Below are 68,311 nucleotides of genomic sequence, written 5' to 3'. Positions count from 1 at the left end.
AAAAAGCCGAAAATTCTAGGTTACCATATCAAATAATATCATAGTACGTTTTCTCCTACTAATATAATTTTCCTATATAATTTATTACTCCTACTAATCATAGTTCAGGTAAGTTGTCTACTAGGTGAATATAGTAAGTTTTCTCCTACTAATCAAACCTAATACATTTGATGTCTTGGACATTAGGGGTCTTATGACTATTCCAAAAAATAGTTATTAAGAAATATGTTGAAGAGAATAAAGTTATTTAGGTAATTGAGCATCAAGGTTTATTGCATAAGTGGTGGATCCTGCTCAAGTAGGGTTTATTCCTTGAAGAATTATGTTAAACAATGTTTTGTTAAGGTTTATAGTAGATGCGACTTAACTCCTAAATTGATGATGTGAGAGTATATATAATATATTCTGGGGTCTAAATCATCAGCTTGAATTTTTAGTTGAGTTGCTTCTTTGATATGGTATCAGAGCCATCGTGACAAGAGATCATCAATTCGATTCTCAACCACCCCACAAGTTCAAGTGAAATACTTCGCACCAGGTATAAGGAACCCATGTGCTGCATCCACACTTCTAGCCCAAAGGGCTCTCATGTAAGGAGGCGTGTTAGAGTATATAACATATATTGGAGTTTCAATTATCAGTTTAAGCTTTTGGTTAAGTTGGTTCCTTAACAAATGATCAAAATGGACATAAACAAAGCTAACGCTTCTTTGGAATAGAGTTTCGTTAAACACTTAAACTATGCTTCTTTAAACTGATTTCCCTTGGATTTTTGTTAATTGGATTATAACGATTAGTGTCACATGTGTCTTATTCTATCTTGATTAATGGGAACACCATTTAGTAGGTGTCCTTTATTTAAAGTACATGGGGGTTAATTCCCTTAGTTAGTTCAAGGTGTAGGAAATTAGAATAAATGTAAATTAGGGAGAAAATTATTTAATTGATTTTATAATTATTAGCTTTCTTATTTACCAAGTCTAGACTTTGTATAATTCACATAAAAGGGTGAATTATAGTTATTAATAAAAATAAAAAAATAGAGGTGTAGTATGTAAAAAATAAAGCATCTCCTAAATCCATTTTCATCACCTGGTTGATTGTTCAATGTAGGCTACTAAATGGGTGTACGAGGTCTGAAAGCAGTGTTCTCACAAGCTCCACAAAGGATCATGTGCCTCTCCTTCCCAAGCTGTAAAGAATTTCCATTTCAGACTTCAGAGCTATGATCCAAGCCCCATACAAGTGTAATGACTATCTTTTCTCAACAACTTGTATGTTATTACTGTATTGTATACATTAATAGATAGATGCTAGGAGTATAAATATAATAGTAATTTAGACGAGAAAAAAATTAATGTAGTCACGTGTCACAACACATGATAAATTTCGCTTTGATGTATTTTCATTGATACCACTTTGACTTTATACATATAATGATACAAAATTTAATGAAAATAATACTATTAAATAAAAGTCAACGTATAAACATACGACAAAAAGTTAATCGCACTGTCAAACTATGATTTAATTTGATTTGTTGTCCATTTAAACATTATGCTCAACCCAACTTGGACAATACAACAATTTTATGGCCATACAAAAGAACAATCGCTCTCCTGATAAATGATTTCTGAGAGAGACGTCTCTGACGAGGCCCAACCAAATTTAATTTATTTAAAAAAAGAAAAATACCCTTATGCACGCATATATCGGTTTTAGAAAACCATTTTCTACCTCACTCATTCACATTGCGTTGAAATTCAAATCGAAAACACACTTCTTACCTATGTACACACATGCATTTATTCTCTCAATCATCAAAACTTAATCAAATCACCAAGAAAAACTTGAACAAATATTCAAAAAAAGATTAGAATGGAAAATTATATGCTTGAATTCGATAATTTACCATCTCAAGTTCAATCCAAAAACAACAGAAGGAAATCATATGTATATATATCTTAGTTTTTTTATGCAATAATTCTTATCAAAAACAATATAAAAACCTATATTAAAACGCTAAAAAACAACGATAATTAGTTAAAACGATAACTAAATCAAGTTAAAATAGCAACTACAAGTAATTTAAAGCCCAACTTTAGCATGGCAAAACACCAACTATATGAAGTTAAAAAGCCAAGTATAAGTATCTTAAATTAAAACACCATTTATATATGTTAAGTTAAAACCCCAACTATAAAGAGTTAATTAACATGCCAGCTGTAAAACATCAATCATGTGTGGTGAAAATGCTTACTTTGAGCTAGATAAAATATCAACTATATGTATTTAAAATACCAACTTAATATAGTTACTATGTTAACTTCAGAATGCAAACACACTAATTTTTAATCAAGTTAAATGTCAACTTTAGTTCATTTAAATATCAAGTATCAACTATAACATTCTAAAATACCAACTATGCTAAAATGCCAACTTTGATATGTAGTTAAAATGCCTAATTTGAGCTAGATAACGTAGTTAAAATGCCATCTTAATATAGTTAAAACGTCAACTTCATATTGCAAACACATCGGCTTATCTAGTTAAAATATAAACTTTAATACATTAAAGTATCAACTATAACATTCTAAAATGCGGACTGAAGACTCAACTCTCTTAAATGATGATAATTCAAAACACGTATTGATTAAACAAATAAATTAAGTAATTATATTTAGTTGTTTATGATAGTCTAAAATCATATTGGATATAAACTGAATATTTGATATGTTTAAGCTCAAATTATTGGAATATGCGTAAATAACTTAAGTTTATCTTATGATTAAATTTATAAGTCTTGAAGTTAGTTTCAATGTCTTGAAGATAATTATGTTTATAATAAGTTTAGTTTCGTAAACATAATTGAAATATTTTAATAGGTCAAGGTTCATTAAAATTAACTTTGAAATATTTTAATAGGTCAAGGTTCACTAAAATTTACTTTGATATTATTTGAAATTAAGTTTGAATATATTATAATACGTCTTATCTTAAACGATTGGATATTTATATTTGAATTTGAATTTGCAATGTATGTTTAAGATATTTGAATGATTAAATGTTATAGTACAAGGTACACACGTTTTGTTAATTATAGTACACGGTTATATTTAAATTTAAATTAGTTGTTAAGCTAATTAAAGAGTTTCCTATAAATAAGGAGATATTTTAAATTGATACTAAAAATAGGAAATGACTATTTGAATTAATGCTAAATATAGGAATTAATTTGAATTAGTGTTTACACGTTGTTTAAACTGATTTTTGCTGAGTTTTCAATATCTTGTATGAGTTTTAACGTGGCAGCGTAGTATTGGTTATCAAAGACAAATTACAACACAAAATGGCGAAATTATATAAGCTGTCAGTACACGTCAGTTTGACATAAAGCTCAAGGTCTTGAGGACTGGCACAAAATATCCAGATCAATAGAATTTAACGGATGAAGCTTTCTTGCTCTTCAAGGGGATGTTGAGGCGTAACATCTATATATACAAGGCTTCATTTCAGAATTAAGGATACACCTCGATGCACATCTTCCTACAATATTCTCTCTTGACTTAAGATTTAGAAATTCTATAAGTATTAAAAACAATTGTAATTCTTAATTCATCTATCCCTTACAATTTGTAATAGGCTTAAGTGTTAAAAAGAGTTAGATTATTTTCATAGTTTAATACGCCTAACTTAGAATACTTTTCAAAGTGTTCAACTTGTAATCTTTATTGAGAGATTGGGATTTGCTTTTATTAAAGGGACTTATAATACGGTTCTTCAAGGGGAAGAACGTGGTGTGAGGAGATAGTGAGATCTTCTTGTTTGTATTAAAGTCGGATTAATCAAAGGCGTCGAAATCCTACGGGTTGAAAGAGAACACATAGGCGGGGAGTAGGTTGTTTAGAACCGAACCTCGTTAACATATCGTGTATTATTCTTCAAAGTTACTGGTCAAAACTGGTCAAATAGTTGTTCGCAGTTAGTAAGTGCAAACAGATATTTTGTCTGTTTTGACCTGTTCGCAGTTTTCGCAGTTACTAACTACGAACAGCTCCAAACCTCAGATTTCGAAATTTCACGCTTACTTTTGAAATAAGTTTAAAACTTAGTTTATTTTGTTAATTTTTTTTATTTTTTCTCTTTTATGTATTTCAAATTTTCCTAGGACACCGTACAGTAAGTGCTGCATTGTTGTCTGTAAAGCCCAATAGTTTTGTTGGGGTTTTCTTTCCATGTTTAAACAAAACGGATCCAAAGTTGATAAAAGGCTTTTTTACTGGACTAGTTAAGATGGTTTTTTTCTCGGTCCACAAAACTAAAAATTATGTACAAATTTTTAAATATGACGGTTTTATAGTGAAGTCATTTATATTTGGTTCACCCACTATAAATCTATAGTCTTAAAATTGATCATTTATAATTTTAAAGTGATCACTTAAAATTTTAAAGTGATCAATTTTTTTAACAAATGATTTTCTATTAATCAAAGACCCAAAAATTTACAATCAAGAAAAAAAAAGACTAGTTATCCGGAGTTCTCCCTGTGTTAGCATCAGTGTGAAAGTAGAGTCCATATTTTAGAAAGGGTTTCTCCACCTCACTCTTCATGTGCTAAGGAGACTCCAAGATAACTCAAAAAATAGTGCCTTCTATGGCTTTAAAACAGTAACACTAAAAGCGACAAAAGGATAAAAGGGCCCAAAAACAAGCCCAAACAATCTTAAGTAATCCCAAACAATCTTAAGTAATTATTTTTTTTAGTCTTATAAGTGATCACTTTTTAGTGAAAAAAAAGCTTTTTATGATTAGAATAACAAAAGTAAGCGCCCGAATAAAATAATTCCCAAAGTAAGTGTATTTCACCTAAACCTGAGGTAAGGAACGGCCCACTATTAGTAACAGCGAATGACTATTAAACTGAGTCAAAGTCAGCTCAATAATGACCCGTCGTTACTAACAATAGGAGTTGAGCTGATTCTGACTCAGTTTAGTTATTATTCGTTGTTAATAATAGTGGGCAATGTCTTACCTCAAGTTTGAGTGTAAGACACTTATTTTGGAAATTATTTTGTTGTAGTGCTTATTTTTTGATTTTTTTTAATAAAAGCTTTTTTTGTTTTGTTCTTTTTTGATCTGAAAGTAATCACTTATAACCTTCTTCAAGTGATTGATTAGATAAATGTACTGATTATATGAGCACGTCTTATGGTGAGATGGTATCATACAAGACTTGTTGGAAGTTATCAGCAAGTGTTGTATGAGATATAAGACAGGCTCGTATATTTAGTCGTTTTTTATAATTGATCAATTTAAAATTATAAATGATCACTTTAATATTACGAGAGCATCTTAAAACAATCACAATTTATCTCTCTAAAATTGAAAGTGAGCACCTTAAAACAATCAAAAGTGATCTCTCTAAAAATGTTTTAAGGTTACAATCAATCACTTTAAACTATAAGTGATTGGTTTAAGAAAATAAAAATTAGTCGATCACTTTTAAAATTGTAAATAATCACTTTATTAAAATTATATTTTTTTATATAAAATTATAAATGATCACTTTTAATTTACCCTAAAAACTCCTCTCTCAGAAACAAAGGACTCCTCAATTTCCCTCTTTCAGGTGCAATAGCTCCAAGTCAGCCTTATTCTTCCTACTACGCACCACAAACAACAATGTTAGCAAGTTTGCTATAATGCTGTCGGGTCTTCTGTCACCCACAAACCATGTTTTCCACACTGCTTATTTTGTTTCAATATTATGTGCGCAACTTTCTTTCTCAATGTAAATTTTGTTTTCGTTTACATATCTCTTTGTTAAATTAAGTTAATTGATGGAAAATATAATAAGATATGAATAAATTATTAAATTAGTTATTTTCCATAATTTTATATGATATTTATGATATCTTTTCGTGAGTTTAGGAATATATCTTTTATTATTTATAAGAAATTAGTTATGATTCTCTCATAAATAGAGATCATCAAATATAGATAAAGTACATAAAACTCAATTGATAAAATCATTAAACGTATTTTCTATCTAACTTGATATCAAGAGCTAGTTGGATTTATATCATATTGAACAAGTGACTTCATCAAATACGTAAAACTAATGTAAAACAATAAAAACCTTAGTTAAATCAATTCTTCCTACCATAAAAACTCTAATTAATGTGAACAAATGCAATTATTGCATGTATTATAAGGATTAAATATCCACAAACGAACCTTTTGATAACAAAACTTCTAAAAATATCTAAAAAAATTAACCACGTAAAATTACTCTAAATAGTCTTGAATAAAGTATCTGACAATGTGTTAAAAATGACGATTTAGTCATATCACACTACTACAAATTATTACTTGTGCAACATTAATAGTAGATTCCATGGCTAATTACATTCTTTTGTTGCATGTACTTATCCGTGGCTAATAATTTATTATGGAACATACATTTACTTGTGGGTAATCATGTTCTTTTGCCACATACAATAATCTCATTGAAAATTATATTCGTCTACCACATGCACAACACTTGGCACCAAATTATTTATACAATTACACTCGTAAATAGGGAAATTCAACTAGTAGTATGGATTTAATGTTAACAATTAGTAACATTCCTAACTCACAAATGCCTTGGGTAAGATTTAAACCCAAGAACTTCAGGTGGGTATACCAACACTCCAACCACTAGGCCAACAGTTATTTAGTAATAATCTAAGTAATGTTAGTATACTTATAACATAACACTCCTTCCACTTAGTGTATTAGTATTATTATTATTATTAACTAGTTGAACAAAATTATTAAAAGTAACTTAAACAAAATTATAATTCCTTGAAAAAAATTAGTTGCAAAATTACTAAAAATAAATTTGGTCAACTAATATTTCTAAATGCAACAAAATTAGTCGTACATTAGAATAATATTACTCGTATATTGAATTGAATCATTGTTTAAAGAATTTTTGTCTTATATTAAATTAAAAAAACAAGGGAAAATAATTACTTATTTTCTAATAAATGTAGAACTAATTAAGTTGGATGAAGATTTTGAATTTAAATCATTAATAAATTTTTTTATTTTTTAAATTTCTCTTAAAATATACTATTTTCGTGGCAAAATTAAAACTTGCGATAAATTTCAAATTTAGGTGTCGTAATTTATAACACAATCCCACAATAGTTATTTACCTATGACCTATAAGTCTTTATTTGCCACGATAAATATTTGCCCGTGATATAATTGGTGACACAAATTGTTTTGTCATGATAAATATTTACCTGTGACATAATTTTTGGTACAAGTTTTTGTTTGCCACAAAAAAATTTCGCGTGGCATGATTTGTGGTACAAGTACTTGTTTGACACAATATTAATTTACTCATGGCACGAGTGTTTATTTGCCACGGTATATATTTACCCATGCCATAATTTGTGGCACAAGTGCATTTTTGCCACGATATATATTTATCCGTGGCAAAAATTTTGGGCATGATTGTAATATTGTCTTGAAACCTATTTTTTCCGTGACAAGATCAAAATTTGTCACAAATTTTAAATTTCTATGGCATAATTAATGACACAAGTGACAATTTGTAATAGTGTCATTACCCATCCTCATCCAAGAAATTTAGAGGGAGCAAAAGTTATTATACAGATAATAAAGTTATGGGTTGAAGATTTCAACTCACAACCTTTGTTCAAAAGCTATACTCTTAAATCTTAACCATTAAATAAATTATACTCCTCCATCCCTTTGAGATAGCTACTGATAATGATATTTTCTCTTACAACATATGAGTATTAGTAGCAATCTCATACGGACATGTTATGAGGAAAATATCACTATCAAAACAATCTCAAATGGACATATAAAGTATATTATTTTATGTTCTTTTAATTTTATATAATAACCTCAAAAAATTTATATAACACAAATTGGGCCAACCCATTAATTTTTTTAAAATACAAAAATTGAAAATATAGTGTAAGTGCACACTTACTCGGTAGGGTTTTAGGATACCTCATGTAGGCATTTAAAATACGCCAAGTAGGGGTTCACGGTATCTCAAGTAGGTGTTTTAAACATGCTGAAGTTGTCAAGTAGGTGTTATGTGTTGTGGATGTTTATGTTATTTGCTATAAGGGTTTAGGTTATGTGTTGTAGATGTTGAGGTTATTTGTTGTAGGTGTTTTTGTTATGTAATGTAGGTATTTTTGTTATGTGTTGTAGGTGTTTAGGTTATTTATTGTATGTATCTATGTTATGTGTTGTATGAGTTTATATTATATGTTGTAGGTGTTTAGGTTATTTGGTTTAGGAGATTATATTATGTGTTGTAGCTGTTTAGATGTCTACTTCAGTATACAAAAAACCCACTAATAAATTATATTAAGTGTTTTTTGAAATCTATGTGCATAGTAAACGTTTTAATGAATTGGGCTAGGCTTTAAAAGTCGATTCTCGAAAAAACGATCTCTCAAAAAACCTGCTATTTAATTCAATAGCAGGATCGTATCTCTTTGAGCCGCATAAACTTCTACCTACATCTAGGGCTGAACAGAGTTTGGTCTAAACCGTAAACCAAACCGGACCAAACCGTAATTTAAATATTTGGTTTGGTCTACGGTCTAAATGATCTGGTCCGGTTTTTTTTATTAAAAAAATGGTTTCCGGTCCGGTCCCGGTTTAAAAATTTTCAGACCAAACCGGACCGGAAAACCGTAATAAATTCCGGTCTGGTGAAAATCGTAAACCGTAGACCGCAACCCGTAATTTCCATTTTATTTAAAATTTTAAATGTTACTATTATAACATTATGATTGGGTTTTTTTAATCTCTGATTCTGAAGCTCTCCCTCGATCCCTTCTCCTTCTCCCTCGTTCCTTCTCGTTCTCCCTCGATCCCTTCTCCTTCTCCCTCGATTAATCTCTGAAGACTCTGATTTCTCCTTCACCGTACCAAACGACAGATACCACTCTCCAGGTCTACACTTCGATACCAGCTGTGTTGTGCTTCTGTGCTTCTATATTATAAAATTTGTAATGTTCTATATTATAAAATTAGTAATGTACTTAACTATTGAAAATTTGTAATGCTTCGGATTTGGTGTTGTATTTTGTTTACAGATTATCGTTTATCTTAGATTCTCAATTAAAAAAATACAAAAAATAAAAAAACCGTAGACCAGACCAGACAAGACTGTTCTAGAACGGTCTGGTCTGGTCCGGTCTGGTGTCTTGACTGGTCTGGTCTGGTCTGGAAATTTTCCAGACCGGAATTTCTGGTCTGGTCTGATTTTTCTGTCAAACCAGACCAGACCGGACCGTGTGCAGCCCTACCCATATCGCAAAAATTATTTGCTAAACATGAAAAAGTTCACTATATCAATGCAAAATCTAATTTAATCTACGAAAGCTAAAAAAGGAAAAATTGTCAATATAAGTCTATTTTTTTCTCTATCTATCAAAAATAAATCGAATTATTGTTTATCTGAAAAAATTCACTTAGTGAGTATTATTGCTTAATCCATCGTATTGTTTATAACTGTTGGCCTCTTAGGTTTTGATAATGACTTCACTTTTAAATAAACAAACATGTTTTAGAGATTGTTTTGTAGGTGAATATCCGATTGTGTTAATCGTTGATGAAGCCTATGACTTGGTTCGTGGAAGCTGTACGTGTCTTGAATATCCAAGAAGTTGGACAATTGCTTTAGAAGTCAGCCTACTGTTCCTAGAGTTAACGTTCTGACGAAAGTTGTAGATGGAGACAGTACGCTGTTCCCCACGATACAGGTCTGGAGAAGACATTGACTGGAAGTTACGAAAATTATGTTTTCAGTTTTTAGTTAATGTAAAAGATTAAAAGTTTAATTAGTTGCTTAATTAAATTAATTTATTAATTGGCAAAAAGTTTTTTTAAAACGCATAAAAATATGGAGAAGACTTATTCTTCATTTTGAATAAGTCTCCTTTTAAATTTGGACGGCTAAAAGACTTATTCTTTATCTTGAATGAGTCTCCTTTAAATTAGGATCTCTTAGTGTCTCGTGTACTATTAACCGTACAAGAAAAAAAAAACCGTCACTTGTATTTGGTAAAACCGCAGCCTATTCTCCACCTCTACTTTCAATAACTTCCCCTTTTCTTTGGGATCAAGTAAGTAAATGGAAGTCATGGGGTGAGTGCACTGATGGTTGTTCCCTGTATAAATAAGGGAACGCTCAAACCAAGCATCCATCCAAGAGTGTCCATTTAAGGGAGATCATTTTTAGAAAAATATTTTCTGTTTTTAAATGCCAATTAATTTATTATATTTTTCTTAAGTAATTATTTTAAATTTTAATCTCTTGAGAATTGACGTTGTAAGGGTTAATGAATGATTTGTTGTAATTAGACTCATGAGTAGTCTATAGGAATAGAGAAGTGAAACGTGAGAAGAGAAAGAGAAGGAGAAAGTAGAGAAAGAGAATTAGGCCTAGAGTAGAGAACTTTCAAGTGAAGCAAACTGTTTTATGTAATTGTAATTGATTGCCTAAAACATAGTGAGAATTTTGAAATCCCGGGGGGTCGTGGTTTTCCTTCTTATTAGGCCAAGAAAGTTTCCACGTAAAATCTTTGTCTCCTTTTTATCTCTTGCTCTTTAAGTTTAAGCTTTATTTTGTTTGTTAAAATTCCGCAAATTTCAAGAAAAACGTAGTAAAGCTTGATACACAACAATTCACCCCCACCCCCCCCCCCCCCCCCCTCTTGTTGCATTCGACCATCTTCGTGTATTTCAACAATTGGTATCAGAGCCCTGTTCCTCATTTAATCAGGAAACCCTGAGAGCAGTATCCTGTTCTCTGGAAAGATGTTGAAGTGTAACGAACGCATGGAAGAAGGGTACTCTACGCAAAGGCCACCCATGTTCGACGGGAAATTCTATACCTACTGGAAAAATAGGATGGAAATTTTTATAAAGGCCGAAAATTACCAAGTATGGAGAGTAAATGAAATAGGAGATTTCGAAGTAACGACCATCAACTCCAACAATGAATCAATTCCAAAATCAATCACTGAATATGAAAAGGAAGACATTCAAAAGATGGAGATGAACGCTCTTGCTATCAAGCTGCTTCACTGTGGTCTCGGGCCAAATGAACATAATCGTATCATGGGTTGCAAAACGGCAAAGCAGATTTGGGACCTGCTGGAAGTTACCCATGAAGGTACCAGTGAAGTGAAGCGATCCAAGATTGATCTACTGATGTCCAGATATGAAAGGTTCGTCATGGAACCTAGGGAGAACATTCAAGAGATGTTCACCAGGTTCACAAATATCACGAACGAATTAGTCTCTCTTGGTAAGATCATTCCCATTGATGAACAAGTCAGGAAAGTACTTAGGAGTCTTCCTCAAGACGATCGCTGGAGAGCTAAGGTCACAGCCATTCAGGGTTCGAAAGATTTCACCAAGTTTAATTTGGAATAGTTGGCTGGTTCCCTCATGACTCACGAATTGCATTTGGGAACAGCCGATAGTTCCCGAAATAAAGGACTGGCTTTAGCAGCAAAGGATCATGAAGAATCAGGAAACGGATGATGAGGAGACTGCTATGTTGGCAAGAAAATTTTAAAAATTTTTCAGGAACAGCAGATATGGAAATCAAAGAAATAACAAAGAAAAGGAAGCTGCTAACTTGAAGACAAATTTTGAATGCCACAAGTGCGGGAGCACTGATCACTTCATCAAGGATTGCCCTCAATGGAAGAATGAGAAGGGCAAAGGGAAGACAAGGGAAGCTGGAAGAATACTTCAGAACGGATTTTCGTAAAGCAATGATCGCAGCTTCGGGTGACACTGAAAGCGAAGCTGAAACTGAAGTTCCAGTAGAGGAAGAAACTGCAAATCTGTGTCTCATGGCATCTCATGAAGAGACTAAGGAAAGAGAGGTAATGTCTTCTAGTTCTTCTCCTAAACATCTATTCATTTTAAATAACGATAAATTAATTAAGTTATTTTTGGAAACACAAGAGAAGTTGGAGGAAAAAACAGCTAAGTGTCTCCAAATTGAGAAAGACCTTAAGTTAAGTAAAGATCACATCTCATACTTAAATACTTTTAGGATCGATGTGCAAAGTAGATTTTTTGATTTGTTAGATAAGAACATCATTTTAAAAGAGCAATAGGAGAAAATAAAGCAGGAATTCATCATTCTTAACATTGAAGAGAATCAAAACAAATTGCTAGAATTAAAATGAGATGAAAATGATAAATCCACTCATGTGTTTAGCACGGAATTTCAAGAAATGAAATTAAAATTAGAATCATGTGAAAGAGAAAATAAGTATCTACAAGATCAACTTAATTTAAAAGGAAAAGGGAAAATCAATGAAGTTCCCAAATGGATTCTAAATGCTAAACCAAAGAGTAAAGAAGGTCTAGGATATGTTAAAAATGATAAAAAGAAAAAGGTCTATGTTGATCTCCCTAGTAGCAAGATCTGTTCCTTTTGTGGCAAAACTGGACACCTGAAAAATCAATGTGTAAAAAGGGAACAGCATATCAAAGCAAATAAAAATTATGTTGAACGCATATGGATTAAGAAATGTGATTCAAATTATCGACAGGGAACCCAAGGATGACTGGGTTTCTGAACCTAACCATTAATTTGCTTTGCAGGTTCAAGTGAGGGGGAATAACTCATGGTATCTCGACAGTGGGTGTTCCAAGCACATGACGGGTGACAAATCTAAATTTCTCTCACTTGAAGCATATGATGGGGGAACTGTAACCTTCGATGATAATATGAAGGGTGAGATAATCGCCAAAGGAAAGGTTGGAAGGTCATGTTCCCATGCCATTGACAATGTATTTTTAGTCGAGAATTTAAAACACAATCTGTTAAGTATTTCTCAATTTTGTGATAAAGGTAACTCTGTTAAGTTTACTTCTGAACGATGCATAATTTCTAGGAACGACACAGGAGATACTGTGCTCGAGGGAATCAGAAAAGGGAACACTTATGTTGTGGACCTGGACACTGTTCCCAAAACCAGTCTAACGTGTTTAAGCGTTATAGAAGAAGACCCACTGCTTTGGCACAAGCGTCTAGGTCATGCTAGCTATTCATTGATTAACACCTTAAGATCAAAAGACCTAGTAAGAGGATTACCAGCAATAAATTTCCTCAAAAATGAAATTTGTGATCCTTGTGCTAAAGGAAAACAAGTGCGGTCATCCTTTAAATCAAAGTATCTGGTGACTACCTCTAGACCATTAGAATTAATTCATATGGATCTATGTGGACCTATGAGAACACAAAGCCGTAGTGGCAAAAGGTATGTGTTTGTCATTGTTGATGATTATAGTAGATTCACTTGGACCCTATTTTTAATAAGCAAACATGAAGCTTTTGATGAGTTTGTTTCCTTTGCTAATAAAATACAAAAATCTACCAATAATCAAATTGTTCACATAAGGTCTGATCATGACAAAGAATTTGAAAATTCAAACTTTATGAATTATTGCAATAAACATGGTATAAATCACAATTTTTCCACACCTAGAACACCACAACAAAATGGAGTGGTAGAAAGGAAAAATAGGACCTTAGAAGAAATGGCTAGGACCATGTTGATTGCTAGCGGTCTACCTAGAAATTTTTGGGCTGAGGCCGTCAATACTGCATGCTATATTCTTAATCGTGTATTAATAAGACCAATCACTTCAAAAACACCCTATGAATTACTCAAAGGTGTTAAACCAAATATTTCCTACTTTCGTATATTTGGATGCAAATGTTTTGTACATGTAAATGGAAAACGAAATATAGGCAAATTTGATGAAAGAAGTGATGAAGCAGTATTTCTAGGTTACTCATCACAAAGTAAAGCTTACAGAGTTTACAACAAAAGAACAATGTGTGTAGAAGAATCAGTTCATATCATTTTTGATGAAACTAACTTTTCAACAAGTGAACAGGATATCAATGATGTTAAAATAGGTCTTGCTCATCTAGAAAACGATAATGAAGAAATAAAAGTGCTAGAACCAGGAACAGCAGGTGAACAGGCAATACAAGAAGAAGCTGAAAGAATTGATCAAATTCAGGAACTGCCAGAACATCAGGATCAGCAGACTGTTCCTAATCCAGCTGTTCCCACTGATGAGCAAGATGAACAAGTAGCTGAACAGAATGACAATCAAGTTGCTGAACAAGAACATGCTACTGTTCCCTCAAGAGAATTTGTGCCCAAACCTTGGAAATATCAAAGTTATCATCCTCTTGATCTGATTATAAGTGATATGAATAAGGAAACACAAACCAGATCCCAACTGAGAAACTTTTGTTCACATTTTGCGTTCCTATCATCACTTGAACCCAAAAATCACGAAGAAGCTCTAAAGGATTCCGAATGGATAGTAGCCATGCAAGATGAATTAAATGAATTTGAAAGAAATAAGGTATGGCACTTGGAACCCAAACCAAAAAACAAGAAAGTAATTGGTTTGAAATGGGTATTTCGGAATAAGCTAGATGAGCATGGAATAATTGTAAGAAACAAAGCAAGACTCGTGGTCAAAGGGTACAATCAACAAGAAGGTATTGATTACACTGAGACATTTGCTCCGGTAGCAAGGTTAGAGGCTATTAGAATTTTAATTTCTTTTGCTGCATTTATGAACTTTAAGTTATATCAAATGGATGTGAAATGTGCTTTCTTAAATGGCTTTCTTGATGAAGAAGTTTTTGTTGAACAACCCCCAGGTTTTGAGAACACCTCTTGTCCTGATCATGTCTACAAGCTTGACAAAGCTTTATATGGCTTGAAGCAAGCTCCTAGGCAATGGTATGAAAGACTAATAAAGTTTTTGATTCAAAATAACTTTGTAAGAGGAAAAATTGACAAAACCTTATTCTTTAAGAATAAAGGTTATGATATCTTAGTTGTTCAAATTTATGTTGATGATATTATTTTCGGTGCGACCAATATTTGTTATGTAAAGAATTTGCCAACCTTATGGGCACAGAATTTAAAATGAGCATGATGGGAGAATTAAATTTCTTCCTTGGTTTGCAAATTAAACAAACTGAAAATGGTATTTTTATTCATCAACAAAAATACATAAAAGAACTTCTTAAGTATGGGCTAAACAACGCTAAAACCAACCATACACCCATGGCTACAAATGTTAGATTAGATGAAGACCTAAAAGGAACTAACGTAGATCAAACAATGTATCGAGGCATGATAGGTTCCCTATTATATCTAACTGCAAGTAGACACGATATTTCATTTAGTGTTGGTTTATGTGCTAGATTTCAGTCCAACCCCAAAGAATCACATCTCACTACAGTAAAACGGATTTTGAGATATTTGAAGGGAACAGACGACTTGTCCCTATTTTATCCTAAAAGTGATGTTTATGATTTAAAAGGTTTTAGTGATGCAGATTATGCAGGTGATCTAGTTAATAGAAAAAGCACGTCAGGTATGGTACAATTTCTTGGCTCATATTTAGTTTCATGGAGTTCCAAGAAACAAAACACGGTTGCATTATCCACAGCCGAAGCTAAATACGTAGCAGCAGCAGCTTGCTGTTCCCAAATGCTTTGGATAAAACAGCAACTAAGAGATTTTGGTATTAAAATTGAATGCATTCCTATTTATTGTGATAATACCAGTGCCATATGTATATCTAAAGATCCAGTGCATCACTCACGAGCTAAACACATACATATTAGACATCATTTTCTTAAGGATAATGTAGAAAACAAAAATATTATATTAAAGCATGTTAATACAAATGAACAAGTTGCAGATAATCTGACCAAACCGCTTCCAAGGGAACAATATGAAAAGATGAGATTAGAACTTGGTATGATCAAGCTCCACTAAACTTGGTTGCATGAAATTCCCAATGAAGCATCATGAGAATGAAAAAGGTCAAAAATCAACCTCAATAACTTGATTGAGAATCAATTATTGAATGGATCAGGTAAACACTTAATAAAGTTTGTACTATGAATGTCTTCTCGTCTGCATATTGTTAATTTGATCAGACCAAAGCATTATGTTCTTTATTTTCTTCATATAATACTTCATAATATCATAATTCATAATTTTTATAACTTAATATTATCTTATTTTGTTTTCATTTTTTTCATATTTCATATATTTATAATAAGTAGTCAACATAAATAAAAAAAAAATGGGAAACGGTTTTCTTCTCTCAAGTAATGAAAATGGCAATAAAGTGATGGGACTTAAGGTAACCGTCACTTCAATCATTTAAAAGCCTTCCGTTTACATCATAACACGCATAAACACTCTTCTTCAAGAAACCGTCCTTCTCCTCTCTCTCAAGCCTTTCAAAAATTCAAAAATGAAAACCCCAAAATCCTCTAAATCCAGCAAGAAAGCTCCCAAATCCCGTACACAAAATCAGCCAAAACCACTGAGAGTAGTTCTTCCTCCACCATTACTGGATGATGCACCACCCACAACCACTGAAACCACACAAGAATCACCCAAACAATCTACTGAACCTACCGGTACCAAACGCAAGATCTCATCACCAAAAGGTGGTTCATCTTCCAAAGTAGTCAAATGTTCGTAGCAGAGTGACCCCAATAGTGCTAAAGAAATCTCAAAGGAAATGTCTATTGGTTTCGGACTAGACAAATACTGGTATGACTCTGTCCATTTCCCTCAACTGCATGACATTCTGCAATATCAAGAATGGGAAGTTTTGATGTCAAAGTTTAGTTCTCAAATGATTGTGGAGTATGTTCTAGTACTGTCAAGAACATTAAAATAGAATTTAATAGAGCACTGCCGGGGGAATGGTTCAATGTTCCAAATGTTGGGTTGGATACTTACTATGTTGGTTCAAAAATAGTATTTTCTGGGATAAATGAAAAAACGATTTTAAAATTTTTAGGAGTTGAAAGAAAAGGGAAAATTAGCCATAACATTTTGAATCCTCTGCATAAATTAATGTACAATATTGCACGTAGATTTATTTTGCCAAGAAACTCCAAACGAAGTGAAGTAAGTTTACGTGATGCTACATTGATCTATTGCATGGCTAATCATATAAAGATAAATTTTCCATCTTTGATGATATCTCATTTGTCTGATTGTATTGAGAAGAAAAATTTTGTTGGATATGGAGGGTTGCTGACTTGGATTTTCAGAAAATTTGATGTCCCATTGGAAGGGTTGGAGTTCCCAATGGGCCCCAATATGAAAATAGGTGCTAAATGCCTGCAAAATTTGCACCTCAAGTTAAATGGTGAAGGGATGTTAATACATGAATTAGAGGAAGTTGTTAAAGTAGGATCTGATGAGGAAGAGATTGAGGAAGAAGAAGAAAAATTGAGGGAAGAAGGAAAAGAGGAAAAAGAACAAGAGCCTGTTCCCACTAAAACAAGAGAAAAAGGGGAACAGGATGGAGAAGCTAGTAAGGGGGAAGCAGAACAGGAAGGAGAAGATGCTTATCACAATCTCTGTAATGATTCAAGTGATGAAGAAACTGTGATAGCATTAAGGAGAAAGGCTAAATCTATTCAAAGGAAGAGTAGGAGGTTAGCTTCAAAACGAAAGGCTACAATGGTTGATGATACCACTTTTGAGACCATGCCTGAATCCACATCAAATGAACCTCCCTCTCCCAAGCCAACCACATCACCACCACATTACAATCCATCACCACCTCCATCACCAATACAGTCTACACCACCACCTTTTCATTCCAACACCTCACCAGATGTCGGTTGTACTAACAATAATTCTGTTCCTGCAGCTTCTTTAGACTCTGTCCTCTCCAAGCTAAATGATCTCCATTCTCACTTTGTTGCATTTCGAGATGAAACTCGAGTCTCCCTTGCTTTAATTGTTGATCAGCTTAACCAGATGGAACAACGTCTTGGTGCCAAGCTAGACACAGTGGAAGTACAGACTGAGTACATTGATGAAGAAGAGACTGTTCCCTAATTCCTCTTCCCATAATTTTTAATGATTTGTTAACTGTAACACTTATCAAACAATTTCTCATTTTGTTTTTGTACCATCTGGGGTACAAGTTTGTATGTGAACACCTACTACTATTTCTTTTCTTGTTTTTATGGTCTGTGATGATTAACTCTGTGTAGATTTGATTACTTTTTATGGTGCTTACTTTTATTATTGTTTCTTGCTTTCATCACTAACAAATCTATATGGTTTGTGCTGTTGTTTGATACTCCCCAATTCTTTTTGATTGATGACAAAAGGGGGAAGATATGCACAAACTTAAGAGAAGTTGTGAATACACAATCTCCTATCTTGACTGATTTATATTTCTCTATAATGGAAGAGTTTATTGCATGTCTGTGATTTGTATAACTGTGATTTACTGTGATTTGTGATTATGAAAATGATTTGTGATCTGCTAGGTTTAAAATCATTATCTATGTTGATCTATGTTATTAAGTTTAATTGTTCTAAATTTGTTTAATTACTTACTAATTTGTGTTTGTTTAATTATTTTTGGATGTTATGTTTTTGTATGGAGAAAATTGTTCTACTATGAGTGCTTGGTAAATTATATTGTAATGAGTTAATTTACTAAGTTATTTGGAGTTACTTTAATTTTTAGTATACTCTAAGAATTTTATTTTACTCTATCTTACTTAAGTTTGTTTAGAAAGTTTGTCTTCATCAAAAAGGGGGAATTTGTTGGCCTCTTAGGTTTTGATGATGACTTCACTTTTAAATAAACAAACATGTTTTAGAGATTGTTTTGTAGGTGAATATCCGATTGTGTTAATCGTTGATGAAGCCTATGACTTGGTTCGTGGAAGCTGTACGTGTCTTGAATATCCAAGAAGTTGGACAATTGCTTTAAAGTCAGCCTACTGTTCCTAGAGTTAACAATCTGACGAAAGTTGTAGATGGAGACAGTACGCTGTTCCCCACGATACAGATCTGGAGAAGACATTGACTGGAAGTTACGAAAATTGTGTTTTCTGTTTTTAGTTAATGTAAAAGATTAAAAGTTTAATTAGTTGCTTATTTAAATTAATTTATTAATTGGCAAAAAGTTTTTTTAAAACGCCTAAAAATATGGAGAAGACTTATTCTTCATTTTGAATAAGTCTCCTTTTAAATTTGGACGGCTAAAAGACTTATTCTTTATCTTGAATGAGTCTCCTTTAAATTAGGATCTCTTAGTGACTCATGTACTATTAACCGTACAAGAAAAAAAAACGTCACTTGTATTTGGTAAAACTGCAGCCTATTCTCCGCCTCTACTTTCAATAACTTCCCCTTTTCTTTGGGATCAAGTAAGTAAATGGAAGTCATGGGGTGAGTGCATTGATGGTTGTTCCTTGTATAAATAAGGGAAGCTACGCTCAAACCAAGCATCCATCCAAGAGTGTCCATTTAAGGGAGATCATTTTTAGAAAAATATTTTCTGTTTTTAAATGCCAATTAATTTATAATATTTTTCTTAAGTAATTATTTTAATTTTTAATCTCTTGAGAATTGGCCTTGTAAGGGTTAATGAGTGATTTGTTGTAATTAGACTCATGAGTAGTCTATGGGAATAGAGAAGTGAAACGTGAGAAGAGAAAGAGAAGGAGAAAGTAGAGAAAGAGAATTAGGCCTAGAGTAGAGAAGCTTCAAGTGAAGCAAACTGTTTTATGTAATTGTAATTGATTGCCTAAAACATAGTGAGAATTTTGAAATCCCAGGGGTTCGTGGTTTTCCTTCTTATTAGGCCAAGAAGGTTTCCACGTAAAATCTTTGTCTCCTTTTTATCTCTTGCTCTTTAAGTTTAAGCTTTATTTTGTTTGTTAAAATTCCGCAAATTTCAAGAAAAACGTAGTAAAGCTTGATACACAACAATTCACCCCCCTCTTGTTGCATTCGACCATCTTCGTGTATTTCAACAATAACTTTCTTCAAAAACCTTAGTTGCAAGTTAAGCATTTAGAAATAAATAGTACTTCATGGGTTTATTTTTAGCAATTATACCCTATGGTGGATTTGTTTAAAAATAAATAAATGAGTTTATTTTCACGGATCGAACATAAATATTAGGAGAATTTACCAAAAATAATCTCACCTTTTATTAATTTTCCTGCAATAATCCCAATTTTTTATTAACCATCAATAATCTGAATTGTGGGGTCACTTACCCAAAAACATTATGCGTAAATGATAATCGATTTTTGCGAGTTAATTGCCACACACAAATAAAATAAATAAGAAAATCAAGAATATTAAAAATTAAAAGTTAAATTAAAATATAAACTTGCTTGATTCCTCTTTTAATTTTTTAAAATTTTTTGATATTTTTTATAATTTAATTTTGTATTTATTTTTTTTATGCAACATGACTTGTAGTTTAGGTAAAAAAGTTACCTTCATGCATTCTTAGCAAGTACCCTTTATAGTTGGGATTTAATCAAAACTTGGAATTATTGTAGAAAAATCGGTAAACACTAATTTTTGTATGAGACGGTCTCACTGAGAGATGCGCCCCATGTATGAGTTGAATATCCCAACCAATAAGGATGCGAGCTCCTTATTATAAGATTGTCTCATCAGTAAAATGTTGAATTATTATAGATAATTTTTCCTAAATATTAAATGAGCCAGCTCGTATTGTATGAGATCATTTCAATATGAGACGAATCCATATAATTAGCCTATTTCTTTAATTAATTATTTTAAAACTATAAGTGATCAATTTAATGCACTAAATATATATAGCTCAATATAATAAAAATAATTTCACCATGAGATCATCTCATTTATGTATAGTGTAATTGGGTTTATCTAACAATCTATAATGTCAAAATCAAAAGTTTTCCCATAATATTGCTAAAAAAAATAATTCCCACTTTGCATTATGTGGAAAAGTATTTCCCACAATACCGTCCACGTGGAAATTTTTTTTTTTTTAAATTTTTCAGACAAAACCGCCACTTGAGATGGCGGTTTGCCTTATTTAATAAACCGCCACATGAAGTAGCGGTTTGGTCAAGGCAAACCGCCATTTCATGTGGTGGTTTGGTCCCTGGTAAACCGCCACTTCATGTGGCGGTTTGCTTGTGGCCTGCAACTTATTTTTTTTCTTTCATTTCTCCTAGATAGTTAGCGCAACCTGCATTAAACTAGTTCAATACCATCTATTCCATAATAATCAATTACGAACCAGCTTGATTTGAAAAAATTAATTATGAAAATAATGCGAAGATATATTACAATCATGGAAAGTCATACAAGAAGTTCAAATCAAATAAGAATATACAAAGTTTGTTAAACTACAATCCCCGACCCCTTTTGTTTTGCGCACCGGTGGATGATGATGGTGTGAACTCGTCAACCTCCGCAATGACATTAAGAGCAGGAGCTCGTCGTTGACTAGCACGCTGATATGTGATGATCCTTTTCGGAGGCGATGGATTTGGAGGAGGAGTGGTGATTGAAGCTGGAGGAATGAATGGCGACATAGTACCGGAGGTCGATGGCTATCTGGAAGACCGACCTCGAATAGATAAACGCTGGCGACCTCTTGTGGACCGAAAACTGCATCCTCCGGAAGAGCTACCTCGGTGGGCTGAACTCCGTGGAGAAGGAGTGTGGAATGTGTCATCTACCTCGCCAATGATGGGTGGAGTCGGTATGAGGTACTCATAACCCACCTGACTCAATGCATCGGTCAATGACGCGTTAATGGAGCCTAGGGTCTGAGAACATAGCCGATACCCCACATCAACTGGCGATGTAGCGGCCCCTTGAATCGTATCATTGCATTGTATGAGCACCGATCGCATGCGCTCAGCCTGTATGTTATCATTATATTGTTAAAAGAGTCACATAAAAGTATTACTATATGTTATGAGTGTTGAAAGAAGACGTACCAGTAACGTAGATGTCGGATGGTAATGTGATCCTGGCTGCGTAAATGTGGTGTTCGTTAGGCGTAATATGGAGATACGCCTGTACCAACTCATGTACATACCAGAGCTATGACCTGTGAAGTTATCTCCTCGAACCAATGTAGATGCTCGGTCATTCCACGCATCTACATGCGATCTATGTCGTACGACGTAGTTCTTGTCCCCAGTCCTCCGATCGATCGCATGTAGTTGAGGTTGGGTGTCACAGGCATCCGAAATAACTTGCTCCAAACCGAATTGACGCATGACACGATCCGGGAGATGTAGCTCGACGATGTCAAAGCAAATAAGTGGACAACGCGATCTCCAAATCTCGTGGCCCGATGTACATATGTGTGGCAGAGCGTCCATCTTAGCCGTTGTGTAAGGCTGCCATGTCATCTGTAATAGAAATCAATATGCTCAGTAATATATACTATTTATTCATAACTAATACGAATAGTAAATGTTAATAACCTGCTCGTCCCGTTGTCGATCAAGTGCGTCTCTGTAGTAGACGAGAGTATGTGGGGAGTGGGACCTCGAAAGATATACGCGAAGCCAGCTGCAAACAAATGAACATTGTTTAACATTTTCATGTATCATAAAATAGTGAAATTATGAATTTGAATAGTGAATTGAGTGTTGCTACCTTACTGCTAAAGGATCCATCCCGCGACGATGATGTGAACCTAACACCGGTTCAAAATCCTCCGCGTCATCTTCCTGATCATGTTACCCATTGGGTTGAATCGTCCGAATTATAGGCCTCCCTATATGAATATGCTCCCATGACCATATCTGTAACAATATCAAGCAGCCACCAATGTCCTTGGCACCCTTACGAGATGCTCGACATAAGTCACGATACAGATACGCTAGGGTAGCACTTCCCCAACTGTACTCATCTACACGCTCCAAGTCTCCCAATAGAGGGAGATAGATCAACTGCACAGAGTCACCGCTCTTGTCTGGAAACAAGATGCATCCAAATAGGTACAAGATATACGCTCGCGCATGTCTATCAACCGTAGCATCATCCGCGTCATCCTCTACCGCGCTAAAATGCTCTCGGAGCCAAGTCAGCTTCAATGACGATCCAATGATGATCTTTGGCTGTGTGGGGTCTTGAGGGTTTTCAGGCCAAACCCCTAGTAGCTCATGAACTATTGCTGGCCAATTTCCCTCTCCATGACCTATCACTGCTTGTCCTTCAATGGGCAGTCCCATTATAACTGCCACATCTTGCAATGTGATCGTTGCCTCTCCAACTGTGAGGTGGAAGGTATGAGTCTCTGGCCTCCACCTCTCCACCAATGCAGTGATAAGAGCTCGATCGAGCTCTAAGCCCCCGCCCAATAACCTGTAAATGTATCTGAAACCAGCTAATTCAACTACCTCTGATACCCTATCATCCACCTCCCAATGTAATGTACTCGCCTGGTAGTGCTGACGAGTAACCAATTGGGCAGTGGAGCCCTCTCACGCAGCTGCGCTCCTGTGTGTCGCCTGAAGCGTAAGCACTGATGGATCAACTGGGCTCGGCATCGCCATTATCGTTGTTACATACTTAAATGTTATAAAAATCACATAAATATTATCAGACTCAACATGATATTACAAAATATTTTAAAAAAACATACTTTGTTGACCTTCGAAGGCATGTTTACTTATTATGACCACTAAATCCACAAAAGCTACACGTGTTATGAGGACGCGTCAACGGTGCATCCATTTCGTTCCGTATACGAGTTGATCGGGGACGACCCTTTCCACGCTTCGTTGAGGGATCTGGAACAACTGTAGGACCGTTCCAAGGATTGCAGGTGAACATGTCTGGAATAGGCATGAAAGTCTTCTTATATGTCGATACGTATTTTGTAGTGCGAAACGAAGGGTCCACAAAAGCATCATACCATATTTTACGAGCTCGACATACTGCAAGATCATGTGAGCACGGTAACTTGAAGATGGTTGGTTTCTGAAAGGAGCATGATGTTGCTGTGAGGTCAACCATGTAGGATTTTCCACCTTTTCTTGCTATCCTGTTGCCACAACCAGTGGTGATCTCAAATATCCCACGCACTGTGTCATATATCCTAACATCATGAAAGCGTACTTTTCAGCATTCTTATCAATAGTATCAGTTGGTTTCATGGCATACACATGTCCATTGTCTAATCTGTTTCTCCCTAAATCCCTCCTTGTGGCAAAGTATTCGTTAACCCGGAAGAATGTCATCCTAACCAATGAAGTGATTGGGAGTGACCTAGCCCCCTTCATTACGCCATTGAACACTTCAGACATGTTTGTAGTTCTCACTCCATATCGATGCCCACCGTCATGAATCAAAGTCCATTGGCGCTCAGTAATAGAACCATCCACTAAGTACTTATACGCGTCCTCGTTAAACTCTTTAAGGCGATTCATGTAGAAATTATATTTCCGAATCTTTGTCTGTTCAGAAGCTTTTCCAAATAAGTTTTTGACTGCTATGTTCTTGAACTTCTTATGCACGTTCGAAGCTAGATGACATTTACAATACCAATGGAATGCAAATGGCTCTTCCCAACCTTTTCCAACTCTATTCATTGCATGCAAAATTCCCTTGGGACAATCAGATATAACACATGAGTCGTCCCTCTTAGTGACATAATGCCTTATACAATCCAAGAACCAACTCCATGTGTCGTTGCTCTCTCCCTCCACAACGACAAAGGCAAGTGGGAACAACTGAGAATTTGCATCTATCACCATAGCAATCATAAGTGTGCCTCTGTACTTTCCGTACAAATGTGTACCATCTATAGAAATAAGGGGATGACAGTGGGGAAAACCCTTAATGGATGGTCCGAAAGCCTAAAAAATTCGCTTAAACATCGCTCTGGTAGGATCCATTTTCGGTTGGACTTCCCATTGCACCACTGTTCTTGGATTAGATTGCATTAACGTCTGCAGGTACCTTGGAAGCTCCTCAAAGGACTCATCCCAATCCCCAAATACTTTTGTTTAGCCTTATTTTTGGCCAACCAAGCTCTCTTATATGTTATAACAAATCCGTATTTATTTTTTACAAAATTAACGATTGACTTCACATTTAACGCTGGATCAACTCTAATCATATCCACGATAAGATCAGCAACAAATTCAGAAGGAGGGGATGGTCGTCACTGTAATGTACTGAGCAATCTTGATTATGACCCTTATATCGCACAATCTTAGATGATCCCGTTGCGGTCATAACAGCTCGTATCCTCCATTCATAACCTATATCCTTCGCATTAGTGCATTGGATAACGTACTTTGAAGGCTCCGACTCAATTACACGGAAATTTCTATTGTTAGAAATCGCCCATGCTTTAACATTCTTCTTAAGGTGGTCTAAGGAGCTAAACTCTTGCCCTATCCTAAAGTCTCCATTATCATTCATGGAGTTGTCATCATTCCAGGTCATCCATGCATCAATCAATCTTTGATCAACATCATCAATTCTAAGCCAGTCTTGAGATGGAGCACCATCTCTAATCGCTGCATCTAGAGCTTCTCTTCTTTCATCATCCTCCTCTGAATCAGAATCAATATGCTCATCCTCCTGATCTAAAGAATCAACCTCGTTCGTATTACGCCTACCCAAGTGACACGTGGAGAAGGTGTTCATTATACCACCACCAACGCCTCGTGAATGAGTTGGAGAGGTAAGCTCATCCAAGTGCTCATTAACGTAATTTGGGTTACTTAACATTTCTGTGAATGTATCATGGCGTACACTAGGACCTGATTCTAGAAGTTCCATGCTAGTCATGACTTCCCTCGCATTATCCAAATTTGCAACCAATTCAACATAAACCTCCATTGCCGTTCTAGGGGCTTGTGATGCCGCATAAGCAAGAGCACTTATGCTTTCATCATTCTTAATCGGAACTAACACATTTTTCCTAGTCACCGGATATTTCATCTCCATTTTTAACATAAAAGAGTTGCGATCACAACCAATTACATCACAGATTTTGCTATGAAACACCTCAAAATTAGTATTCTGACGATGGATAAACATCACTGTATTTAATCCTCCATTATACACAACATCGGATCCAGTATAACTTACTTCCCCACCCCAATACACTATAACGGGATAATGATCCATATTCTGCAAACACAAACATGTTTTTCATGTGATTTCACAAACACTTTATTGTTGATTATGAGTAAGGGAAGTGTAAATGTGAATACAAGAATTTGTCATATTAAGGTATTAGAACACTTAATAGAACTTTCAATTCAAATATAAAGCTAAAAACACCATGAATATATACTAAAACCATTAAACTAACCCAACAAAGTAATAAACTTTCATTGAAGCATTTCATCAAACACTTTATATGCATACAAACCAAATCATAAAATTCAACTAAAAATGTGTAAAATGTAAGCTTAAATCATGAAATCAAGAGAATGTAACAAAAAATCAATGTATTTATAACTTCAAATGACAACAATAATGAACAAAATATTCAATTTGCAAATTGAAATAAATTAGGGTTTAAATTAATACCTTAAATGATGATGAAAATGAACAAGAAGGAGAAGATGAGAATGTAGTTGATTAATTTAGTTGAATGAGAGGAATTGTGAATATGAAGTAAAAGAGGATTGAAGAAAATTTTTTTTAAAGAAGAACCGGCAACAACTACAAAGGGAAGCAAATGAAATGAAGTGAAGAAATTAGAACAGAAGCTGGGGTTTTGTACAGCTATAAAACCGCCACTTCAAGTGGCGGTTTGCTTCATATTAATTTAAAAAAAAAAAACTGAAATTCATTTAAACCGCCATTTCATCTAACGGTTTAGTTCAGATTCCTACACAAAACCGCCATTTTATGTGGCGGTTATATTAAAAAAAAATTTAAACCTATCTTACATAGACGATATTGTGGAAAATACTTTCTCGTAATACCTAAAGTGAAAATTATTTTTTTTGGGGCAATATTATGGGAAAATATTCGTCAAAATCCATAACAAACTTGTCCCACACAAAACCTTCTCTTAATACCTTCTAATTCTATTAATATCAGGGTGCATAATAGATTTACGACAAGTAACCTTTTAGAAGTTGAGGTCTGAGAGCGACTACTCGACCCAAACTAATTTTGGAACATTGTGAAAGTTCTGCCAGTTTGAGAGTTCTCCAAAACTCTTTTAACTTGTACAGCTTTGTAGTACACACAACTTATTTCCTTCATCAACCCATTTTTGTACTACAAATATAATTTGTACTGGAATGACTTATACTCTTATCTCCCTTTAATTTGATTTATTTAACATTAAAGAGAAAGTGTATTACATAAAAGAGATTAAATTATCTGAATAAAATAAAGCAGAGTTGTAATATATATATATATATATAGATAAATTTAAACACATTTCATTAAATGATATTCCTTTTGTTTTTTAAAGTTACTCTTATATGTTATTTTAGATTGTTTATTATTGTTTCCATAAAAAATTTATATTTATATCACAAATTTTAGACAAATATCCTCATTTAATATTTTAATAATGCTGATGATGCATACATATCTTCCACTAACTTTGTAAACATTGAATATTTTAATTGAATTAGTATTAAAACTTGTAATTAGTCTTACACCCAACTTGTAATTTTGAAGGCTGATATAGTCATTGAAGACTCTTTTTTGCAGCCTCTTGCCTGTAAATAAGTGTTTTGCTTTACAAATATAAAAAATAAAAAAAAAAATTTAAAGGATGAATATTTACAAGAGGGATAAGTTTGATCCCCTACAGTGAAAAACAGCTTTTCTTTGACTTAATCACAAAGAAGTTAACAGATGGAGCAGATTTTGTATAAGAATAAGAAATTCCCTCCCATTTTCTAAGTTTAAAAGGCCTTGGAAGATTTTCAGGCACAATTGTTTCCAAGGAGTTTATTTGCCATGGCGGACAGCTTCTTTTATCACTCCATCTTGCAATCGTTTTTCTGTTATTGTTGTTTGCTATTTCAAATTCCATAGCCATTATTGAATTTGAGCTTCCATTGATGTTGTTTACAATATCTCCCACTTCTAGGCTTATTATCACTGTTGTTGCAATTACCATCAATTTTCTGCTCCAAATTGATGATTTCTCATTACTTTTCCTAATCAAATACATATAATCATCTACTAATTACCTAAAAAGATTATTGGTTAGACTGATGGATCAACATCAAAACTTGTAATTACTCTCTGTTTCATTAAAAATATCTCATTTGTTTTATTTGCATTAATTTACTAATTCAATAGTTAAAACCGAGAATTATACATAATTAAAAATTATAAAAAATAGATATTAAATTGTCTATTATTCTAAATTGATTCATTCAAGTATCATTCCTCGAAATTATGTTCGAGGTAGCTCCTTGCACAAAACCCGACTCCATAGACAATTTTTAACAGAGGGTCTTTAAGGGGGTGCGAGGTAATCGACCGCACATAGCCCCTCTTTGTCCCGTGTACGAAAAAAGTTAATCAAAGAAAAATATGTTAAATTTATTAATAAAATAAATATATTTACTATAAATAAGGCGTAAAATATAATCTTTACACAGCGTCCCAAAATTTTTCAAAATGACTCTGATTTTTCTTGAGTCGGGTTTTGGGCAAAACCACTAAAAAAATCTTAGAAACCATACCTTGTAGCAAAATTTTTCCTTGTAGACAAAGAGGTTGATGAAGTGGGATCAGGGGATGAGCTTGGAGGCAAGGCATTAAAGCGACAAATAGTTGAGATATTCATCTCTGTTTCTCTATGTTTGCAAAGGTTTTGAATTGATGATGATCTCAATAATATAGCAGTGCAAGTTAAAGGAGGAAAAGGTGGTTGTATTTATAGGGATGTGAAAGGTACTGCAAGGCTTGAAGTCGTAGTTGGTCTTCTAAGAAGTAGTCTCTTTATTTCTCTCATTTTGCACCACTTGTAAAATGCATGAAATTCAATGAAAAATGAATGAAAAATGAAATTGAGTTGGAGAATAAAACAAAATATAAATAAAAGATAAAAATGAGTGGTTAAAATGGAGAGATCATAAATTTATGGATGCGATTAAAAAGAAAGTGATACCATTGTAGGGGCTGATCTAGGGTTCAGAATCTCAGGGGCACTAATATATAGACAAAATTGTAAGAGAATTTTGCAGCAATTTCTACAGAGTTTCATTTGTAAAATGAACAACTAATTTTTTCAGTAAAATGACTTGTAGAAGCACAATAATCTCAAACTAAAGCCAAAACAATATTAGAACGATCAATTAACGTAATTCTCATCTCATCTAAAATGAACAGCTAAATTTTTTTTCACTAAAATGAACATTTTAACAAACATAACACTTTTTGAAAGCGATATAAATGAGTGGAGATATAAATGGGTTGGAGAATAAGACAAAAAATAAGTTGAGAATATAAATGAGTGGTTAAGATAGAGAGATAATATGTAGAAATTTGAAGACGAGATTAAAAAAAATAAGACTGTGACCATAACCCAAAAAGAAAATGTGTAAAATGAATGAGATAAATAAGAGGACAAAGAAAATAACAAATTATATCTCATGGGTTATTATGTGAGATTTGAAAATATAATAGGTTTCATGTGGAGAGATAACGTTGTTATCTTATTAATCTCTCTCTCTATTAGTTAAATCTTAAAGACCATCCGAGTCAAAATCCGATTAAAACTTGTTTTCTTTTATAAATTTACATGGAGGCACGTGCTGCCGTAGGCTTTTATATAGATCCGCCAATAATTATAAAAAAGAAAAAGAAAAATTAGTGAAACAAATTAAAATAAACGTTACTTTAAAGTGAGAGGGACAAAGAGTATTTATTATAGGAAAGTCCTCCTCATATGTGCACGAGATATTCTACATGAAATAAAGACGAATGTGATTTGAAATGTTCAATTTTTATTAACAAGATTTTTAAAAAGACATTTAATACTTAAAACACTAGGATATGTCATCTATTGACTACTTTTATCATAATTTAACCAATTACATTCGTTAACATGTAACTGATACAATTATTTTAACAAATAAATGCATTTGATGTTACCATTTGAGCAAAATGCACCAATTGAATCAATCAACAGTCAATATTCAATAATTAATGACTAATTATCAAAAATTCTGAAAAATTTCAACCAAAGAGTATTTTTTCTGTCTGCATGAGTCTGTCGACATGTCTATTTTAGTTTTTTTGGTATTACTTTGCCATATTTTAGTTTTGGATAATATATCTTCATCATTTTCTTTAATTCTTATCCATGATCATGACTACTTATATTATAAACAGTACAAATTAAAATGAGTTTAGACTCAAATATTTTATAGTAATGTTGATGTTGGTGTTAATTGTGAGAAGGTCCTAGCCTGCATGTGAACTTTTTCGTTACTGGTTTTTATGATTGTGATGAATAGTAACAAATTTATTTTATTTATATTTGATATACTTTATCATTTAAGCTTATTTTTAATATTGTAGTATGCTGAAAGTTTAAATTGAATAGACAAATTAAATTTCTAGCTACAAATGTAAATCCTCCCCTCTTAAACAATTTTTATCTACACCATCCTAATAGTTAAAGTCCAAATCACAATTCTTAAGTAGCGCAATTTATTTGAAATTTAGCTAAGACATCAAACTCGTGGAATAAAAAGAATTGCAAAGAAGCAAAGACAACTATCACATATGGAAGAAGTAGCCAACATGTTTGGACCCTTCTTTTGTCATTATATCATTAATTAATCCAATTCTAGATGATATATCCTTTCTTGTTGACTTGACTCCTTGATCGATTTATAGTTATCATACTTTATGATGGAAGACAAAAACGTATGTTTATTTATTGATCAAGTATATGCTATTGTTCGTTATGATTTACATATTTACGTAGCATAAAACATAAGTTCGTAAGAACTTATGATATAGCTGTTTGCTATATCTTGGCAAACATATTTTGCCTTTTCCATCTTGTTCCAATGACTATCTACAAGATCAACCAAGGTATGTATTCATTATATATTTATTTGGTAAAGATCTCCAAATATATGACAATATATTCACTAGAGGAAAAAACCTCATTTGCTGCGGTTTTTTAGACATAATATGCTACGGTATTGGCCCCAAGCATTAGTGATAGCAGCAGATGGCCTATTTTAGATGTTGCGGTTTAAAACCGCAGCAGAAAAGTGCACTATATGCTACGGGCCTCCCCAAAACCGCAGCATATAGTCTTACACTATATGCTGCGGTCTTAGGGAGGCCCGCATCATATATATTATTCTTTTTTTTTTTTTGCTTCTTTTGTTTAATACTAATAAATAATCCAATAATGTACAATGTAATAAACAATGATTAATCCAATAATCCAACGATAATCACCAATAATCTCTTTGTAAACTCTCGATCGTATATATAATAATATGTACATATACAAATTAAAGTCCTAAATCTAAACTAATTACATTATTTACCAAGAACAAAAATTAGCAAGATACGCAAAAATCTTTTCTTCCAATGCGCGCATTTCCTCATCTCCCAAAGGGCAGGTTTCCCTTTGAATGTCGTATAAAACCTATGATATAATATGAAATTAAAAGATACATAAACATTAGATTTCACCAATAATAGTAAATATATAATATATATTATAATTTAATAACGTAACAAATACTTACGGCATCTATGTTTTCGACTCTAACCTCCTTCACGGATTGTAAGATATCGTCCATGTATTTGATAGTGTAGTAGCCGCAATCAACAGTATTATAATCTTGTCGAAAGCACTAAGAGAACGTAAATGTTAGCGCCAAAAAAGCTTTAAAAACCATAAAATCGCAACTTAGTACGTAATTTCTAGCATATGACTATGATTCAATTCTAACCACTTCAACATAATAATATACCAAATAGTGTTGTGCGCCAAGTTTCGTGCAAAACAAACCAAGTTTGAGCTACTTTATGCGCGAAAGTGCCAAAAAAGCTTAAAAACCCATAAAATCGCAACTTAACACGTAATTCTAGCATATGACTATGATTTTCAATTTTAACCACTTCAACAAATAATATATATACCAAATAGTGTTGTGTGCCAAGTTTCGTGAAAAAAAACCAAGTTTGAGTTACTTTATGCGTGAAAGTGCCAAAAAAGCTTAAAAAACCTTAAAATTCATACCTTGTGAATCACTTAATTCAAATGTATTCCTACCATGTGATCTACACGCATATAACCAACATCTACATCATCTTGATCCACTGATTTTTTTGGATTGATAAAGGGCGGGGAGTCTTCAAAAGTTTCATATTCTTCCTCATCCTGAACATCACCTATACCAAGGATACTTCTTTTTCCCGGTACAACAATAGACCATTTTTTATCAGACGAGACTACAATGTAGAATACTTACTTGGCTTGTGTGGCTAGTATGAATGGCTCCTCACTATCACGCAAACGAGCTAAGTTACAAGAGTGAATCCACAAGGGTCGTCATTTTTTATGCATCGTCGATTATTATCTACCCACTTACATTTGAAAAGACCAATAGTGAAAGTAGAGTAGTCAAGCTCCCATATTTCATGTACCCGCCTGTAGTATACCAATTTAGCATCAACCGATGCTTCATCCTTGGCACTAGCGTAAAATGTAGATGACCCCAAAATAGAAACCCCACTATTCTTTCAACAAGTCAAAAACACAAGGACGTTTTCCTAACTCATCCTCGACTCCCTCCATCATCTCATTAACACGATCCACATCCTCATCGACATTCTCTTCATCTGTGTCATACCCATCAACATGATCTACTACATCCGCATTGACATCAGCCACATTATTGACGTCCTCAACAACACTTTTCTCTTTGTAAACTCCCTCCTTAGCATGCCAAACCCAAACATGATATTGAGGCCTAAACCCACGTCGAAGTATGTGCTCCCTAAGGATATGAACACTATCTACCTTTGACACATTGCCACAAGAGACACATGGGCAATAAAAACCAACTCCCCCCATCCTAACTTAATGTTCAACCGTAATACTACAAAATTCTAATACGCCATCAATAAATTCTAACGATTCAATGCTTCCATACATCCAAGAACGATCTTTTGTCATCCTAATTAATGTGATTAATTAATTCAAAATAAAATTAATACACATATATACTTATTTATACCAAACAAATTTAACACTAAAAATATAAGCACTACATTGTGTTCTAAAATAAAATCACTTAGAATAATTAACATTGTATACTTCATCTTTCATACTTCATATTCTAATTCTATATAACCAAATATATATTCTATACTTCATACTTCAATATAATCACTACATTATAAATAAAATCATATTCAAAATATAAAATAAAATCATTTAACCCTAAAAATATGTATATTCTAATTCTAAAATTAAAAACATATGTACAACAACAAACCATATTTTTAACAAAATACACATAAAATCAAAATAATTAACAAATTAATAACATAACTTTGAAAAACATCAAACTCATTATACAAAATATAAATAATAATGTCAAACTCCTAAAACCCTAAAAATATGAAAAACAATAAAAATTGGCATCACTAGAAATTACCTTGTATATGTAGATGAAGAACAATCACAATGTCACCTACAATGAAATAAGAAAAATAAAATTACTACGCATAACCATTTTTTCCAAACATAAGTAAAAATAAACAAAAGTCGTTGTAAAAAATAGCTTTTCGTTGCTAAATGTGGTTTTTTCAACGATTTTAGTTGTTGCAGGTACGACCATAGCTAAAGGTTTTGGTAACGACTTTCGTAGTTGTGAAAGTCTGATGGTTTTCACAATGACTTATTATTGCAAAAGAGTAGTCGTTTCAGTTACTTACGCCTTTAACGTCGTTTTTACCCATCATAACGATATTTTTTCAAAAAGAAGTATTTATTCGCGTATTTCCAGACACGTAGATCGAAAAAGATATTTAACGTCTTTTTTACCCATCATAACGATATTTGTTTGAAGCAATGTTAAACATCTTTTTCAATCTATGTAGGCAAATTAGTATTTATTTCGATTGAATTTTCAAAAGAGTTACCCTATAAGAAAAATCACGACGTCCGTTTTTATGAAAAAATATTGTTATAATGGATAAAAACAACTTTAAATATCTTTTTCGAGAAAATAGGCGAATAACAACTTGTTTCGGTCGGATTTTCAAAAACGTTATCCCATAAGGATAATCGCGACGTCTATTTTATGAAAAAATATCATTATGATGGGTAAAAACGACGTTAAATATCTTTTTCTGTCTACGTGCTAGAAAATAGGCGAATAAATATTTATTTTGACCAGATTTTCAAAAGAGTTTTTCTATAAGGATAATTTTGACGTCCGTTTTTTGAAAAAATATCGTTATGAATTTATGATGGGTAAAAACGACGTTAAATATCTTTTTCGTTCTACATGCTAGAAAATAGGCGAATAAGTACTTGAAAAAATATCATTATGATGGATAAAAACGGCGTTAAAGTGCTAATATACAAGAGTACCATTGGTAATCAAAAAAGTCAAAGGTGATGGGGAATGGTCAACAAAAGTCAAAGGTGATTAGTCATGGTCAACAGTCATTTAAGCTTGTCAAAGGTCATTTTAGTTGGTCAACGGCCACTTGGCTTGAATGGCGTAGACTTTGATATTTTGGTGGCAGTTATTATCAAAAAAAAACTTTGAAGCTGTAATTCACAAAAACCCTAAACTTAAAGGCTATTATTCGCAAATTACTCTATTGTTTTATAACCCCCACATGGTTTTACTAACTTTATTAAAATATTTTTTTAATAGTTATGGTCCTTATATTTTTTTTCACTAACTTATTTTACTATTTTTTTGATGTTATAGTCCAAAATTTTTCTCTATCTAATTTAATATTTAATAAAATAATATATTTACCATTTAAAAAATTATATTTTTCTTAATTTTTATGAACATTCAAATAATCTTAAGGGACAAATGGAGTATTCTTTAATCAAAATATGAATTTTTTATTATCCCAAAAGTAAAATAAAATTTTAAATTTTGATATATACTAGTAGTTATGGATGAACATGTGTCGGATTTGGGTCAGGCGAGTCTAAAGTCTAGGTTTGGGTCCAAAATAATATTTTATTATATATTTTTCTGAAATTTTTTAAAAATATATTATACAATTTTGTTCATTTGTGCAAAATTATTAAAACATTTTCAAATAACAAGAATCTTCTAATACTTTATAGTAATTAAACGACCAAATATATGAAGTTTTCCTATGTTCAAGTTCTTAAAACGAAATATTTATCAAGTCTTTTGATTTTTGAAGTATTGATTGATACAACGACTGCATTTCAAATTAAATGAACCGACATAGTTCTAAATCACGTAATGTTCCAACTATAACAAAGTTCAAAATCAAAAAATTAAGAACACAAAATAGCTAATATACTACATATAATTTTAAAAAGAGATATAAATAAGTCCATGGGTCAAATCTGTGTCTCAAACATATGGACCAAACCCAAACCCTACGATCATGGGCCTAAATTCAACCCGAACCCACAAAAAAATTTAAAAAAATAAATTCAAATCCTTAAATTAATATAACTTTGGTTTTAAATTATTAGAATTCAGGACTAATACTCATCCCTACTTGCAGCACCTACCTCCAAAGTCCAACCTTTTAAGTTAAAACCCTTATTAAGATGGAGACACCAATTCAAAACCATTCCTTTAAAAGACACGTATATCCCAAATCATCCAAAAAATTCAAATCTTTGATTTCGATCACAGGATCAAATCATTAATCTAATCCAAAATTTCAATTCACATTTCAATCTCCTCCTTCGATGAATTCTATCTTTAATTTATACCGACACGGTTCATATATTTCTTTCTCTGTGTAGCTCATTTAGGGTTCCAAATTTAAATGCTTGTCTAGGGTTTAGATCTACCAGAATTGGTTCAAGAAATTGAAAACACTGTGAGCTTAAAGGGTTACATTTTGTGAGTTGGAATTTATTTAGGTAAAAGTTGTTAATAATTCGGGTTTTGTTAGGTTTCTGAAGGTGTTAATTAGGGTTAGATTTAGGGGTTTTTTTTTTCTTAAGAAATTGGAACATGTGTGATATTATGTCAAATGGAAGACATCAATAAGGTCAATGGCTGTGGAGAAAATGGGGGTTCAAGCGAGGGATTACCTCCGCACCCCCGTGTTTATCGGCAATGCTTAAGTGCTGCTCGAGTTTCGCCTTTGCGAAGGAAGACGCTTGTGCGACATCCTTCTCTTGTAAGTTTTTAATTTAGGGGATTTAATTATTTTAGTTTTATATAGTCTAATTATTTGTTGTATTTTACTGTTTTTCTGAATTAAGGTTTGAACCTCTTTGTTTGAGATTTTAATTAGGTTTCTAAAGCTTAATGTTAAACAAGTGGTTTTGTAGGGGCTTAATTTTGGAAGGAGAACTATTGTGGTCTTGTAGACTTATCTACAAATTTGCTGTTAATCGTTGATATAGTGAAAATTAGAGGATTTTAGCTGTGGTTTATTTGAGTGGAAATCTATGATTTCATAGCCTTTATTCGCATTGCAAAGGGATACCACCTAGCCAGATTTTGGGGGTCGGATCGCAAGGAATAAAATTGCGGCCGAGTTATCTCGGAACGACCTTTCCTTAATGATATTTTTGTTCACCATTCCGATTTCTCGCGTTTTGGAAACGGGTTTCAAATTTAACTCGGAAATCAGCCGCTTCAACTGTTATCTGGCACCGAAACACCGAGATTTCAGGCAGGTTTTCAAAATACCATCATTATTAAGGTAAAAATGTAAAGAAAAAGTAAAAAAGCCAAACAAAACACTTATAAATGTGGATACGAAACTTAGAGACAACAAAGTTGCACCTTTGCTGCCATTAAAGCTCCAACCTTGAAATGAAGGTGGAACGATGAAGGAGAAAAGGACGAAGGGGAATTCTGTTGTGGAAGCGGGGGAACATTTATTTTTTTGCTAATAATAAGATATTAGGTAAAACTTGGGATATTCTACCTGGAAGGCACAAACTTTTGCAAAAAGGCAAGTGGCAGTGGTAGCATGGTACTTTTGGAACTTAATCTGCCGTAACATTAATGCCCAATAATCGTTAGTTTATACGTTAAGTTATGAAATTCCATAAGTACACTGCTATTTTGTAGAACTTTTTTAAAATTTGCTACCACTGTCCTAAAGCTCGTGTCTACCATGTAGAATATGAGTGGGGTGCTGCTGTGATGTACTTATGAAGATATATTGGGGTTTTATTCAATTAAAAAAGTATATAAGGGTAAATAGTATAAGAGGGAGCATTAAACTTGGACCCTGAAATTTTACACTACAATTTAGGATGATATTTAGGTGTTTGTGTAAATAGATAATTTCAATTCTAAATTATTTCAATTTATATATAAAATATATATTTCATTAATATAATAATATCATTTTCCTTTCTCTGATAACCACATTTTTTTCGTTCTCACGACCCGCGATCGTGACTGTGACCGCGTTTTTACACCATGGTCGGATATATTTAAACGTAGCGTTGTAATAACAAATGGGGTATATCTTGTTGACTTTGACTGCAAATAAGAAGCACAAATGATTTAATTTGTTTTTGTATTATAATTCCATTACAATAATATGACTTTAAAGAACTATTTTGGCTCCTTGAGAATGGATATCCTTGGAGCTTTGAAAGTGAAGTTTTTTTACTTGCTGCCATTTTATATTAATGGAGATTTAAAGGTAATCAGATAAAGATGGGTTGTATATTCTGAAGAGAGATTTTGGATTCTATATAACGATCGTGAAACGACTTATGCGATCGATGCGTATGGTTGTGTGGTCCCAGTAAGTTTATAATCTATTACAAACTGATCATAATATGGTAATGAAGGTGGTGTTGTGCACTATGATTGCAAATCTTGCCATGTAACATATTGAACATTAAATTGAGTAATTCAGAAGAGAAAAATGCTCCATGATAATGGAATTCCTGTGAGTTCCTTTGGGAAAGTTAAAGTATTGACTTATCTTTAGTAAGAGACTTGATTTTCCAACTTTCAGTTCGGATGAGCATAAGATGAGCCTACTTTTCTACCTAGCAAAATAGGGAAACCTATTTTTTATACTATACACTAGATTTTCCTTCGTTTAGTCCCAAAAAATGAACTAGGACATTCAAAGCGTATTTAGCGAGTTGGTTCAGTTAGCAACTTCAAAAGGAGAAATTTGCCGAATCATAAAATTTCCTTTTTTTTCTATATAAATCCTCTTGTTTTTAATAATTGCCACATTTGGTGAATAAAGTTCTGATATAGGTTGGTGAAAGTTGCAACTTGCTAGTATTAAATACTAGAGAAATATATATATATATATATATATATATATATATATATATATATATATATATATATATATATAATTTAAAAAAAATAAATTTATTTGACTAGTAAGAACTGTTAGGTGGTATTGGCTACTAAATGTGTGATTTGAAAAGTTTGTTTTTGTTTGATTAAATGCCTTGTTGCCATATAATGTTTTGCTTATCAGCTTGAGGTTGGGGTTCTTACGTGCTTCCCTTCCAGTGTTATGGCCTTATGCCCTATTAATCTATTGTAATTTGTAAGTGGCATGTTTTGATATATGGTTTAGGTGTAAGAATCTAGTTCCTTTTATTTTCTGCCGTTATGATGAGAAAAAGAGGTTACTAGACCATGCACATCTTTGTCGTTAACTTAATTTCGGATATGTTGCCTTTTGTATTTTGCTCCCTCCTTTCTATTGAATTTTCTGGTGGCAGATTCTGATTAGATGTTAATCAGGTGAAGACACCAGATATCCCGGTTGAGCCCATAAGTTTATTGCGATGTGATTCAGAATTCATTCCTATTGTTCGTTCTGGAGCATGGACAGATATTGGTTTTCGTTCAAGAATGGAAGATGTGTACGTATGCGTTGATGATTTTATGCACCATTATGGGCTTCAGCACACTAGTGACGGGCCAAATGCCTTTTATGGGGTACTTATTCTGTCTAATTTATATTCTTTTAACTATCAGCATCTTAGTTTTAACACGAGCTCAGGCTCGGTTGGAAACACCTCAATTGGGTAATGCAAAGACCACTACGAGTGGCGTGCGCTCGGTGCGCCTCCTTGTTGGTTGGGTTATTAATTTATCCTTGTTTGTTCGAAAAAGAAGTAAAACTCAAAACTCAAATTTACTTGAATATGAAGTTTGAAGAACTGTTCTTTAAGAAAAATAAAAAGCACGCGAAGATTAAAATAACTTAGAGAATTCTTCGTATTCACATTATAATAGTTTTGTGCTAAAGTGGTGACGCAAGAATAATAAATGTATTCAAGTTTGTTGATACTGAAATATGAATATCATGTTGTTTGAAGTATTATATATGTAATAAAATTTAATTTTAAGCTTTAGCGAATCACATACAAAAAGCTCGTGCCTTCGCCTTGAGCCTAGGCTCTAAGGGCCTTTAGCGCCTCGGTGCGCCTCGTGCTTTTTAAAACTAAGATCATCATGTAAAACATGATACGTTGGAATATTCTTACAGTGTTTTGATTGAAATATAATTCAACATTTGAGCATGCCAGTTTACGAAAGTCAATAGTACGTGTACTCTGACAATTTTATGCTGTTGGGATTTTGAAGATAGGGTCCCGACAATGAATCTCGAATGTATTCCTACATTGTATAAGTTTTTAACCTAACCATAATTGCCATGTTAGGATTTCAAAGTTACCGTCCCCATCATATATTGTGTTGACCATATCGTAAAGGTTTTCAAATTTATCGAACTTGTATTACCTGCATCGTAAAGGAGTAAAAAATCGCGTTGAGGCCATTCCAAACGATATTTCATGGTTCAGGCTGTTATTTGGTGCTACGGCAAGCACATCTTCCCTGTTACCGCATCACTGTATCCATTACCACAATTGTGACAGTTACCGTAGTTTTGCACCATGGTCCCTATTCCATGTGGATGTTTTTTTTTCTCTTGTTGCAACTGTCTCCGTGTTGGAGATCCAATACCATGTTTTAGAGTGATAATATTATAACTTTTCAATTATGTTTTCTTATGCATTCTTCTTTGACATTTAGGTTTTTGATGGTCATGGGGGCAAGCATGCTGCGGATTTTGCCTGCTGTCATCTTCCACGTTTCATTTTTGAGAATGCAAAATTTCCTAGTGATATGGAAAGGGTCATTAGCTCGGCATTTTTGCAAACAGACAATGCCTTTGCTGAAGCATGCACATTGGATTCAGGACTTGCCTCGGGTACAACTGCATTAGCAGCTATTGTTTTTGGCAGGTTGGGTTGTGTATTCATTTTCTATTATTTGAGGCTAATATGTGGCTTTTGATACTTTAAAATCCGTACCAATACCCATAGGAAAATAAATATATTTGCCTCTCAGTTAAGTGTTGAAGGTGTGATGTTCTTGTGCATTTCTAATCTGTGCCTTTTTGGTTACCGATTGATAACAAGCCTGAGGTGATAGATTGAGCATGCTTGAGGATATTCATCACTTGGGCATTAAAAGGAGTGTGATGAGACCTGAAGTTGTCTCAAATAGCACTTCAGTTTTTGTTTTTAAGATTATTAATAGAGTTAGTGACTAATAAAGATACAGTTTTATTTGACGCAGTAACTATCTAATCTTCATTGATAGACATTTCTTTGAAAAAAATAATTGATGTTTGAAGAGGTATCTTATTGGAGGGAAGGGATTATTTAAGTGGGGATGGTGTTGAAAGGGTGGAAGGTAATATGTTCGGCTGCCGCCTTTCCAACGGTAAAGCTCAAATCCTAAAGGAAAAAGGGACGGCTTTTGTTTATGCTAGGCTACCTCAATTGTGTACATCTGCTATTTTCAAATGTATTAATCTGAATAACCAGCTGGTTAAATGGCAGTGCTGACACCGTGATGTTTGAGAAGTGGCACCCAAGTACAACAAGAAGAATCTTGTTGAGAATTAGCCTCTTTCATGCCTTTCCTCCTTTAATAATCTTCATAAGTTACTTTGGTTCAAAGATTGAATGTAATTGATGTCAAATACATAGATTAGAAGTTTTTAGAGAGAATAACTTGAGATAATGTTGGGAAGGAGAGAAGGGTTTGATTTTGTGTGATGGGAAAATTAGTTTTTTACAAAATTCAAAAATCTAAAATTTTCTTTCAATGTTTTGTTTATACCAAATAGGAAAATGTGTAGGTTGACATGTGTTTCTAGTGGAGAGTGTACTCTCCTTTACTTGTTAGGGGTAGTGATTTTGTATACCTTGCTAAATCAGGTTGGAGATTTGGAAATGCTTGGTCTTCTAAAGTTGAATTTGTGATTCTGTTGTTTAGATTTGAAAGTTCTATTTGCATGTTTAGTTGGAAACTACATAAAAATCTCAACCAAAGTTTATATTTGCGATTAGAACGTTTGTTAACAAGAATTAAAGTACTAGATCCACACAAATGTCAACCGAAGTTGTTTTAAGCTCTGATCAGAAAGTTATTTTACAAGAATTGAAGTACTCGATGTCGTTGAAATGGCTAAACTAAGAACTCTTTTTGTTCCATAACAGATCTTTGGTTGTGGCTAATGCTGGTGACTGTCGAGCTGTGTTGTGTCGGAGAGGCAAGGCAATTGAGATGTCAAGGGACCACAAACCACAATGCTCCTTGGAGATGAAACGAATTGAAGCATCTGGTGGCTATGTTGACGATGGGTACCTCAATGGCCAACTCAATGTTGCCCGAGCTCTTGGAGATTGGCACATGGAAGGAATGAAGGGGGCTGATGGTGGGCCCTTAACTGCTGAGCCAGAGCTTATGACAACTGAATTGACTCATGAGGACGAGTTCCTTATCATAGGTTGTGATGGAATATGGGATGTTTTTAGGAGCCAAAATGCTGTAGATTTTGCCCGGCGAAAGCTGCAAGAGCACAATGACCCTGTGATGTGCAGCAAGGACCTTGTTAATGAGGCTTTGAAAAGAAAGAGTGGTGATAATCTTTCTGCTGTTGTAGTTTGCTTTCAATCTGAGCCGCCACCTAATTTGATTACTCCAAGGCCTAGGGTTCATCGGAGCATTTCAGCCGAAGGGCTGAGGGAGTTGCAAAGCTTTTTGGATGGCTTGGAAATCAGCTAAGACGGTGATGATAAAATTGTTAGTTCCTTTTGTTTTATTAAAAGTAGCATCATTAGTTAGTTAGTCCATTGATATCAAACAAAAAATTGAGGTGATAGTCAAACTGTACCATATGCGGCAGTGAGTTTACCTTGTTTTTTTTCGGTTTTTTACTTTTGTTTTGTTGGTTGATTTACATCATATGAACTAGTTTAGTATTTCATCTTGCTGTAAGTTAATTAAAAGTTTTGTAGCTTGTAGTTTGGATTTGAAGAACACATTTTATTTACCTCATGCTTCTGATCTGTTCCATTGTGATTATGATTAAGTTTTTTCTTGTTAAGAATAATGTTGCTGATTGTTAATTGTTTATTATCTTGTTGATTTATTGAGTTTCTTTAACTTTGAAGAACTTAATCTAACTAGATCCAGTTATGTTATTCTTCCGTTTGTTGGTTTTTATAATTAACAAATGAAATATGAACCAATTTGTTATTGACAAACTAAAATACTACTCCATATCCTATTCAATCCGTTAGTTCCGTTTAGTTTTTCACACACTTGCCAAAGCTAGTATTTTAACTCTTAATATCTCTATTCTTAGCGATAAAAAATAGAAAAATTGGCTGAAACTAATCTCAACTATCACCCGTCAAATTAATCCCCACTATTGATTATATTTTAATAATCCCAACTATTATCTTAATTTGTTCAAAATATTCCCCCCTCTCAGGATTTGGCGATATGGGTTTCGTCAGTTGTTCGCTGCTCCATAGTCATTTTTCGTTGATCGCATAAGTGTGTTCCGGAACATTTCGAGTTTCAGTGCTTCAGATGAGATCAGTCCTTCTAGAGTCGGGTTTTTGCAGCTTATCTACATCCTCTCGTGAATTTTGTATTCGAGTTATTCATCATTGGAATTGCTAGATTAATGGGGATTACTGAGGAAGAAGAAGTTGGGGATTAATAGATGAAGGAGATGGGTTATTTTAAAGTAAAAAAAAAGGAAAAAAATCCCACCTATTTTACCTGCTGTTGCCGGTTTGCAGGGAGGGAGGATGTTTTGAACAAATTAAGATAATAGTTGGGATTATTAAAAAATAATCGATAGTGGGGATTAATTTTGGTCAACGGGTGATAGTTGGGATTAATTTCAGCCAATTTTCCTAAAAAATAAATGGAATTAATAAGTTAAATTGAAGGGGGTAAATACTAAGATAAATTTATTATGGCAAACTAAAAATAGTTGGCAATATATAAATAAAACAAAAAATATAAAAAATAAAAGTACTAAAATAGTATTACCAGCAAAACTTAAAATTTATTATGACGAAGTATCATCATCATCTTATTCAGTGTATCCTGCTCATTGAAAAATTATGGACAGGGTCTAGGGAGGGAAGGATGACGGCAACTCATACCCATAAAGAAGAGTGCGGCCAAAGGAGTCCTCCGGCTCGAGAAAGATAAAGAGACGTAACTATACAAGTTAAAAATATACCTAACATGTTAAAAATCAAACTATTGAAGATTATACGACAAAAATATTTGGTAAATTAGTTAATAAAATAAAATTGGTATCATTCTAAAAAAAACCCCTAAGTTGATATTATTCATAATTAATCAAAAATTAATATTATTGTTAGCAAATTTGTGAAAGATTGTATTATTTTACGGAATTTTCCAATTTATTATTGGAGTTGTACACAACAAAGATTCATACAAGAGGAGAGTTTGACGGCATACAAACCGATGAGATTCCAATCCATCCTAAAATCAATTGGTATTAGAAGAATTGGTCCAAAATGAATATTTTAAAATGATCATACCAAATTCCATTGTTTCAATTTGTAAGGAACCGACAGAGGACAAGCATTGAAGTATTGAACCAATCAAACAGACATACGGGCTACGGCACACGCACACCATATGAGAATGGATGGGTGCTTCCTAAATCCGCGTTATTAATTAATTACACCAATTTTAAATACATTTTTAGATTCATCTTTTTTTGACTCTCACTCACTTTTTCATAAACTTACACACTCCAGCTATTCAACAGCTCTTCTTTACCCTTCTGTTCAGCTACCTTTACTTAATCCACATACCACAGCTCACTCCCCACTCACTTTCTACAACTATCTTTCTAGATTATTCATTATGCTGCTGAAGAACCATGAACCTTCCTAGCTTACTTAAACTCCTTATATAAATCCCTTCCCTCGTCAATCGTCAATTCATCAAACCAATACCAAGAAGTAAAAAAAAAATAAACATAATCCAAAGCACATCACAAGCTAAGTATGGCTGCTTCCTATTACTACTCTATTTTGTTAGCATCTCTTTTATTCATAGCCACTACTTGTTCAGCCAATTTCTACAATGACTTTGCCATTACTTGGGGAGATGGTCGTGCCAACATCCTCAACAATGGGGATGATCTCACCCTCTCCCTCGACAAAGCTTCTGGCTCTGGCTTCCAGTCCAAGAACGAGTATCTCTTTGGTAAAATCGATATGCAGCTTAAACTCGTCCCTGGCAACTCTGCTGGTACTGTCACCGCTTATTATCTTTCATCCCAAGGTCCCACCCACGACGAGATTGATTTCGAGTTCCTCGGGAATGTTAGTAGCCAACCTTACACTCTTCACACCAATGTGTTTGCCCAAGGGAAAGGCAACCGCGAGCAACAATTTCACTTATGGTTCGACCCAACAAAGGATTTCCATACTTACTCCATTCTTTGGAATCCTCAAAGGATTGTTTTCTCTGTGGATGGAATTCCAATTAGAGAATTCAAGAACATGGAATCACAGGGAGTCTCATTTCCTAAGAGCCAACCCATGAGGATTTACTCTAGTCTATGGAATGCTGACGATTGGGCTACTCAAGGTGGGCGGGTTAAGACTGATTGGACACAAGCCCCATTCACTGCTTCTTATAGAAAGTTCAATGCAGATGCTTGTATTTGGGCTGCTGGGTCATCTTCATGTGGGTCGGTTTCCACTCCTTCGACGAGTTCGAGTTGGTTAAACCAAGATTTGGATACAACAAGTATGGAAAGGATGAAATGGGTGCAAAAGAATTACATGATTTATAATTATTGTGCAGATATTCAGAGGTTCCCTCAAGGTCTTCCTACAGAATGCGCACCCACTTCTTAAAGCACAACAATTTTGCTATCAGATAGTATTACTGTATTAAATTTAGATTGAATCAAATTCTTTATTCTTTAATTCATTCTTCCAAATGATCTGATGTAATATCGTAAGTAAATTTAATGAATAACATAATTTCAGTGATGCTTCTACTGTCAATTATAATTCTCTTCTAAGCTTCTAACTTTTGCAAAATTTGACAGTTAATAGCAAACACAAACTCTTTTGTAGGGGATGAATAGAGAGTATTTATACCTCAACACTTACTTTGAGCTCAGAAACCCTCATGGTGATATGAAATGTCCCTTTTTGACCTTAGAATGCTACTATTAATGTTTTCTATGTGGTTTTCCTTGACATTTCGTATAAAGACAGCTACATCTTTGTGCGCGGCAGGTTCTCATTGGCTATACAAATGAACATTAAATACAAAGAATGACTTTTACCTATTTTAGCGAAAACTTTATGTCCGTCAACTAAAGTACTTATCAATATTATCTCTAGGGTAGACAAAGTAATGTAGTGGCACTATTCTTCTACAGCTCTTCACTTAATGTTTTGTCCAATAGATTTTAGGAAGATCTCTTAGCTGATCGTGAAGAACCAAAATCTAGGTCCTAGAACCCTAATCCAGACACATATAAATTGCCCCCCAGATCTTTGAATCATTGAACAACGTTCGTGGGTAGGGATGGCAACGGGTCGGATCCGGACCGGGTCCAGGTGGACCCGGATCCGGATCCGTTTTCAAGAGCAGGATCCAGATCCGGACCCGGATCCGCGGGTCCAATTTTACAAGACCCAGATCCGGATCCGTGGGTACTGCGGATTCAGTACCGGATTCGGGTCCAAAACGGGTCCAGTTTTATTTTATTTTTTTTTTAAAAAATGTGTTTAGATTGCAATAAAGCGAATAATTATAGACTAATATTAAAAACTACTCAACAATTCAACACAAATCAAAAGTATTGTAGAAAAAAAAATAAAAAAAATTAGGGTTCATTACCTCTAGTGGACGAGTCGACTGTTGAAGGTGATGAATGGCGCTACTGGTTACTGGGAGAAGTCGACTGTCGACTGTCGACTGTCGACTGTCGAGGTCTTGAGGCAGAGGGAGGGAGTCTGGGAGCGAGGGAGGGTCGGAGGGAGAAGAAGACTGGGAGCGAGGGAGGGTCGGAGGGAGAAGGGGACTGGGAGCGAGGGAGGGTCGGAGGGAGAAGGCCAGAAGGGGACTGGGAGCGAGGGAATCGGCCGTTGGGAGACTGCGAGCAACTCGGGAGTCGGGAGATGGGAGTTTGGGAATTGGGTTTTCACTTTTCAGCGTTGATGGATGGCAACTGGGAAATGGGAATGGGAGAGGTCGAGAGGGCAGCTAATAGCTAGGTTACAGTTAGGCAAATATAAAAAAAAAATTTAAAAAAAAAAAACGGGTCCTTCAGATCCGCGGGTCCGGGTCCGGGTATTTTTCTCAGATCCGGATCCGGACCCGTGAAATTTAAAAGGACCCGGATCCGACCCGGATCCGATGGGTCTATATTTTTAGGACCCAGATCCGTGAAAACGGATACGGATCCACGGATCCGGGTCGCGTCCAGTACCCATTGACATCCCTATTCGTGGGTCTGCATTTTATCGCGACCATGTCGATCCTAAGATTCAACTGTCTGAGTACATTATAATCTAGGTGCTCCATTGTCTAGGTACTTCATTATCTAAGTTCTATCCCAAAGGATCAAGACCCACTAGACGACATACCATTTAGATCTTGTCCCTTTGAAGTAAGACTTATTGGATACTTAGTTGACTGGGTCCCATATCCCTTTCAAAGCAAGATTGTGGAATTAAAACTTTAATTTGATGCGAAAAACAAGAAAGACACAACACAATTTTACGTGGAAATCTTCTAGACCTAAATAGAAGGAAAAACCACGACCCCTCGGAATTTCAAAATTCTCTATTATGTTTCAGGTAATTAGTACAATTACATAAAACAAATAAACAAAACTAAAATTAATTTCTCTTTCTCTTTCTCCTTCTCTTTCTCTTTCTCATTCTCTTGCTTCACACGAAGCTTCTCTCTTCTCTCCTAAACCTCCCCAAGTCTAGTTAAAATAATTCTCTAAAAAAACTTTACAAAGGCCAAATTCCTAATGATAAAATTAATGAGTTGCACAAGAAAATATTTTAAGTTAATTGGCAATTTTTAGAGCAAAAATATTTCTTGTTCATTTTTTGATCTCACGTATGGACACACATCTTTAAAAAAATCGGTTAAAGAAAAATGACTCCTTTTATATAGGATCTCACGTAGCTAGTAAAAGAAATAATTATCCACTACATCCTTATTCCTAAGATTAAAGAGAAGTAAGTGGAACTTCAATAACAAGTAAAATAGCCACGATTACTTTTCTAAAATTAGGCAAGGTAGTTTTTTCTTAATTAACCCATATTGCACGCCTATTTATGTGGAGAAAAATAAGGAGAAGTTTTCTCCACTTTTAGAAAATATACGGTTATTTTTAAGATAGTTATAAAAATATTTTTCCTACTAACTTATTAAATTAATGATGCAACAAATTAATTTTAACCAATACATCAACTACAAATCAAAAAAATACATTCTACAGAATTTTCAGCTGACGTTAATTCTTCTAGACTTCAGTCTTGGGAACAGAACATTGTCTCCATCAATAAGTATCGTTAGATCATCAAACTTGGGAATAGTAGACCTCCTATCTACAATTGACATCCTAAGCGATCTTCCTTATCTAACTTCCTTGGATATATTTGACTTATACACATTTCATGGACCAAGTCTTAGGCACTATCAACGATCTTTATCAAGACCGGATATCGACCTAGACACAATCTCTAAAATACATTTGTTTATAGTAAGTGTAGTCATCATCAAAACCTAGAAGGGTCAACAAGTTCCCCCTTTTTGATGATGACAAACTTATAAACAAACTTAGAGTAAAACTAATGTCATAGAGCACGCTAGAGATTAAAGCTTCTCTACATAACTTAGCAAATTAGATCATTACAGTAGAATTTACCAAGTACATATGATAAAACAGATTACTCTAATAAAAGCATAATATTTTTAAATAATCCTAAAAATAAAATCAACATAAGTTACCAAGATACTTAGTGATACCAAATAAGAGTAGAGCAAACAAAATAGTAACTGATAACTATGAAACTAAGCCTAAATCAAAGCATTCCAAACCAAATCAATCAGAGCATACACTACTTTCCTTAGGAAGTATGTCATACACCAAGCATACCTCTTAAGTTTGTGCAATTATTCCCCCTTTTGACATCATTCAAATAGGAAGGAGCATTCAAACCACAACACTAACAATATATGTATAGCTAAGTAAGCAAGGAGCAGTGAAATAAAGCAAGTACAAAGAGATGCAATCAAAATTATGCAACGATTAAACGTCACAGACCATAGTAATAAGAGCAGCAAAGTTTAAAAGTATCAAATTTCAATAGTGTACCCATCTTGGTACATCAAAAACCAAATAAAATTGTTTGTTTGATGGAGTAGCATAGAGGTGATCATAGGCGGCCCGGCCCGCCGGCCCGAAAAAGTGAGGGTTTGGGTGTCAAAATATGGCCCGATGGGCGGGTTTGGGTAGAAAATAAGTGGCCCGATTTTTTTTGGGACGGGTTTGGGATTTGGTGTTTGGCCCGCGGCCCGGCCCGAAAAAGTGTGTGTTCATGATTTGCATTTTAATTTGTTTTATATTATGTATAATATGTAACAATTGTATTTGATTATTTCAATTATTTTTAATTTGTGTTTTAAATTATGTATAATATGCAACAATTGTATTTGTAGTTTTGTGAATTTCTTTGTCTTTTTTGGTTTTATTTATTTTAGTTTTATATTTTTATTTTTTTGGTTATTTACAAATCACGGTGATTGATTAGAAATTATTAAATAAAAAAATGAGAGTTTTTAATTTAAAGCATTATGGATGAGTGCTTTAAGTTATAGTGAAATAATCATGGTTATCTTAAAATTAATTTAAAATAAAAAAATAATATATAACATAGGCCCGCAAAAGTCTGCAAGCCCGCAAAGCCCGCACAGTACGGGTTTGGGCAAGAACTTTTTGGCCCGCACTTTGGCCCGGCCCGGCCCGGCCCGCATCAATGGGCAGATTTTTGCCTCTCGGCCCGGCCCGGTGTTTGATCACCTCTAGAGTAGCACAAGAAAAAGATAATAATGAGATGGATCAGGCAGCAGGTTCTTCTTCGTCCACAAATTCGGTCTGCACCTCCACTGTATCAAGCTTAGCACCTAGATGTGCCTCCATTTGAGTGAGCTGATTAGTGATGGATGCAAAAGTGACACGAACTTCATCTTGAAAGGAATAGAACTGGGACTGAAGATCCTGGAGTTTGTTGAGAACATGGTCTAAAATAGTTGCAGAAACTGAGGAAAAGGATTAGAGAAGCCAGCAAAACCAAGACCTGGCGAAGTGCGTGGAAGGAATAGGTAAAGGTGGAGGTGATGGTATGTGATAGGTAGGTGGTGTGGCCGGAGGTGTGGAAGGAATAGGTAAAGGTGGAGGTGATGGTATGTGATGGGTAGGTGGTGTGGCCGGTTTTGGTGAGGGAGGTGCAGTAGGTTGAGGCTTCAGGGTGGTGTGTGAGGAAGAGTCATCATCCAAACTAACTACCGGACGTTTTCCCTTAGAAGTAAGCCTACTACTTTTCCTTGGTGTCACAATGGGCTTTTTCTTCACCGGCATCTGTACTTCTTCATCACTAGATGAATCATCACCATTATCATCCAGTTCCTCACCCTCTTCTTCCATAGAGGCTTGTCCCTCACTCAATGCTTCCTTCTATTTCCCTCGTTCTTGAACTTCCTCTTGTGCCCCCCTGTGAACCAACTTCTGCCTCTTCATAAGTGGCAGTGGGAATAGTCTCCTGGTCCTCCTCATCAGCCTTTTGATCCTCCTTTTCTTTTTCTTTTGATCTTTTTCTTCATCAGAACCCTCTTCCTCCTCATCGTCAGTGGAAGCTTCCTCCAGATCCCCTTATCAGATAATTTAAGGTGCAAATTAGTGAGACATTTTGCACCTATTTTGTTATTAGAGCTCATGGGGAAATGCAGTCCTTCTAATGGGACTCCAAACTTGCTAAAGATCCAAGTCAACAAACCTCCATACCCTTCCATGTACTTCTTCTCAATATAGTTAAACAGATTTGAAATCATAATTGAAGGGAAATTAATTTTAATATGTTTAGCCAAGCAATAAATTAGTGTGGCATCCCTTAGATTTACTTCACTTGGAGTTGCGTGGTAAAATAAATCGTTGGGCAATTTTGAAAAGCAGTTTGTGCAAGGGGGACAGTGTATTGTGACTTATCCTACCCTTTTTCTCATAAATCGCTAAAAATTTCAGCACTGTCTTTTCATTAATCCCAGAAAATACACTCGTCGAACCTACATAAGAAGTGTCAAAACCAATTGCAGGCACCCCAAACCATTCGCCTAACATCATGCAATTAAACTCAATTTTAATATTCTTGACAACACTCGAACAAACCCCATTTTCAATAGAAAAACTTAAAATGAACTCACGCATAAGGTTAGGGTAAATTGGATTGCAATAAAAATTAGACATTAAAGCTTCTCAATTTTGATTTTTAAGAATGGCGTGAAGTTGGGGGAAAGGAGTAGACTCATACCAATACTTGTCAAGGCCAAAACCAACGGACATTTCTTTATCAACTTCATTAGGATTGTTGGGATCAACATTCTTACTTTTCTTTGTAGGCCTGGATGGTGAACCTCCTCCTTTACGGGTTGTGTTAGGGCATTTAGAACCGGCATGCATGGTTGATGAACTCGATGGATCGGATGGTTTTTGTTCAGGGAGATGACGGTGGTGTAGTGATCAAGGGTGATGGGTTAATGACTTTTAGTGGCTTTGGTTCAGTCGTTTTAGGTGTCTTGTTGCTCGACTTCTTGATTGAGTTTTTGGTTTAGGGATTTTTCATGGTGGGTTTAAAGAATGAGAGGAAGAAGAAGTATTGATGATGGTGAGTTAAATTGACGGTTCGGAAGTGATTATAGGTATTGAGTAGTTTAGGGAGTAGAAGTTGATGTGAGGATTTAGTGTGATTGAGTGGTGTGACGTGAGTGAGTGGAAGGGAGAGGAGTTATTTTATAAGGGTGTAAGGACGATTATGGGGGAGTTACTCAAGGGATTTAATTTTTTGAAGAGTTAGTGATAGGTTCATAGAATAGGCGGTTAGTAATGATTTTTCGAAGCGGTTTACTTGGTGATGATCCGACTCCCACTATTTTAAATATTTTACGTCGACCATCTTAATTAATGAGTACTTGTGCTAGCTAATTTTCGAAACATAATGATGGTAGGATTTTTGAAAATAAGATCAAAAATAAGAAATAAAAATGTCCTTGTTTTTCCTTTTTATTTTTATTTTTATTTTTATTTATTTTTATTTTTTTTAATTTTAATATAAGGACTATAACACATTGAACAAATAAATGCTGCTTTGGTCTGATTAATTTAAACATGCATTCAAGAAAGCATCCATAGCATATACTTTATATAACTGCATACCTAAACCTTATAATGATTAATTTCTTAATCACGATTTTTGTGGATGAATCAACCCTTTCAATTTTTATTTTTCTTTAAGGGGAATGCTTGTCATAAACTTTAGTGGAGCTTGATCATTCCAAGTTCCAGCCTCATCTTTAACTAGTGGAAAAAAACGTATCCGCTGCTAATCATTTGCTGCGGTTTTTTTATATACGCAGCAATAAATAGGAAAAAGAATTTGGGAAAAAAAAACACTCAAATGTTGCGATTTTACGCTTGCCCGCAGCAATTAATCACTTGGACAACTTAAATGCTGTGGTTTTTGGCATGCCCGCAGCATTTAATACTTTCAAAAACGCGCCTTATAACGTTAAAATGCAAAACCCTCTTCTGTTTCACTAAACATACGTTTTCATCTTCTTCAAACCAACTCTTCAAAAATCGACGATAGTTTCTTTCTCTTCAAACCCTCGTCTTCATCATCTGAGTTCTTGCTCTTCTCCATCATTCTTGCTATTCTTGCTCTTCTTGCTCTTCTTCATCATCTGCTGCTTGAAACACACTCTGTTGTTGCTCTTCTTAAACCCACGAAAAACCCACGAAATTTGGGCTTAGTTCTTGCTCTTCTTCAAGGTATAATTTTTAAAAGCTTAGTTCTCAAACCCATTGTTGTTCAAGCTTCATTAATTGTGTTTTAGGGCTTAGTTTATTTTATACTAATTTTTTTTCATTGTATTGGTTAATACACATACAACCCAAAACCCACAAAAATTAAAGGTATAATTTTCATTTTGATTTTGTATATTAGGTTTAAATTTATCATAATTTATGAATGTGTATGTGGTTGTTGTTTTTAAGTTTTAAATTTATCATAAATTTCATGTTTTTTTTTTATATTTTTAAGTAATTCTTCATTTTATTTATGAATGTGTATGTAGTTGTGGTTTTTATGTTTTAAATTTATCATAATTTTTTTATAGTTTGTAAATTAGGTTTAATTAGGGTTGTTTATGGTTAAATTTATTATTATTAGGGCTAAAACATATTCTTATTAGAATATACATATTTTTTAAACAATTTATAGATTATGATGGTTTGTTATTAATACTGTAACATTAGGGTTAAATGAATGATTATTACTTAATATTGTGGTTAATTAGAGTTCGTTAAGTATATATGTTAAAAATTGTGTATTAATTTTGTTTTGAACTAATTAATCACAGTAATTAGGATGACAAAAGATCGTTCTTGGATGTATGGAAATATTGAATCGTCAGAATTTATTGATGGCGTATTAGAATTTTGTAGTATTGCGGTTGAACATCAAGTTAGGACGGGGGGAGTTGGTTTATTGATGGCTGCACAAAATTCAAAGCCTTGTTGAATGTGTACGTAATTTTATAAATTTTACCAATTTTCATTTAATTAAGTGTTATATATATATATATATATATATATATATATATATATATATATATATATATATATATATATATATATATATATATATATATATATATATATATATATATACATATATATATATATATATATATACATATATATATATATATATATATATATATACATATATATATATATATATATATACATATATATATATATATATATATATATATATATATATATAAAATATTACATTAATATTATTACATGCATTGATATATAAATAGTTATAATTTTCCCATGCGTTTTAGCACAATGAAGAAAGTGCGTGGAGAAATGAGATCTATATCCAGAGCCACATTTCCGAAATGGACAGCAGTAAAGGCACACAACACTATTTGGTATATATTATTGTGTTGAAGTGGTTAGAATTGAAAATCATAGTCATATGTTAGAAATTACGTACTAAGTTGTGATTTTATGGGTTTTTAAGCTTTTTTGGCACTTTCGCGCATAAAGTAGCTCAAACTTGGTTTGTTTTGCACGAAACTTGGCACACAAAAACTATTTGGTATATATTATTGTGTTGAAGTGGTTAGAATTGAAAATCAAAGTCATATGCTAGAAATTACGTGCTAAGTTGCGATTTTATAGGTTTTTAAGCTTTTTTGGCACTTTTGCGCATAAAGTAGCTCAAACTTGGTTTGTTTTGCACGAAACTTGGCACACAACACTATTTGGTATATATTATTGTGTTGAAGTGGTTAGAATTGAAAATCATAGTCATATGTTAGAAATTACGTGCTAAGTTGCGATTTTTATGGGTTTTTAAGCTTTTTTTGGCACTTTCGCGAATAAGGTAGCTCAAACTTGGTTTGTTTTGCACGAAACTTGGCACACAACACTATTTGGCACTAACAACTATTTTCTCTTAGTGCTTTCGACAAGCTGATTATACCGTTGATTGCAGCTACTACACTCTCAAATACATGGATGATATCTTACAATCCGTGAAGGAGGTTGGAGTCAAAAACATTGACGCTGTAAGTATTTGTTACGTTCTAATTAAATTATAATATTATATATTTACTATTGGTAAAATCTAATGTTTATGTATCATTTAACTTAATATTATATTATAGGTTTTATACGACATTCCAAGGGAAACACGCCCTTTGAGAGATAGAGAAATGCGCCAATTAAAAGACATGATTGCCGCGTATCTTGCTAATTTTTGTTCTTGGTAAATAATGTCATTATTTTAGATTTAGGACTTTAATTTGTATATGTACATATTATTATATATACGATCGAAAGTTTGCAAAGAGATTATTGGTGATAATTGGTGATTACCATTGGATTATTGGATTAATCATTGTTTACATTATACATTATTGGATTATTTATTAGTATTAAACGAAAAAAGAAAAAAAAAATAATATACATGTTGCGGGCCTCCACAAAACCGCAGCATATAATCTTGCACTATATGCTGCGGTTTTAGGGAGGCCCGCAGCATATGGTTGACTTTTCTGCTGCGGTTTTAAATCGTAGCATTTACAGTAGGCCATCTGCTGCTATCACTAATGCTTGGGGCTAAAACCGCAGCATATTATGGCCAAAAAACCGTAGCAAATGAGGTTTTTTCCACTAGTGTTTTCATGTTGTTCCCTTGGAAGTGGTTTTGTCATAATATCTGCTATTTTCTCATTAGTATTAACATGCTTAACTGATATATTTTTATTTTCCACATTATCCTTAAGAAAATGATGTCTTATATGAATATGTTTAACCCTAGAATGATGCACGGGATCTTTAGATATGCATACGACACTAGCACTATCACAATAAATAGGAACACATTCAAACTTAATACCAAAGTCTCTTAGCTGTTGTTTGATCCATAGCATTTGGGAACAGCAAGCTGCTGCCGCAACATATTCTGCTTCCGCGGTGGATAATGCAACAGTGTTTTGTTTCTTGGAACACCAAGACACTAAACAAGAGCCAAAGAATTGTACCATACTTGAGGTGCTTTTTCTGTTTACAAGATCTCCTGCATAGTCTGCATCACTATAACCTTTCAAATCATAGACATCACTTTTTGGATAAAATAGGGACAAGTCATCTGTTCCCTTCAAATATCTCAGAATTCTTTTCACTGCTGTACGATGAGATTCTTTGGGATTTGATTGAAATTTAGCACACAAACCAACACTAAACGCAATATCGAGTCTACTAGCGGTTAGATATAATAAAGATCCAATCATACCTTTTTACATGGTTTGATCAACATTAATACCATTTGTATCTTCATCTAATCTAACGTTTGTAGCCATCAGTGTGTGGTTTGTTTTAGCATTATCTAAAACATATTTCTTAAGAAGTTCTTTTATATATTTTTGTTGATGAATAAAAATTCCATTATCCGTTTATTTAATTTGCAAACCAAGGAAGAAATTTAAATCTCCCATCATACTCATTTCAAATTCAGCATTCATAATATTAACAAATTCTTTACATAACAATTCATTAGTGGCACCAAAAATAATATCATCAACATAAATTTGTACAACTAAAATATCACAACCTCTATTCTTGAAAAACAAGGTTTTATCAATTTTACCTCTAATAAAATCATTTTCAATCAAAAACTTTGATAATCTTTCATACCATTGCCTAGGAGCTTGTATTAGCCTATAAAGAACATTATTAAGCTTATAGACATAATCAGAAAAAGAAGGATTTTCAAAGTCAGGGGGTTGTTCCACAAAGGCTTTTTCATCAAGAAAACCATTCAAGAAAGCATATTTCACATCCATTTGATATAACTTAACATTCATAAAAGTAGCAAAAGAAATTAGAATTCTGATAGCATCTAACCTGGCTATCAGAGAAAATATCTCTGTATCATCGATCCCTTCTTATTGATTGTACCCTTTAACCACGAGCCTCGCTTTATTTCTTACTATGATTCCATGTTCATCCAATTTGTTTCTAAATACCCATTTTTTAGCCCAATAACCTTTTTGTCTTTTGGTTTCGGTTCTAATTGCCACACTTTATTTCTTTCAAATTCATTCATTTCATCTTGCATGGCAACAAACCCATCCGGAATCTTTTAAGGCTTCTTCGTGATTTTTGGGTTCCAATGTTGAGAGGAAGGCGAAGTGTGCATAGAAATTTCTCATTTGAGATATGGTTTGTTTGCCCTTATTTAAATCACTGATGATCAAGTCAAGTGGATGATATTTTTGATGTTTCCATGGTTTAAGCACAAATTCTCTTGTAGGAACAATTGTGGAAACAAGTTCACTAACTTGATTGACATTCTGCTCAGCTTCAACCTGATCATTCAGTTCATTTTTGGGAACAGTTGGATTGGGAATACCTTGCTGGTCCTCATTTACCGACTGTTCTTCTTCCTGGTCAGGTACTTCGGTTTCTTCTTGAGTTTGTTGTTCTCCAATTGCTCTTTCATCTTGCTCTTTAGTTACATCTTCATCATCTTCCAAATTTGCAAGACCTATTTTAAAATTACTTGTTTCCCGTTCACTTGTCATAAAATTAGTTTATTCAAAACTAAAGTAAACAGATTCTTCAACACACATAGTTCTTTTGTTGCAAACTCTATAAGTTTTACTATGAGATAAATAGCCAAGAAATACTGCTTCATCACTTCTTTCATCAAACTTTCCTATGTTTCTTTTTCCATTAACATGAACAAAACTCTACATCCATACACACGAAAATAGGAAATATTCGGTTTATACCTTTAAACAATTCATAAGGTGTCTTAGAAGTGATAGGTCTAATTAATACACGATTTAAAATATATTAACAACTTCGGCCCAAAAGTTCCTAGGAAGACCACTAGCAATTAAGATAGTTCTAGCCATTTCCTCTAATGTTCTATTTTTTTTTCCACCACACCATTTTGTTGTGGTGTTCTTAGTGCGAAAAAGTTATGACTTATGTCATGCTCATTGCAATAATCCATAAAGCTTGAATTTTCAAATTCTTTACCATGATCTGACCTTATGTGAAAAGTTGTCTATTACTAGATTTTTGTATTATATTAGCAAAAGAAACAAACTCATTGAAAGCCTCATCTTTGCTTACTAAAAAGATGGTCCACGTAAATCTACTGTAATCATCAACAATAAAAAATACATATCGTTTGCCATTATGGATTTGAATTTCTTATAGGTCCACAAAGATCCATATGGATTAATTCAAGCGGTTTTGAGGTGGTCACCACATTCTCAGGTTTAAAGGACAACCTCACATGTTTTCCTTTGGCACAAGGATAAAAAATTCCATCCTTTTGGTATTTAAGGAGCGGAAAACCTCTTACTAGGTCTTTTGATCTTAAAGTATTAATCAAAGAAAAGCTAGTATGACCTAGACGTTTGTGCCAAAGAAGAGGGTCTTCTTCTATGACACTGAGACAAGTCAGATTCGATTTGGGAACAGTGTTGATGTCCACAACATAAGTGTTTCCTTTACGGATTCTTTCCAGAACAATGTTTCTTGTGTCAATCCTAGAAATAATACATTTTTGAAGTGAAATTTACAGAGTTACCTTTGTCACATAACTAAGAAATACATAGTAAAATATGTTTTAAATTCTCGACCAAAAATACATTATCAATTGCATGAAAACTTGACCTTCCCACTTTTCCTTTGGCTATGATTTCGCCTTTCATGTTGTCATTGAAAGTCACAGTTCCTCCATCATAGGCTTCTAGTGAGAGAAATTTCGATCTATCACCTGTCATGTGCTTGGAACACCCAATGTCGAGATACCATGAGTTGTTCCCCCTCACTACAACCTGCAAAACAAATTAATTATTAGAATCAGGAACCCAGTCTTCCTTGGTTTCCTTGTCGATTAGACATGAATCATAGTTCTTTATCTAAATGCGATCGAGATAAATTTTGTTAGATTTATCATGTTGTTCCCTTTTGGCACGGTGAATAGAGAGTAGGGCCATTTAAAATTTTCGTCTGGAAGATTATCTCAAGAGATTAAGTGACCTTTCAAAACTTTTTTCTGGGACAGTTTTATGTTGATTTGTAAAACTATAACGTATATGCGGAAAATAAACTTAAACAATAACACACGATGTGTTAACGAGGTTCGGTTCTAAACAACCTACTCCCCGCCTATGGGTTCTCTTCCAGCCCATAGGATTTCAATGCCTTTTATTAATGGACTTTAAGAGAAATCTCTCTATCTTCTCTCACCTTGTTCTTCCCCTTGAAGAACGTCTTACAGGTCCCTTAATAAAAGCAAATCCTAATCTCACAATAGAGATTATAACTTGAACACTTTAAAAAGTATTCTAAGTTAGACGTATTAATCTTTGAAAATTCTAACTCTTTTTTTAACACTTAATCCTATTACAAATTGTAAGAGCTAGATAAACTAAGAATTACAACTCTTTTGAACATTTAGAGAATACTAGATCTTATTTTCAAAAGAGAGAAAATTGTAAGAAGAGGTGCAATCTTAATCTTTGAACAAAGCCTTGTATTTATATATGTCACACCTCAACATATCCTTGAAGAAGAAGAAAGCTTCATCCGTTAATTTCGTTGATCTGGATAATCTGTGCCAGTCTTCAAGATCTTGAGCTTTACCTAAACTAATGTTGCACTGACAGCTCATATAATTTTGTCATTGATTGCTATAATTTGTTTCTATTAACCATTGTTGTGCTGCCACGTTAAAACTCATACAAAATATTGAAAACACAGCAAAAACAGATAATTCAACGTGTAAATTATTATTCAAAATTAATTCCTACTTTGAGTATTAATTTAAATTGTTATTTCCTATTTTTAGTATCAATTTAAATTGTCATCTTATTTATAGAAAACTCTTTAATTAACATAGCATAACAACTTATTTAAATTCAAATATAAACCGTGTACTCTTAATTAAATATAAAACGTGTGAAGCTTATACTTTAATATTTAATCATCTAAATATCTTAATCACACATTTTAAATTCAAATTCAAATTTAATAACAAATTTAACATAAAAGATAAAACACATAATATATCCAAACGTTTAAAATAAAACGTGTAATGATATATTCAAAATATTCAAACATACCTTATTTTTAATTCAAACTTAATTTCAATATATTTTGACCTATTAAAATATTTCAAAGTTAATTTTAATAAACCTTGACTATTAAAATATTTCAAATGATAATTACGAAAATAACCTTATCTTAAACATAATTATCTGAAAAGCATTTAAACTTATTTCAAAACTTATAAAATCAACCTTAAGATAAACTTAAGTCATTTAAACATATTTCAATATTTAGGACTTAAAATATATAACAATTATTCACTTTATATTTAATATGATTTCGAATCAACTTAAACAACTAAATATAATTACTTAATTTATTTGTTTAATTAATATGTTTTTTGAATTACCATCATTTAAAAGAGTTGAGTCTTCAATCTCCCCCTTGATGAAAGTCAAAACCATATTTTCCTAAATCATATTTCTAAGTTAATATGAATTGAAAAACATGATAAGAATAACAAGATATCATAAAGCAGATTGTTTTCAAGACTTTGAAAACAGTTTCAAATCAGAATAGCATAAACCAATAAATTTTCATGCTTGTCTTTTTCCATGCATGTAAACAAATACCCAATCACAATACATGCAAAGGTATAATAATCAATAGTAAATTGTAGCATCATATCATCATATCAATATTTTAAAATCAAAGTGTATCATGATTATTAAACAACATGAACAAGAACAATAATCAGTTTCCATGAACATATCATCAAACATTAACCAAGTAACTATGATATACTTTTTTTTAAAAAAAAAATAATCAGCAATAATAAGTAATAAATAAGTAAGTAACCAAGCAAATGATTACGATAAACAATCACACAAATTACAACAAATCAACAAACATAAATTTCTCAAATTTCTCCCCCTTTTAAAAATAATATAAACTACTGGATCATGAACAATAAAAAAAGTAAGAAGCATCTAGCAATCAATCAAACAATAAAACAATATGCAAAGCAACACTAATATGCAACATGCAAAGCAAAATAACAAACATAATTTACATAATTTCTCCCCCTTTTTGACTTTCATCAAAAAGTAAACAGGGATGAAAATGTTGGAATTGTTTAATAAAAAATGACTGTTTGGCAATAATAAAAAAATGTTCATCTACCGTCATAGAAACTACTTCTTAGACCTTGTCTTCCTCTTCTTGGAGGGTTTGGGTTTGATTGGTGTAGAGGTTTCAAGAGTAGCTTCAACAGTTGGTGGTGGAATTGCATGGATGGGGGTGGCATCAATTTCTTCTTCTTTCTCTTCCTCTTTTTGCTCTGCCTCCTTCTCTTCTGCTTTCTCCTCTTCTACCTCCATAGCATCGTCCTCCTTTTGCTCTTCAGCGTTGCCCTCATCAACTTCTTCTTTTTCCATAACCACATCTTCAACAATCATACCCTTTATTTTTTTCATAAATGTGTCTAACATAAATGTTAAAGTGGACACTTTATCATGCAAACCAAGTATGGACATTTTCATTTCACTGACCTCAGAGTCAAGAGACTCTAGGCATGAAAGTGTGGTGTGTTCTTTAAGTTGGGGTTCAAGACGAGAGAGCTTTTTGCCATAGATCTTTTGAAGATCCTCTTGTTCAGATAAAGACAAGTGTGAGTACAACTCATACTTACCATGAATTTTAAAAATTCTCAAGGGAGGGAGGACATTGCTAGAAAGAGATTGAGGACCAGAATAATCTACTTCCTCTAAATGAAAGAGTAAATTAAAATGATCAAAGATTAAAGTCAGGAGATTAGCATAAGGAAGGGCACTGTTACGAACAGGAGAACTACAAAAACACATAGTTGAAATGATAAGTGAGGCATAATCAACGGTTATTATAGAAGCAATTTTCCACATTAAAATGAGATGTGCATCTGTGACAAGTTTCACAAGATGAATTACGAGATAAAACAGTTCTAACAAGAAGATTGTGTAACAATTTTCCACAGAGATTCAAGGCATTGTGAGTAAGTTATTTGGCAGGAGAAAAATCAGAATGAGAATCAAGAATAAACATATCTTTGTCATTTTGTAGTGCCATAGAATTTGGTCTAGAGTTATTAACAACATTTGATAATTTTAGAAGATCATTGATTAGGGTTTTAGAAATTACAATCTCTTGGCCTTTGACAAAACTCCTTAAGGCCGAATAACCATCAACAATAGTGAATGACAAATTGCAATAGAAGATTTTGACAAGAATAGGGTATGAAACAGAACCGGGATCCAACAACTTACTAGAAGTTGTTTTGATGAATGAAGAAACGATCTCAAAATCTTCAAACAAAAAGAAGTTATAATCAAGAATGTCAACATAAGATAATGAACAGTGTTTGAATGTATCAATCCATCGACCAAATGCAGTTTGATTTTCAAACCAATTTTTGGGTACCTCCAAAAATGTAAGAGGTGAGGGAATGAATGGAGTTGGAGTTTCTTGCATTGGTGATTTCGACGTTTCTCCTTTTTCAGATTTTATAGATGATCGGGTAAGCTTTCTTTTGGGAGCCATTGAGGAGCAGTTTGAAAGCTTGACAAGGAAAGAATGAAAGGGATGTATGAGAGAAAATCAAAAACTGTAGAGGAGAGTGAACAAGGAAGGACGAGTCATTCACTATAAATGGGAAATGTAGTACAATGCATTTGTACTTCATTACAGAGTGATTTGACAACTTATGGAAAAGACACAAATAAGTAAACTTATTAGGTTTGCAAAAATCAACATTCTAGTCGTTAAAAAACAAATCAAAAAACTTATAATTTCACAAAAAACAATATTTCTAGTTTTAAAACTAATCAAACTTATAATTTTCACAAAAGTCAATATTTCTAATTATAAAACAAGTAAAACTTGTATTTTCACAAAATCAATATTTCACACATAGTTTGAACGACAAGTTTACTAAAAGTACTTTTACATCATTTTACATAAATTTTGGTCAAATATTTAGCAAATAAAATATTTTGTACTAAATAGTGATTAAAAGTTACTTTAATTATATAATCTCATATATTCAAGAAAAAAATTTCAATGTTTAATAACTTATAAAAATTTCTCAAAAATATCTTTTAAATTGTTATTTTATTAGTATCACAAAAATATTTATAATAATTTAAAATAGTAAATCAAACTTTTTTTTATACAGTAGTGGAAAAAACATCATTTGCTGCGGTTTTTTTGCCATTATTTGCTGCGGTTTTGGCCCCCAGCAATTGTGATAGCAGCAAATGTCGTACTTTAATTGCTGCGGTTCACAACCGCAGCAAATATGGGACTTATTTGCTGCGGTCATGGGCAAAAACCGCAGCAAATAAAGAGTGTTATTTGCTGCGGTCAAGGGCCAAAACCGCAGCAAATAACACTCTTTATTTGCTGCGGTCATTGGCAAAAACCGCAGCAACTACCTCTTTTTTTTTTCTTTTCCAGTTTTATCTTTATAATAATGCAATAATAATACAATGTAATAACAGTGATTAATCCAATGATAATCACATTAATCAACATCATAATAATGCAATAGTAATAATAAACTCTCGCTCGTATATATAATATAATATTACGTACATATATATATATATATATATATATATATATATATATATATATATATATATATATATATATATATATATATATATATATATATATATATATATATATATATATATATATATATATATATATATATATATATATATATATATATATATATATATATATATATATATATATATATATATATATATATATATATATATATATATATATATATATATATATATATATATATATATATATATATATATATACATTAAAGTATAAAAAATAATCTACTATAATTACAATTTATCAAGGACAAATATTAGTAAGATGCACGGCAATCTTGTCTTTTAATTCGCGCATCTCTTCACTTTTCAAAGGGCGTGTTTCCCTCGGAATGTCGTTTAAAACCTATATATAATATTAAAATAAAAGATTAATATTAACATTAGATTATACCAATAATATATTTAATTAAGAACTTAACAAATACTTACGGCATCTATATTTTCGACTCCAAAGTCCTTCACGGAATTTATAATATCGTCCATAAACTTCAGCGCGTAGTAGCCGCAGTTAACGGAAGAAGAAGGTTGTTGAAAGCACTAAGAGAAAATAGATGTTAGTGTCAAAAACGGTTAAAAACGCATAAAATCGCAACTTAACACGTAAATTCTAGAATATTACTATGATTTTGAATTCTAACAACTTCTCCAAAATAATATATACCAAATAGTGTTGTGTGCCAAGTTTCGTGCAAAACAAACAAAGTTTGAGCTACTTTACGCACGAAATTGACAAAAACGCTTAAAAACCCTGAAAATCGCAACTTAACACCTAATTTCTAGCATATGACTATTATTTTCAATTCTAACCATTTCAACACAATAATATATGCCAAATAGTGTTGTGTGCCAAGTTTCGTGCATAACAAACCATGTTTGACCTACTTTACGCTCGAAATTGACAAAAACACTTAAAAACCCTTAAAATCGCAACTTAACTTCTAATTTCTAGCATATGACTATTATTTTCAATTCTAACCATTTCAAAACAATAATATATGCCAAATAGTGTTGTGTGCCAAGTTTCGTGCATAACAAACCATGTTTGACCTACTTTACGCGCGAAATTGACAAAAACGCTTAAAAACTCTTAAAATCGCAACTTAACTTCTAATTTCTAGCATATGACTATTATTTTCAATTATAACCATTTAAACACAATAATATATGCCAAATAGTGTTGTGTGCCAAGTTTCGTGCATAACAAACCATGTTTGACCTACTTTACGCGCGAAATTGACAAAAACGCTTAAAAACCCTTAAAATCGCAACTTAACTTCTAATTTCTAGCATATGACTATTATTTTCAATTTTAACCATTTGAAAACAATAATTTATGCCAAATAGTGTTCTGTGCCAAGTTTCGTGCATAACAAACCATGTTTGAGCTACTTTACGCGCGAAATTGACACAACAGCAAACTAGTGACCAGACCACCTTGCACGACACGTGGAGACAAAACCTATGCATCCAGGACCTAGGCTAAAGTGGAAATGGAATCTTGGTACTTGGATCTAGCTATCAAGGTCCTAAAAACATTCTAACAATCCCCGTGGACTCCTAGAAGCTGAGCTGAAGGAGGGCTGCTCGACAGTTTGCTAGATCAGAATTTTGTTTAAGTGTTTGTGGTTGTTTCGTGTTCTTTTCATGATCATTTGTAGTTTTTGACTGTGTCATTAATCAAAGCTTACGCACAGCATTAATCCTTTCATAACCAAGGCCTTAATAATCAGCCCCAGTTTCGCATCAAAACCAAGTTTGAGTACTTTACGCGCGAAATTGACAAAAACGCTTAAAAACCCTTAAAATCGCAACTTAACTTCTAATTTCTAGCATATGACTATTATTTTCAATTCTAACCATTTCAACACAATAATATATGCCAAATAGTGTTGTGTGCCAAGTTTCGTGCATAACAAACCATGTTTGACCTACTTTACGCGCAAAATTGACAAAAACGCTTAAAAACACTTAAAATCGCAACTTAACACCTAATTTTTAGCATATGACTATTATTTTCAATTCTAACCATTTCAACACAATAATATATGCCAAATAGTGTTGTGTGCCATGTTTCGTGCATAACAAACCATGTTTGACCTACGTTACGCGCGAAATTGACAAAAATGCTTAAAAACCCTTAAAATCGCAACTTAAAATTGAATTTGTGTACCTTTCTTGCTATCCATTTTGGAAATGTGGCTCTAGATGTAGATCCCATTTGTCCACGCACTCTTTTCATTGCGCTGAAACGCATGGGAAAACTAATACTATTTATATATATATATATAACACTTAATTAAATCGAATTGGTAAAATAATTAATATTACGTACGTATTCAACAACGATTTGAATCTTGTGTTGCGAGGTGGGCTTTGAGGTTTTTGTAATGAGTCGAAGACGTGCATAGTGTTCGTTAAAGGACAAATGATCAAAAGTATCCAATGCAAACTACAAACACAAATTTAAAATCAACAAATTAGAGATTAGGTGACTTTAAAAATCAAAAGATAAGTTCAATTTCAATATTAAAACTTACTCTTCCCAATATGGAGCCAGAATGAATGTGTGTTTAGATGCAAGGGAGTTAGTCAAAGCAGTCTCAATGTATGCTCTGACCTGATCTGGATCATTTCTACATTTACTACCCGAAATCGACTCCGGTCAAAACCATCCAATTTTTATTGGAGGTTCGCAAGAATTTAGCTCCTCGTAAGCCGCACTAAACTCACAAATAAGAGAATTTTGTTAGTAATTCGGTCATTAAAACAATTAAACGAACAACAATGCCTAACTTGTAAGATAATGAACATCACATCATGTAGACATGAAAAAGAGCTACGTTCAGCATCTCTCCTCTCAAAAATTGCCCGATGTCACTAGGACGAATAATTACAAACGGGCTCTCTATAAAGCAGTATTGCTCCTTCAGCAGGGGCAAAATGATTGGGTCCTCCTCACTTATGCGAGATGCACAATAATGCAGCCATTTGCAATCTTGAGAGAGATCTTTTAGCTCCTCATCAGTCAAAATTGGAGTGCTTGGCATCGACTTTGACCCAGTCGACACCTTTGCTGAGGAACCGACCTCTCTCCAAGATCTCTTTGGACTCTTTTGCTATTTCAATTTATACAATTAAATTAGTGTGAGCATGCAATTAAAAAAATAAAAATAAATAAGGTACAAATGATTCTTACCATGTTAGTGAATCGAACCCAAGCATATGGCCATGTGACGAAACTACCAAGGGCGTCTGATAGTTTCTCAAGGCTCCATGCTGGCATTGGAATTGGGAGTGAGAAATCTTCAAACCCCTTTACAATAGTCTCCACGGCCACACTGATGTGGCCACTTGTAACAGGCATTGAATGCACTGTTTGGCCCTCTTTATTTGGCTGGGCCACACTATATGCAACCTCAGTTAAGTCGCCATCACTAGCAACACCTAACTGAGGCAGCAAAAGAGAACAAGGAGTCGCCTCCTGAAAAGTGTGTCGTTTAGTATAATAAGCATCATAATAAAATATTAATTATGCATTGCAATTTAAATTAATAAGTGCTTATATATTTAAAAACTATGTACCTGTAGCACTGGCTCCGGAGTTGGCTCCGGATTTATAGAAACAAAGTTTATGTTCTCCGGTGTGGTGTTTTCCCCTTCAGGGGTATTAATAATGAGCTGGGGTGCTACGGGGGTAATGGGCTCGGGTGTTGGCTCGACCAAAGCATTAGAATCCCCATATTGACTTTCCTGATCCTCGACAATCAGGTTTGCCAAGTCCACAATGGGTGCTCCCATCTTCTGCAACACGGCAGCCAGCTTGGCGAGAACGTCCTTCGTAATCTCCGCTCGGAGGGTTTCTGCTTCTTCCCGCAGTGCCGTTCGGGATTGAGTAGCAACACACTCTTTGCCGAATGCCTTCTGTAACCCCACGCGGACGCCTCCTTTTCCGACTACCCGCCCACTGTGGTCTTTCCCTAAGACCATATGCAATGCGTCAACATTGCCTCTTGGGGTGAACTCCCCCGTAGCTTCTTTTTCCTTCCAGCCCATCTGTTCAAATAAAAAGTGACATATATAGGAATTAGTATAAGTACATCAAAGCCAAAGAATACAAAACAAATGAAGAATATACTTAATAATTTCAAAACTCACCACAGCATCAGCAACCTTCTTCATTCCCAGATCATTAATGGTAAATTTACCACTTGCATCTCGGGAATGAAGCCCGCAATACCAATCACGCACCCGATCTCCAGCAAGATTCACGGATGCAGAGGTAGTCGTAGATGAGGGCGTGGATGAACTTTGATTGGGGTATAAACCCGCATCCACCCACTCTTTTCGGACCTCATCGTATGTTTTCTGGCCTAAGCGATGGTAAAACTTTCTTTTGCTTGTAGAATCAGAAGCTTTACCACGCTTTTCCTAATTAATCAATAGAAATCGAATGTCATGTATTAGTTTAATGACTGAATCAAAAGAAGTAAATTCAAATTGATAAACTATAATATAATATGAAATACTTACAACTTCTATGGGAGTTGTTCTTTTGGCAACAAAGGCCTCCCAATCCCTCTTCGTTATGTGACCCCATATTTCGTAGGGCATCTTCGAAGGTGCTTGCTCTCCACCTTCGTTTCCCGTTTTGACCTTTTTGGTCGTACGGGCACGGCTCTTCGTAATCCAGCCAGATACTAGCTTGGATTTGAAATCTCTGAATCTTTCAGCAACAGCTGAAAGAAACACATTCTTCTTGTCCTCACCGCTCTCGATGTGGAAAAGATTCTACAAAAAAAATTATATTTATTACGATCAATCAAATTAATTTTAAAATGAAAATAAATGAGTAAAAATAGTAAAGTTGCTTACCACAGTATCATGCCATAGAGAGTTCTTCAAACCCTCTGGAACCTCGTTCTATGCGTGCAATATGGAAAGCTTGCGGATATATAGACCCACTTGTTTTCCATATTGCCTACGCCATTTTCCGCAGGGTTGACCCAATGCATTGTATTCCAAATGCATGTGTTCTGTGACTTTGAGGTTTTTTGTAGGACCTCGCCCTTTTCTTTTCTTACTGCTGGTAGTGGTGAGAGCATCCATTGGTGGGGCGTCTTCAGTTTCAAAATCATTGTCAATCGGTGGAGCGTCTTCAGCCATACGCTCGTATCTCACAATTTGGTCTTCTTCGCTGTCATTACTACGATGCTCATTATCCGAGGTCTCAATCTC

General features: G+C 33.6%; 4 protein-coding genes across 5 annotated transcripts; 2 read left to right on the top strand and 2 right to left on the bottom strand.

The window, feature by feature from the left end:
• Window positions 1-21,295: 21,295 nt before the first annotated feature.
• LOC130817538 (serine/threonine-protein phosphatase 7 long form homolog) lies at window positions 21,296-22,707 on the bottom strand. The gene is made up of 4 exons (XM_057683296.1): window positions 22,593-22,707; window positions 22,418-22,505; window positions 21,923-22,342; window positions 21,296-21,844 (listed from the first exon to the last, which is right to left on the bottom strand). Exons 1-4 carry the CDS (start codon window positions 22,610-22,612, stop codon window positions 21,530-21,532), a joined length of 843 nt encoding a protein of 280 aa, XP_057539279.1. The 5' UTR covers window positions 22,613-22,707; the 3' UTR covers window positions 21,296-21,529.
• A 4,830-nt stretch (window positions 22,708-27,537) lies between these two features.
• Window positions 27,538-28,806, bottom strand: LOC130817536 (protein CHLOROPLAST VESICULATION). Of its 2 annotated transcripts, none has more exons than XM_057683294.1 (2): window positions 28,628-28,806; window positions 27,538-28,093 (listed from the first exon to the last, which is right to left on the bottom strand). In XM_057683294.1, exons 1-2 carry the CDS (start codon window positions 28,729-28,731, stop codon window positions 27,736-27,738), a joined length of 462 nt encoding a protein of 153 aa, XP_057539277.1. In that variant the 5' UTR covers window positions 28,732-28,806; the 3' UTR covers window positions 27,538-27,735. The 2 variants fall into 2 exon arrangements, with proteins under 2 accessions (XP_057539277.1, XP_057539278.1); XM_057683295.1 differs by having other exon boundaries at window positions 27,538-28,060.
• A 6,848-nt stretch (window positions 28,807-35,654) lies between these two features.
• On the top strand, window positions 35,655-42,484 carry LOC130817534 (probable protein phosphatase 2C 22). Its single transcript, XM_057683292.1, has 4 exons — window positions 35,655-36,296; window positions 38,867-39,064; window positions 40,166-40,377; window positions 41,644-42,484. The coding sequence occupies exons 1-4, from the start codon at window positions 36,147-36,149 to the stop codon at window positions 42,209-42,211; spliced, it is 1,128 nt and encodes a 375-aa protein (XP_057539275.1). The 5' UTR covers window positions 35,655-36,146; the 3' UTR covers window positions 42,212-42,484.
• Window positions 42,485-44,139: 1,655 nt separating this feature from the next.
• On the top strand, window positions 44,140-45,492 carry LOC130817535 (probable xyloglucan endotransglucosylase/hydrolase protein 23). The gene has a single exon (XM_057683293.1). It carries the CDS (start codon window positions 44,494-44,496, stop codon window positions 45,352-45,354), a length of 861 nt encoding a protein of 286 aa, XP_057539276.1. The 5' UTR covers window positions 44,140-44,493; the 3' UTR covers window positions 45,355-45,492.
• Window positions 45,493-68,311: the final 22,819 nt, after the last annotated feature.

The sequence above is a fragment of the Amaranthus tricolor genome, chromosome 7 (assembly GCF_026212465.1).
Source record: "Amaranthus tricolor cultivar Red isolate AtriRed21 chromosome 7, ASM2621246v1, whole genome shotgun sequence".
NCBI classification, from domain to species: Eukaryota; Viridiplantae; Streptophyta; class Magnoliopsida; order Caryophyllales; family Amaranthaceae; genus Amaranthus; species Amaranthus tricolor.
Note: the sequence above shows the minus strand (reverse complement) of the source record. Positions and strands in the feature narration are given on the sequence as shown.

Bases quoted from the DNA above. Each gene is read 5' to 3' on its own strand.
- LOC130817538 (XM_057683296.1), bottom strand. From the start codon at position 22,612: ATGGATCCTTTAGCAGTAAG. The intron at 22,506-22,592 runs GTAGCAACACTC...ATTTGTTTGCAG, and splicing joins ATGGATCCTTTAGCAGTAAG to CTGGCTTCGCGTATATCTTT. The intron at 22,343-22,417 runs GTTATTAACATT...TTTCTATTACAG, and splicing joins ATCGACAACGGGACGAGCAG to ATGACATGGCAGCCTTACAC.
- LOC130817536 (XM_057683294.1), bottom strand. From the start codon at position 28,731: ATGAATATCTCAACTATTTGTCGCTTTAATGCCTTGCCTCCAAGCTCA. The intron at 28,094-28,627 runs GTATGGTTTCTA...GTATTTGATTAG, and splicing joins AGGAAAAATTTTGCTACAAG to GAAAAGTAATGAGAAATCAT.
- LOC130817534 (XM_057683292.1), top strand. From the start codon at position 36,147: ATGGAAGACATCAATAAGGTCAATGGCTGTGGAGAAAATGGGGGTTCA. The intron at 36,297-38,866 runs GTAAGTTTTTAA...GATGTTAATCAG, and splicing joins TTGTGCGACATCCTTCTCTT to GTGAAGACACCAGATATCCC. The intron at 40,378-41,643 runs GTTGGGTTGTGT...GTTCCATAACAG, and splicing joins GCAGCTATTGTTTTTGGCAG to ATCTTTGGTTGTGGCTAATG.
- LOC130817535 (XM_057683293.1), top strand. From the start codon at position 44,494: ATGGCTGCTTCCTATTACTACTCTATTTTGTTAGCATCTCTTTTATTC.